The sequence below is a fragment of the Bombina bombina genome, chromosome 4 (assembly GCF_027579735.1).
Source record: "Bombina bombina isolate aBomBom1 chromosome 4, aBomBom1.pri, whole genome shotgun sequence".
Lineage (NCBI taxonomy): Eukaryota > Metazoa > Chordata > Amphibia > Anura > Bombinatoridae > Bombina > Bombina bombina.
This window is the reverse complement of record NC_069502.1, coordinates 824,793,693-824,865,781: the sequence shown is the minus strand read 5'-3', so window position 1 is coordinate 824,865,781 and position 72,089 is coordinate 824,793,693. Positions and strand designations below refer to the sequence as shown.

Sequence of the window (72,089 nt, the reverse complement as noted above, 5' to 3'; positions counted from 1 at the left end):
TGAAATCTCCCCCTAAAACTATAGTACCCTGTTTGATTTCCACCAATAATTTAAGGAACCTCTTTAAGAATGGAATCTGGTGAGTATTGGATGCATATAGATTTGCTAGGGTATAAGTATGATTGTTTAGTTTGCAGATCACTATGATATATCTTGCTTCCGGAACTTGTTTAACATGGAGAGTCTCAACTGTGATGTTATCTCTAATCAATATGGCTACACCTCTGGATTTAGAGCTATATGAGGCTTCATAGACATTTGGAAAATGTTTAATCGAAGGTGAAATACCTGTGTCCCCTGCCCAATGGGTTTCCTGTAGAAAAACTATGTTCGACTTGGTTCGTCTGAGATTATTTAATAGGAGGCTTCTTTTTGTTGGAGAGTTTAAGCCTTGGACATTATGAGTGATAAATGTAAGGTCCATGGCTACGGGGGTTTAGAAAAAACTTGGGGAAAGACACCTATATATAAGTATATGAGAGGAGAGAGGAAAAAAACTGTGGATGTAGGACAGGGAGAAGGGTGCATATAATGTCTAGTTCGGAGTATTAATACCAGGAGGACGTCAGGTACAATGCTGAAGTAGTGTGGGTCCTACAGCAGTATGCTAACATTAGATCAATAAAGGCAAATCCAGTGGTTAAACACTGCTTAATATAGATAGTAAAGTAAGTATACCAAATATTACTGGTGAATAAAAGGATATGGATAGATATGTGGAGGGGGGAGTGGGAGTAGAAACCTGAGGGAACAAGGAAAAGTAGTATTCGTAACTTAGTATGAGATTAGGTTATTTTTTCTGTAAGAAAAATGGGGAATGAATAATGATCGGAATGTGGGAGGAAACTGTATGTGATGACAGGGTAGTTGTACTACCCCCCAAATTGTTATATAATGTATATAATATCAAGGAAGCTTCATGTGGTATGTAAAGTAGGACTTAATTATCTTATGGGGAGTGATACATTTGAAACATGGGATAAGAGGTGGCATTTAGATTAGACCAAATAAGACAACTTTTCAACCATATAAGCCACAACCTAGAACACATTGAATTATCTCCACCCCCAGTGAACTAGGAGTAAAGACAAAAGGAAAAAAAAAAATGGAATTATAATGCCAGCACACCACAAACTCATATATTTAGACAATGTAGGTAAATAGAGTTTTGGAAAACTCTAATTAGAATATCTCTCTCTCCCTCCCCCTTCTAGTTTAACTCTAACGGGCCGTGACAGCACGCTACTGGTAATGGATAAAAAATCACGAGGAAACACTAATGCATACCTCAGCACTTTGATTAATGTAAATGCTATCTTAGATATGATCTAGTTTATAAAGGTATACCACAATACCCTGTGAAAGAGAGAGAGAGAGCAAAAACTGAAAAGAGTCAAAAGATAAAAAAGAATCTGTGGCCTAGATATTTATATATGGTGCACACATTAAACTGAACAACTGAACAACGTAGGTATGTTAGATATTAAAAGGAAACTTCTAACTGAAACATTTTTAAACTTTGACATGTCTTAGCTATTGTCAGGGTTTTTTCCCTGCTTTGTTTGCCATGTGCTGCTGGCAGCCATTTTACTCACCGCTCTTGCTGACTCTGGTGCATAGTGTGTGATGCTGCTCATTTCCTGCACGCCCTTTTATGGCCAGACTGATGTATATCATCCGTGTCAGACAGGTTGCAGTCTCAGAATTGTGATGTCATCACTTATTATTTAAAGGGCCTCTGTTCAGTATGCTTTGCCCTTGCGTTGTCTCAGACCTGTTTGTGAGTTCCTGTGTATTACCTGGCTATCTGACGTCCCTCCTGGTTCCTGATCCATGGCTTGCTCCTGACTCTGCTGTTCTCCTTGTTCCTGATTCTGGCTTGTCTGACTATTCGCTTTGGCTCCTGACTCGGCTCGTCTGACTACCAGCTCTGGTTTTGACTCCTGGCTTGTTATTTTACTTGTGGACTTTTTAATTATTTTTTGTTATTAATAAAGGTGTGATTATATTTGCACTTCTCGTCTCAGTCTGATTCCTGACACCCTGACAGCTATCCACATCAGGCACTAGACAAATAACAATGGGGGAGAAATGATATAAACATAAGCAATTTATCTTGCGTACATATGTACATATAAACATAGGTTCTTCTCAATACTTAAAGGCATACCTCCAGTCCAAGTGGGCCGAAGTGAGAAAGTATGAGGATTATACAGTTGTATATGCTTTGGGCATAAAGTCACTTACTTAGGTAAGAGGTATAGTCCCAAGCAGGCAAGTTAAACCATAAAAAAGGATACATCTATCTAGTTGTCTGCTGTGGAGGATCTTTCCTATTAAAGGATTCTGCAAAGTGTCCATCTTGAGAGCTCCATTCTGGAGCTGTAATACTTAAAGGGACACTGAACCCAAATTTTTTCTTTCGTGATTCAGATAGAGCATGGCATTTTAAGCAACTTTCTAATTTACCTCCTATTATCAAATTTTCTTCATTCTCTTGGTATCTTTATTTGAAATGCAAGAAAACATAATTTATGCTTACCTGATAAATTCCTTTCTTCTGTAGTGTGATCAGTCCACGGGTCATCATTACTTGTGGGATATTAACTGCTCCCCTACAGGAAGTGCAAGAGGATTCACCCAGCAGAGTTGCTATATAGCTCCTCCCCTCTACGTCACCTCCAGTCATTCGACCAAGGACCAACGAGAAAGGAGAAGCCAAGGGTGTAGTGGTGACTGGAGTATAATTTAAAAAATATTTACCTGCCTTAAAAAACAGGGCGGGCCGTGGACTGATCACACTACAGAAGAAAGGAATTTATCAGGTAAGCATAAATTATGTTTTCTTCTGTTAAGTGTGATCAGTCCACGGGTCATCATTACTTGTGGGATACCAATACCAAAGCAAAAGTACACGGATGACGGGAGGGATAGGCAGGCTCTTTATACAGAAGGAACCACTGCCTGAAGAACCTTTCTCCCAAAAATAGCCTCCGAGGAAGCAAAAGTGTCAAATTTGTAAAATTTGGAAAAAGTATGAAGCGAAGACCAAGTTGCAGCCTTGCAAATCTGTTCAACAGAGGCCTCATTCTTAAAGGCCCAAGTGGAAGCCACAGCTCTAGTGGAATGAGCTGTAATTCTTTCAGGAGGCTGCTGTCCAGCAGTCTCATAAGCTAAACGAATTATGCTACGGAGCCAAAAAGAGAGAGAGGTAGCAGAAGCTTTTTGACCTCTCCTCTGACCAGAGTAAACGACAAACAGGGAAGACGTTTGTCGAAAATCTTTAGTTGCCTGTAAATAAAATTTAAGGGCACGAACTACATCCAGATTGTGCAAAAGACGTTCCTTCCTCGAAGAAGGATTTGGGCACAAGGATGGAACAACAATCTCCTGATTGATATTCCTGTTAGTGACTACCTTAGGTAAGAACCCAGGCTTAGTACGCAGAACTACCTTATCCGAGTGAAAAATCAAATAAGGAGAATCACAATGTAAGGCTGATAACTCAGAGACTCTTCGAGCCGAGGAAATAGCCATTAAAAATAGAACTTTCCAAGATAACAACTTTATATCAATGGAATGAAGGGGTTCAAACGGAACACCCTGTAAAACGTTAAGAACAAGGTTTAAACTCCATGGTGGAGCCACAGCTTTAAACACAGGTTTAATCCTGGCCAAAGCCTGACAAAAAGCCTGAACGTCTGGAACTTCTGACAGACGCTTGTGTAACAGAATGGACAGAGCTGAGATCTGTCCCTTTAAGGAACTAGCGGATAACCCCTTTTCTAAACCTTCTTGTAGAAAAGACAATATCCTAGGAATCCTAACCTTACTCCAAGAGTAACCTTTGGATTCGCACCAATATAGGTATTTACGCCATATTTTATGGTAAATCTTTCTGGTAACAGGCTTCCTAGCCTGTATTAAGGTATCAATAACTGACTCAGAAAAACCACGCTTTGATAAGATCAAGCGTTCAATTTCCAAGCAGTCAGCTTCAGAGAAGTTAGATTTTGATGTTTGAAAGGACCCTGAATCAGAAGGTCCTGTTTCAGAGGTAACGACCAAGGTGGACAGAATGACATGTCCACCAGATCTGTATACCAAGTCCTGCGTGGCCATGCAGGCGCTATTAGAATCACTGATGCTTTCTCCTGTTTGATTCTGGCAATCAATCGAGGAAGCATCGGGAAAGGTGGAAACACATGAGCCATCCTGAAGGTCCATGGTGCTGTCAAGGCATCTATCAGGACCGCTCCCGGATCCCTGGATCTGGACCCGTAGCGCGGAAGCTTGGCGTTCTGTCGAGACGCCATGAGATCTATCTCTGGTTTGCCCCAACGTCGAAGTATTTGGGCAAAGACCTCTGGATGAAGTTCCCACTCCCCCGGATGAAAAGTCTGACGACTTAAGAAATCCGCCTCCCAGTTCTCCACTCCCGGGATGTGGATTGCAGACAGGTGGCAAGAGTGAGACTCTGCCCAGCGAATTATCTTCGATACTTCCATCATTGCTAGGGAGCTTCTTGTCCCTCCCTGATGGTTGATATAAGCTACAGTCGTGATGTTGTCCGACTGGAACCTGATGAACCCCCGAGTTGCTAACTGGGGCCAAGCCAGAAGAGCATTGAGGACTGCTCTCAATTCCAGAATGTTTATTGGAAGAAGACTCTCCTCCTGATTCCATAGTCCCTGAGCCTTCAGAGAATTCCAGACAGCGCCCCAACCTAGTAGGCTGGCGTCTGTTGTTACAATTGACCAGTCTGGCCTGCTGAATGGCATTCCCCTGGACAGATGTGGCCGATAAAGCCACCATAGAAGAGAATTTCTGGTCTCTTGAATGGAATGAAGGACACGGCATGCACTTTGAAGTTTTGTAAACCTGTCCTCTGTCAGGTAAATCTTCATTTCTACAGAATCTATCAGAGTCCCCAGGAAGGGAACTCTTGTGAGTGGAAAGAGAGAACTTTTCTCTTCGTTCACTTTCCATCCATGCGACCTTAGAAATGCCAGTACTATCTCTGTATGAGATTTGGCAGTTTGAAAGCTTGAAGCTTGTATCAGTATGTCGTCTAAGTACGGAGCTACTGAAATTCCTCGCGGTCTTAGTACCGCCAGAAGAGTGCCCAGAACCTTTGTGAAGATTCTTGGAGCCGTAGCCAGTCCGAATGGAAGAGCTACAAACTGGTAATGCCTGTCTAAAAAGGCAAACCTTAGATACCGGTAATGACTTCTGTGAATCGGTATGTGAAGGTAAGCATCCTTTAAATCCACTGTGGTCAAGTACTGACCCTCTTGGATCATGGGCAAAATTGTTCGAATAGTTTCCATCTTGAACGATGGAACTCTTAGGAATTTGTTTAGGATCTTTAAATCCAAGATTGGCCTGAAGGTTCCCTCTTTTTTGGGAACTACAAACAGATTTGAGTAAAACCCTTGTCCTTGTTCCAACCGCGGAACTGGATGGATCACTCCCATTAATAAAAGATCTTGTACGCAGCGTAGAAACGCTTCCTTCTTTGTTAGGTTTGTTGACAACCTTGACAGATGAAATCTCCCTCTTGGGGTAGAGGATTTGAAGTCCAGAAGGTATCCCTGAGATATGATCTCTAACGCCCAGGGATCCTGAACATCTCTTGCCCAAGCCTGGGCGAAGAGGGAAAGTCTGCCCCCCACTAGATCCGGTCCCGGATCGGGGGCCCTCAATTCATGCTGTCTTAGGGGCAGCAGCAGGTTTTCTGGCCTGTTTGCCCCTGTTCCAGGACTGGTTAGGTTTCCAGCCTTGTCTGTAGCGAGCAACAGCTCCTTCCTGTTTTGGTGCAGAGGAAGTTGATGCTGCTCCTGCTTTGAAATTACGAAAGGAACGAAAATTGGACTGTCTAGCCTTGGCTTTGGCCTTGTCCTGAGGCAGGGTATGACCTTTACCTCCTGTAATGTCATCAATAATCTCTTTCAAGCCGGGCCCGAATAAGGTCTGCCCTTTGAAAGGAATATTAAGCAATTTAGATTTAGACGTAACATCAGCTGACCAGGATTTTAGCCACAGAGCTCTGCGTGCCTGAATGGCGAATCCTGAATTTTTAGCCGCAAGTTTAGTTAAATGTACTACGGCATCTGAAATAAATGAATTAGCTAACTTAAGGAATTTAAGTTTGTGTGTGATGTCATCTAGTGTGGATGATTGAAGTATCTCTTCCAGAGACTCAAACCAAAATGCTGCTGCAGCCGTGACAGGCGCAATACATGCAAGAGGTTGCAATATAAACCCTTGTTGAACAAACATTTTCTTAAGGTAACCCTCTAATTTTTTATCCATTGGATCTGAAAAAGCACAGCTATCCTCCACTGGGATAGTGGTACGCTTAGCTAAAGTAGAAACTGCTCCCTCCACCTTAGGGACCATTTGCCATAAGTCCCGTGTGGCGGCGTCTATTGGAAACATTTTTCTGAATATAGGAGGGGGTGAGAAAAGCACACCGGGTCTATCCCACTCCTTAGTAACAATGTCAGTAAGTCTCTTAGGTATAGGAAAAACGTCAGTACTCGTCGGTACCGCAAAATATTTATCCAACCTACACATTTTTTCTGGGATTGCAACTGTGTTACAATCATTCAGAGCCGCTAATACCTCCCCTAGTAACACACGGAGGTTCTCAAGCTTAAATTTAAAATTTGAAATGTCTGAGTCCAGTTTATTTGGATCAGAACCGTCACCCACAGAATGAAGCTCTCCGTCTTCATGTTCTGCAAACTGTGACGCAGTATCAGACATGGCCCTTGCATTATCAGCGCACTCTGTTCTCATCCCAGAGTGATCACGTTTACCTCTTAGTTCTGGTAGTTTAGCCAAAACTTCAGTCATAACAGTAGCCATATCTTGTAATGTGATTTGTAATGGCCGCCCAGATGCACTCGGCGCTACAATATCACGCACCTCCTGAGCGGGAGATGCAGGTACTGACACGTGAGGCGAGTTAGTCGGCATAACTCTCCCCTCGTTGTTTGGTGAAATATGTTCAATTTGTACAGATTGACTATTTTTTAAAGTAGCATCAATACATTTAGTACATAAATTTCTATTGGGCTCCACTTTGGCATTAACACATATAGCACAGATATCTTCCTCTGAATCAGACATGTTTAACACACTAGCAAATAAACAGCAACTTGGAAATACTTTTCAAAGTAATTTACAAATAATATGAAAACGAACTGTGCCTTTAAGAAGCACAGAAAAATATTATAACAGATAAAATAATTAAGTTATAGCATCAATCTTTGTCAGAATATACAGTTTTAGCAAAGGATTGTTCCCCTCAGCAAATGATAACTAACCCAGGCAGCAGAAAAAAAAAATACACAAATAAACGTTTTTTATATCACAGTCAATACAATCAGCACAGCTCTGCTGTATGATTACTTCCCTCAAAAAAGACTCTTGAGATCCCTGAACTCTGTAGAGATGAACCGGATCATGCAGGAAGAAAATGAACCTCTGACTGAGTTTTTCTGATGCATAGTGAAAGCACCAAAATGGCCCCTCCCCCACACACATAACAGTGAGAGGGATCAGTGAACTGCTCTAATTTAAATCAAAACTATTGCCAAGTGGAAAAAAAGTGCCCAAAACATTTTTTCACCCAGTACCTCAGAGAAAAAAACGTTTTTACATGCCAGCAAAAAAACATTTTACCTCAATAATTAATTGTCATTTAAAACCTATTGCAAGTCCCTGCAAAATAGGTTAAGTCTATGTATACAGTTTAAAAGCCAGAGAAGTACCATTTCCCAGAAAACTGAAGTGTAAAATATACATACATGACAGCCTGATATCAGCTACATCTACTGCATTCAAGGCTGAGTTTACATTATAACGGTATGGCAGGATTTTCTCATCAATTCCATGTCAGAAAATAATAAACTGCTACATACCTCTTTGCAGATTAATCTGCCTGCTGTCCCCTGATCTGAAGTTTACCTCACTCCTCAGATGGCCGAGAAACAGCAATATGATCTTAACTACTCCGGCTAAAATCATAGAAAAACTCAGGTAGATTCTTCTTCAAATTCTACCAGAGAAGGAATAACACACTCCGGTGCTATTATAAAATAACAAACTTTTGATTGAAGATATAAAAACTAAATATATCACCATAGTCCTCTCACACATCCTATCTAGTCGTTGGGTGCAAGAGAATGACTGGAGGTGACGTAGAGGGGAGGAGCTATATAGCAACTCTGCTGGGTGAATCCTCTTGCACTTCCTGTAGGGGAGCAGTTAATATCCCACAAGTAATGATGACCCGTGGACTGATCACACTTAACAGAAGAAAGTAAGTTTAGATGCTGGCCCATTTTTGGTAATCAACCTGGGTTGTTCTTGCTGATTCGTGGATAAACTCATTCACCAATAAAAAAGTGCTGTCCAGAGTTCTGAATAAAAAAAAGCTTAGATGTCTTCTTTTTAAAATAAAGATAGCAAGAGAACATTAGGTGATGTTTATTTAGCCATTCCAGGCCTTGTTTGAGGGATGAGATTATGTATGACTGTCCATTATGCTGAAAGAATATCTTTTTTTTTTTGTTTGATTCCGTAGGCACTGGGTGATAGTATGGAAGGATCTCCTTTTGGCCAGAGTATGGGACAATAGATCCGGGAACAATTGGATGGCTTAAAAAGGATCTGGAAGCGATTTATTTAAAAAAGCCGCCTTCAGTATTCTCTCTTTAAAGGAAAAATAATGGAGGTGGATGATAACATCTCTTGGTTGTTCTGTGTTGGAATTTCGAGGACACAGAGCCCTATCAATTATTGAATCCTGAATTTGGAAGGAGCAAAAGAGAAACAGATCCAAAAGATATTCAGGGAGATCTGTGGTCAAGACTCTCTGGTATACCGCGGATGCGGATATTATTTTGTCTCGACCTATCCTCAAGGTCAGCTTATTTTGTCTCCAGATCTGCAATCTGCTCAGCAAGTGACTGTGAGTAAGATAAGAGATTAGCATGGTCCTTTGTTAGATCTTCATGTTTTCGCTTTAATGTATCTGTTCTTTCACCCGGAGTCACTATGTGTCTCTTTTGAGATCTGCCACTGATGTTTTAATATCTTGTCTTAGTGAAGAATGGTGAGAGTCTATCTTAGCAGATAGTGAATTGATCAGCTCAATGAGAGAAAAATTATCGTTGTTGGAATGTGAGAGATATTGTGGGCTTAAGGTTCCAGATGCTCTGTGAGGTGTAGGTGAGTCACGAGAGTCCTCATCAGAAAATTCTCTATCTATTTGGAGTTTTCTGCTAAAATGATCAGCTACAGTTCTCTTGGACCCCTCATTTGTGTAGAGTATGGGCCAATGGTCCTAGTATAAACCCTCAGTATGCAGTCATGCTACTGGTTAAATGAGATATAGCAGGTGCTATGGCTGGAGATTGTAAAAGAGTCACTCCTTGGGAGTCTCAGATTGTTTGTCTGAGGTTAGAATCTTCACGAGGAATGAAATTTGGGGGGTTCCCTTACCCCACTGTAAATACTGTTACTCCATTATTTCATTAAGTGCTATGATGGTCAAGAACTATAGGAGGGAAGTTGAAAAGAGATGATGAGCTTCAACCACAATGTCTCAGGGATATATCCACAAGAGCCGGTAGAAGGATTGGGGTGCTTTGGGATATTACCCACTAGGAGCGAGCATTTAGGAAAGGGGGAGACTAGTGTGGTTTAATTGACACAAATGTGGTGAACTGTGAGGAGTTGGAGTGATGTATATTTAGGTAGGGAACGTTAAATTCTGACCTAAGAAGACATAACCTGGAGTTCCCAGACTTATGTATAACAAAGAGTCATCTGCTTAAGGTTAAATCCGTGTTAAGAGGGCTCCACAAAGATGAGGATATAACTGCCTCACACAACTAGGTTAAACCCATAGAACGATGTCACCGAGTGTAACCAGTGAAGGTTAGGTAGGTGGCATGTCTATACGGCCAATTTATTTATACTGTTTTTCTCTTATTTTCTCTTTTCTCTTGCTTCCTTTTTTTTCTACTCTGACCCCCCTTTTTCAAGTTAGAGATGGATATACTACTGTTTTAAAGCTAAAATAATGTTGGAAGGAGAGCAGCCGGTATATGCTGTTGGTGAATAGCAGCTTGTGAGAGTCTTAAGCGTGTCTCAGAAATGCTGACTGCAAGTTGAAAATAACTGAATCCCTAATACCAGTGGGATACTTAAGTAAGAGTTGTATTCCCTTTGCGCAGTAAGTGCCAAGATCTTGTATATTCCTGTGAGAGTTCTAAAGCTGCGCCATGACAGTTCTGTGTAGGCTGCAGATCTGGGCCCTGTATCTGTGTGGGTGTTAGCAAATGAATGCTATTAGTGTTCTGGATTGCTTACCAAGTGTTCCTTGGCTCTCTGCTGTCGAAACTGTGCATTCGTGTGACTGTCGGCTGTAGCTTTGTTCTGCTTCGTTCCGTGAGGCACCGAAGTCGATAGTGCGTCACCAGTAAAGGCCATACTGCTTGCAGGACCGGCAGATTTTATTCAGTTTTTTAATTATCAATCTGCACTTAAGCCATTCTGTAGCAAGTTAGAGTAAATCACAATAGATGCAACACCAATTGCAGTGCTTTCCACCTATTTTAGTGCCCTGTAGTAGCCCAAATAGCACTGATATATCCTGGAGCTCTACTGGGACACAGCCACTCTCCAGCAATTTTTTTTAAATCTGTGCACAGCTGCTTGTACAAATATATGCACGCTGGTGACCCAGTAAACACGGTGTTGCGACCCAGTAATGGGTCGCGACCCGTGGTTTGAAGAACCCTGCCATAGAGGAATAAAGATACAGTACAGAACAAAGCAGAAGATAACAAAATACACTGTGTTATTAGCTGTAGTATCAGAGTTAAAAGTGCTTAAGTTTCAGATATGATAAAAAGACACCATAATCAATATCTACCGCAGACAGAAGGGAGAAAACCAAAGCGAGGGATAACATCTTAACGTTAATAGATCCCCATAAACATATATTCTGTACCGAAGAAAAAGGGAAGGTCTAATCAACAGATACCCCATCATTGGTCTGCTTTATCACATATATACAAATTCTACCTCAGGTAAGAGGGATATGTATACAGCATCATATAAATCAGTATTTCCTACAACAAGAGGAAAGGAAATAGATCTTAATATATGTCCCTCAGAGGAAATAAAAGGATTAAAACCTATAAAGGGTTAACGATCCACCATAAAGCATACTCTGCACTAGAGATAAAGGAATTGAACCATTAGAATCTTATGTATTGTTAGAAACAAGAGATAATACACAAGGTGTAATACAATTAACTGCCACTAGATGGCAAACACCAGGGAATCTCTGTTAAACAGAAAAAAAAACATTTTAAGCTCTGAATGGAACATAAGCGGTACTGAATATTTAGGCATCCTCACAAAAATGTTAGTACATAATAAAAGTACAAAAACATTGGCATGCAGATAAACATATGAGGAACTGCATGAAACAGACAGCATGGCCCAATATCTAAAAGCTCCCTCTCTTTTTGAGAGCTAACTCAGCTAGACGTGGAAAACTACGAGTTTACTCACATAAACGCTTAAACAAAAAAAACATAGTAAGATGCCTCTAAGATGTTGTTGTGGACAGAGGAACAAAGTATATCTACCCTTGTAGAGGAAATGTGAGCATCTGTGCAGCCCAATGTACCCTCAGGAAAGCGAGGACTTCCTGCCGCAGCTCCAGACGTCCCCATGGATCCACCCCAATAGCGGTCCCAATAAGGCAATATACCGCTTCCTGAAGAAAAGGCCCCTGACACAGACATAGGAGTACACAAGGAGCAGAGTTTACACCAAAAAATCTTGCAGCAGGAAAGTTAAACAAACTGTCTCAGCATCGCACACACTCTCCCCTTCTGCCCTTAAATAAAAATAAAAATTAGGTTTCAAGGTGGAGCCAGTCTAACCACCGCTTCTATATGTGCTATTCAGTTCCCTTATGAGAGCGCGCCCAAAGGGAAAAATTTACCCGCCAGCTAACTTGTTAAATACCGCTGGCCATTTAGACCTACTAAGTTAGCTACACCATTTATAGAGGGGAAAGCTTAATCCTGTTATAGAGAAGCTGCTGCATGGAGTGAACCATAAAACAGTAAATAAAAATAAGATTGTTCTATTGATAATAAAATAATCTTAACCCCCATGCTAGAGGGAAAATGATCAAGCAGACTTTAGACTGAAAAGGGAGCAGAATATAAACCCCCATGCTGAGAGTTTATAATCAGCATGCTCCTTCAGACCTAAGCTGTGTTGACTAGCAGCAAGTTGAGCCACACCATACACGTGCACACACTCCCCAATAAAAAAACGAAGAGTCCAGACACACAGTAATCACAGGGCCATATGAGGCGCACTAGGCCCAGAGAATCTTGTCCTCTGTCTGCCACCCTTAGATCCTGAGTCCCACCATGGGGGCACCCTGATTCTCATTAGACACCCCTTGAGAGGTTGCCAGGGCCCACCTGGACACCCATCTGTCATGTCCCAAAGAAATTCTTTCCAACTAAAGGAGAAAAATAAGGGACTTACCACAGAGGAGTATTGCAGTGATGCAGACACAGCCTTCCAGGTCTGACAGTATCCATCTGACAGGAACCTGAGACAGAAAGGAAAGCAGTGTAAGCTTACAATGGTTGCCAGAGGGAGTGTTAGCAGATAGCTATTGGATGTCACAGAGAAGCTTCTCTGTCCTCCTTCCAGTGTATAACTTTCACCACTACTCTTACTAAGAGAATTACATGGTTACTCTGTGAACCCCAGTCCTATCTTACAGGGAAACTAAGCATTAAAGGACCAATATCTTCAGAGTAATTTCTTCCTGAACCTCCTAGCTTTCTAGGCAAAGAATGACTGGGGGAGTAGGGGAAGTGGGAGGGATACTTATAGCTTTGGCTGTGGTGTTTTTGCCTCCTCCTGGTTTCTAGGTGTTGAATTCTCAACAGTAATGAATGAATTTGTGGACTCTCCCTGCTATTATATATATATATATAAAAAAAAGGCAGCTCCGCCAAAAGTGTCTGTACCTGGAACTTGTAGCTATAGAGCGGAGAAAAGTGATTATAAAAATAGCCCACCCTAATAAACAGACAAGACCATTATTAAGGTGAAACACGAACAGACTTATTGGGAAAACACAATGCTTTTATACACATTGACTATCTTGATAAGAGCCTTATCTGATCCCAAGATCTCACGCTCTTCCCACCCCTCGAGACAGGCTGGCACCTCCATAGGAGCCATAGGTCCATAGAAACCCAATATCTAGGTCACAGTTTCAGGGTGATCGCAGGGGACCAGTGGCCATTCCAGGATGTCGTTGGAGAGCCCTTGGTCCCCAGATGCCACAATCCAAAAAGCGACATGATTCATTACTGGGGACCGGAGCGGCAGCCTGGCCAAGTTATGGAGGTGGGGGTGTTCAAATCCCCTGGTTCCCGGGTGGGCTCCCCCTTGGCAATCACTCCAACCCTTGTCCACCAAAGGCACAACAAATCCCCAAAAGTGCATAGCTCTGGGACAAAGGGCCTCTGGAGCGACCTTGGGTAAAGTTCAGCAGGATTCCTGGGTAGCCCGGCTGGCTAGTAGTACCATAAATCCAGCCAGCCTGGAAGGAGCCAAGCGGCAGGAGATCAGCCGTTTTCAAGATGAAGTGTAAGCAGTGAGAACACAAGAAGGAGGGAGTTTGGGGCACACATTTAACCAAAATGGACCAGAAAACAGGGCAAATTACAGTAATTCAGGTAGGAGGGGGTGGAGGTAGCCTTGGCAGTCTGGTATCTGTGACCCAGCTAGATCCAAACGGTTCATGCCCAGTGGGCTACTCCAATTCAGTTTGCCGGGAGAGCCCATCTGCATTTCCATTGTTCCGTCCCGGCCGGTACTGAATAGTAAACTTGAAGGGCTGCAAGGCTAGGCTCCACCGCAGCAGACGTCCATTGTCCCCAGAAATCCTGTTGAACCAGACCAGAGGGTTGTGGTCAGTGAGCACAGTGAAGGCCCTTCCATATAAGTAAGGTTGCAGTTTCTTAAGGGCCCACACCAGTGCCAAGCATTCCTTTTCCACCACTGCGTAGCCTACTTCCCTGGGTAGTAGCTTCCTGCTAATATAGGCTACCGGGTGTTCATGACCCTCCTCATCCACCTGGCTTAGCACTGCTCCCAACGCGAACATAGAGGCATCAGTATGGACACAAAAATGTTTGGATGGGTTAGGAGTGGCCAGGATAGGGGCAGAAATTAACTGTCTTTAGGTTTTGGAATGCAACCTCACACTCGGGGGACCACAGGACTTGTCAGGGTAACTGTTTTCACGTCAGGTCAGTCAAAGGATTGGCCAGGGAATTATAGTTAGGGACAAACTTTTGGTAGTACCCTGCTGTCCCTAGGAAGGCTAAGACCTGAGTTTTGGTCTTGGGGATTGGCCAGTTCGCGAATGCTTCAATCTTGGCCGGCTCCAGCCGCTGCTTCCCACAGTCTACTCAGTGTCCAAGGTACTAGACCTCCGAGTGCCCTACCTTACATTTGTCTGGCTTCAGAGTCAGACCCACAGCCTTGATGCGGTCCAAAACGGTGCCTAGGTGGACCAAGTGGTCCTCCCAGGTATCGCAGTAGATCGCAATGTCATTCAGAAATGCACAGGCATAATCCTTGAGGCCATCAAGGAGGCGATGCAGTCCAGGAGGTCATACACTCAGGGAATAGTATAGGCATCGGTCGTGGTTCTGTCGTTAAGCCTACGGTAGTCTACGCAAAATCGGGTGGTGCCGTCCCGCTTGGGTACCAGCACCACTGGTGATGCCCAGGGACTGTTGGACGGCTCAATAATGCCTGTGTCCAGCATCTCTCTGAGCTCGCTGTGCATGCTTTCCCTAACCAATTCCGGGACCCGGTATGCAGGCTGATGCAAAGGGCGCCTGCCCGGGGTCTCCACTCTGTGCACTGCTACCAGGGTGTACCCAGGGTCAGTGGAGAACATATCTTGTTGGCTCTCTAATACCTGTCTGATTTGCTCCCGCTGCGCAGTCCCTAGCCTCTCATCTAACTTTATGTCCCCAACACCTGTGGGCGCCCTATTCCGCGGGGTAGCTCTGGCATGGGGAGACTCTACGAGTCCTCCATGGCAGAAGTGCATATGGCAGCTACCTCTTCGGGCCTCTCCTGGTACGCCTTCAACATGTTCACATGAAAGGTCTGTCGGAACCGGTCATTTGAACATTTGGCTACCAAATGGGTAGTGTCACACAGCTGCTCTACCACTCGGTAGGGCCCCTGCCAAGCGGCCTGCAGCTTGTCGGTCTTGGTAGGTTTCAGGGCCAGGACCTTCTGCCCTATGTCTAAGGTGCAGTTACGAGCATTCCTGTCATACCACTGCTTCTGCCTACCTTGGGCAATCTGAAGGTTCTCTCGCATGCAAGTGGCGAGGTCCTTCAGTCAGTCCCTAAACTCTAGGCTGTACCCTTCGATGGAGGGTCCTTCCTCCCCAACCGACGCTTCCCAGTGGGATTTAAGTAGGTCTAGGGGTCCCCTTCACCCTACGGTCATATACTAACTCAAAAGGTGGAGAACCCAGTGGAACAAGAGGTGCGGCAGGTATCTTTCCCAATCTTTGTGAGAGGCAGAGAACATCCTAAGCAGCTGATACAGGGTCCTGTTAAACTTCTCGCACAGCCCGTTAGTCTGGGGGTGGTATGGAGAGCTCGGCAGGGGTTTTATCCCACAAAGCCTCCATAGCTGCTAAGTGAGCTCAGCAGTAAACTGGTTAATTGGTCTGAGATAGTCTCCTGGGGGAACCCACTCTGGCAAATATCCATAGCAGTGCATTGGCTACTGTCTCTGCCTGGATATTGGCCAGGGGTATTGTCTCAAGGTATCGGGTGGCATAGTCTACTAATGTTAGGTTGTACTTTCTCCCGGGGGATTGAAACAGGGCAAGGGACCAACAATGTCAATGGCTACTCTGCTGAACGGTTCATTGATGATAGGGAGGGGATGCAGAGAGGCTTTGGAATGGTCTCCTGTCTTGCCTATTCTCTGGCAAATGCCACAGGTCCGGCAGTACGGCCTAACATCCCCTGTAATCCCTAGCCAGAAGAAGGTCTGAGTCAGTTGGTGGTGGGTTCTATTGATTCCTAGATATCCTGCCAGGAGAATGGTGTGCCCTATGTGCAGCAGGTCATATCGATACTTTTCCATCTTAATATTAGCAGAGTCCATGGCTTCATTCCTTACTTGTAGGAATACAGAACCTGGCCACCAGGAGGAGGCAAAGACACCCCAGCCAAAGGCTTAAATACCTCCACCACTCCCCCCATCCCCCAGTCATTCTTTGCCTTTCGTCACAGGAGGATGGCAGAGAAGTGTCGGAAGATTTGGAGTAGTCTCTTATGGAGGGTAGTACTCTTCAGTATGGGAATGGAGTTTTAAGTAGTCTTGTCAGCCTCTCCGTGAGAGCATTGACAAATGTTAGGGTCTGGAGATGCAGGGAGAGTCTTTCTGCGAAACCATCCAGACTAGTATTAACAGCTCCTAAGCAATCAGTGTTGACGAGTTTCACTGCCTGCTTCTATAACTCAAGTCCATGTCAGGTGCGATGCTACAAGTCTGTCAAACTTGAGAGGCTGTGTGTTTATTCCACGGCGGTGATTCCGGTAAGATCGTTTCATTTTATCTCATATGATAACGTAAGAATACAGGGTCACAGTGTGACTTCTTTTATCTGTATGAAATCAAGAGTTAATATCTCCTGAAGGAGGTTATTGAACAGAGGGGATTTATTCATAACTTGCTTTATTATGTTTTATGCTGCGACATGCGTGAGATGAGGCTCTGGCAGATGTGGAACATTTAGGTTTTACTTCCGTCTTTGGATATATGCGCTGCCTGTTATTTTGGTCGTGTTTCTCTCCTGGAGCAGGAGCGGTCCTGCATGGCACTCTATGTGACCGGGTGTGGTCTCATTGACTTCCTCTTTCCTGACCGTGCGGTTTACAGGAGAAGTGTTTTCTCTGTGGGGCCTGGGTCATAGGAGGTGGTGAGTGGAATCTGCTGCCTCTAAACCTTTGGCTGTGGAGGAATCAGACTTTAGATTTAGAATCGAGCATTTAAGCTTTCTGTTAAAGGAAGTGTTGGCTACGTTAGAGGTTCTGGAACCTAAATTACCTGAGGAACCTTCTATTCCTAAGCTTGACAAGGTTTATGAGGACAGGGTGGTGCCACAGACTTTCCTGATTCCCGTAAAGATGTCAAATATTATTAAGAATGAATGGGAGAGACTTGGATCTTCTTTTTCCCCTTCTTCTTTTAAGAAATTGTTCCCCGTTCCAGACTCTCATTTACAGTTGTGGGGGTCTGTCCCTAAGGTGGATGGAGCTATCTCCACGCTTGCTAAGCGCACCACTATCCCGCTGGAGGATAGTTAGTTTTTTTAACCCCTTAACGACGCATGTCATACAGGGTACGTCCCACACAAACTGGTCTTTAAAGACCAGAGACGTACCCTGTACAACATTAGGGTTCTCATCCCCTCCATGGAGGTTACCTTGTTGCAGAGATCTGCTAGAACATGGTACCTTTGTTCATCAGAATCTAGATTCACTGAGGCTGACTGCGTGGGGATTGAACGCTTAGTCCTAGCCAAGAGAGGTGTTTCTGAGAGAGTGATTGATACTCTCATTCAAGCTAGAAAACTGTATAGGACCTATTTATTCTGGCGTGAAGAGCGTGGATACCCCTGGCATAAGGTCAGGGTGTCCAGGATTCTTTCCTTTCTCCAAGATGGTTTGGAGAAGGGACTTGCCTCTAGTTCCTTAAAGGGACAGATTTCGGCTCTGTGTTATTACAGAAGAGGCACGGTATGGGGCCAATGTCGGGTCACTCAACGTCTGCTTGGCGAAAACCCAGTGGACAGGATCAATGGTCGGGGTAGGAGTCAGGGAGTAGTGGATTACCTGTGCCCCTGAATCGAGTGCGGTGGCCTGGAGTCTGGCTTGCTGGCATCTGGTGACAGGTCAAGCATCAGTGGAGCCATCCAATAAGAAGGAGGAGGCAAGGTGCCCCAAATCGTTTCCTAGTAAGACTTCTGCTAGCAAGAGAGTCATGACTCCTACAGCAAGGGAGCCGGCATCCCAATCCAGGTGAACTTGTGCTGTAGGGATATGGAGCACCTTACCCCCAGCCACCCAAACTGTAATGGACTTTCTCATCCAGTCCGAATTGGTGACCAGGTGTCGCTGGACAAGGGTAACGGTGGCTCTGCTGTCCAGTAGTCCTTGTGCCTGACATTAATCCATATGACCTGGCGGTGATGTAGGCGTTTGTCGCCCGTTGCTGATGTACCGGGTTTACCTCATGCAGGACCCCACATTTCTCTTCGGCCTAAGCGGCGGGGTCAGCGGGGCTCTCTGATTCCAAGCAGTGGGCGGCGGCCCTGGCCCTCCCAGTGGGTGCTCATTCCATTGACCAGGGGGCGGATTCCTTGGATAGTTGGATCGGATATGACCATCTGGTCGTGCCCGTAACATCTGATTTCCGACTTCCAGGGTAGACTGGGCCCGGAGGAGCGGGGTTGCACCGGTGGAGCTGGAGGGTACCGGTGGGAAAACCGGAGCTGCAGTGGAGTGGCCCGCTTGACAAGGTTCGGGTTGAACCAGGCGCCGAGCATCTAAAAACTGATCCGCCAGGATGGCAGCTTGATCTACTGTCTCGGGTTTCTGGTCGCTGACCCATTCTCGTGCCTCCAGCAGGGAGTGATCATAAAATTGCTCCAGGAGAATGCGCTGGGAGGCTTAAGCCAGGGTGGTCACTTGGCACCCTGAAAACCAATAGTCCAGGGAGCTGGTAAACTGGTAGGTCCACTCAGTAAAGTATTGTCCCTCTTTATTTCTCAACCTTCAGAACTTCAGCCCGTGAGCCTCTGGCATGATGACGTATTGGGCTAGGATGCGTTCTTTCACTGGTCATAATCCCTTTTGTCTTCCAAGGGTATAGCCGCAAAGGCATCCAAGGCTCTCCCGGACAGATTCCCAATCAGGAGGGTAACTCTGTCAGCACTGGCGATGCCCTGCAGTTCGCACTGTGTCTCCGGCTAGTAGTTCCATAAGTCCGGCCAGCCGGAAGGATCCAAGCGGCAAGAGATCAGCCTTTTTCAAGATGAAGTGTAAGCAGTGAGAACACACAAGGGAGGGAGTTTGGGGCACACAGTAATCCACAATAGGCCAGAAAACAGGGCAAAGCACAGTAATTCAGGTAGGAGGGGGTGGAGGTAGCCTTGGCAGCCTAGTATCTGTGACAGCATGCTCTAATTTGTTAGAGCATGCCATTTTAAGACCATCAACCCTGCACTATTGTGTGTTATATGTTATTTTTCTACTATTAAGGACCTTTAAATAAGCAACCACCTCACACACCATGGGGGGGGGGGGGGGTATTACGGAAGTAAATACAATACTCTCTTAATAAATGCTACTCTGCTTTTTCATTTTCCTTTGGGAAGGGAAGTAGGGATATGAAGATATTTTTTAGAACATGACAAATCTGGATAGAAAAAAAAAAACAACGCAAAATAAGAAGGAAATAAACTGCACATTGTGATTTTCCCTCTTTCAGCTACAAGTCTAGGAACCAAACCAAACAAATGTTAAATAAAATAGTCTCATTATATTAAAGTATAGGTTCTAAGCATCACATTTGCAGATAGTGACACGAAACCTGTCCGATGAGGACTGTGGCAAAATATTTTAATATCTAGATGAAAATTGCATTGACATGAGAATTTATAGCATATTTTTTCTGAAAAAAAAATGAATCTAGCTATATCATTTAAAAAAAAATTGTATTCATCACAACCTTGAAGTTGAAATAAAGCCGTTTTATACATTTTATCAAACTCACTTTTTTAGTTCTACAAATTAAAGTTCTGCTGTAGGCTAAGCAATTTTTACAGGACAGTGCCAAAGTCAAGATCACAGCACAGATACACATGGACTGCATTATACTTTTACCCTAGGCCAATACGTTAAAATAAGTTATTCTCTGTTTTATTACAATGTCATATTTAAAATGTTTTAATACCTGGAAAATTTGCAGCCTAATAAAAGTTTTCATTACTTTTGTTAGAGTTAATGCTGTTGTTGTTATGGGGTGATTTTTAAAGCCTTTTTTGGGGGCATATTTTTATCTTCATAGAGTATTGAGGTTAACACATCACTTTTACCAGAAAGGCAAAGGCTAATTTTATTTAAATCAGTAAAAGTATGAAATCAATAAAAATAAAATGTATGCTTACCTGATAAAATAATTTCCTTCTTGGCAGTGAGAGTACACAAAAACATTTATAGCCTATGGGAAAATACTTTACATGGCCATCAGGAGGAGGCAAAGACACCCCAAACAGAACATCGAAAAGTCAGTACAACTGAAAACTTCATACATGAAGGTTCAAGAAGTAGAAACCGCAAAGGTCAAAACGGGGTATATGAGATAGAGGCTGCTGGCAAAGTTCTGAAAAGCCATGGAATCAGGATTCATAGCCAGAAAGAAAGATAACAGCAGAGGCCTTCTGTCCCTAGGGCCCACCTGAAACAGGACACAGAAGGATAATGACTGACAAAAATCCTGAGAAGCAGGAAGGTAGAAACGTTAACACTTTGACCACAGTCAAAGTATGCAACAACCTCTCCAAGAAAGAAGATGGAAACTAGGCCGCATTAAGAGGTCAGAGAAATCCAGCACACATAAAAAAAAACAGAGCAAGAGATAAAGATCAAGTCAGCAACTTGACATCAATAAAAAGCATAGGCTCAAACCGAGCCTGAGAAAAACACAGAAAAGGCTCCATGGAGGAGCAACAGAATGAAAAGCAGGTCTAATTCTAGCAATAGCCAGAAAAACACCTGAACATCTGTCCAAAATAGATAACTAAGAAGGGCAGAAGATTCTTAAAAAAGGATCCTACAGGCCCTTCTACCGACTACCTGAAAGAACTGCAGGAGACTTGGAATCTATGCAAGGAATTCCACACCAATAGAGTAAAAACCCTCTAGATCTATGATAAATACATCTAAGAACAGATCTGCATCCCTTAAGAGAGAATAGGACACCTTGTCAGAGACCTCCTCTGAGACGGGTCTAGCCAAAGAAGCTCCAAGCAGACATCCTTGAGCTATCTAGGCTGATAGGAGAATGGACCTTGCTCTAGAAGGTCCGGCCCTAGAGGCAACTGTCACAGAAAAAACAGGTGCCATTTTTTTAACTAGGTCTGAATACCAAGGCCTGCATGGTCATGCAGGAGACAGAAGAAACAAGAAAATGCTCTCCAGAATGATCCAAGCTACCACCCGTGGCAGCAGTACAAACAGAGAAAAAGAACACTAGATATAACAGTCACCAGGGTCCCTGATCCTCAGAAAAAAACACACGTTTGTAGATCTAGAGAGTTGTCTGTGACCTATCAGAATAGACCTCATTCCCTGGCCGAGCAAATGTCATGTAGAGTTCTCAGATTAAACGAGCAATCGGAATGACTTCCAAAACTGCACTATAATATCTACTATCTCCAGCGGTGAACCACTAAGGGCCAAGGAGACCGAAGATAGAATGCAAAATAACGCTCAGAACATCATTCTCGAAGAGGTTGAGAGACTCTTTAGTCCAGAATTAGTTTCCAGAAAAACTTCCAGAGAGAGTTGGCATTAAAGGAAGAGATGGGGCCTGACCCAAATATCAATTTATTACAGCACCACAGCAACCCCTGTAGACTGCCTAAGTGATAAATATTGCACCGCAATAAAGAAAAACAGTCACAGATATAAAACAATACTGTGAAATCACAGGTAGTGAAGAATAAACCACAGCACATAAAAAAAAAGAATACTGAACAATCCCCTACCTTAATGGTAAGTTATGGCACAACCATAATAATAACAGCATAAGAAAAAAACCTTTATCAAGGTATTTGAGCCCAATTATCTGAAATGAAAGCAAAGATAAATCAACTATCCACAGTAGAAAAAGAAAAATTAAGCCATGTATGTGTCATTACTATTTGCGCTGACCCAGTGGTGGTCAGTTTTGTATATTAGCAACAGTGCACATTTGTGGTACTGCCATCCTATTGACCAGTCACAGTCATGTGATGACATTGCATGTGTGCGTGATGTAATAACCCTTTACAATAACTGGCCAATCACGATCAAGTAGTGAAGTCGCGTATACAGAAACAAATATTCCATTATTTATAAAAAATAATCACCTGTTAATTTTAAGTTTTGATAATTGAGGAAACATACACCATTTAATAAGGTAACAAGCACTATATTCACGCCATAATACTTTGCATTCACTGTGATATAGCATAATACAGCGATCGGTCTCATCTTCTCAATGAGGCGCAACACACAAGAAATTTGACCTCTCTTATAAAATGAGGATTCACATATTTGAGTTACACTTCTATACTGGTGGCAAGATTTGGACTTCAAGTGGGAAATTCTGATATTAAGTGGGGCTGTGTGTATATATATATATATATATATATTAGGATGTTAATATTATACTTGTTGCTTATTTGGATTGTATATATTTAGATGATATTGGACAATGAATGTTATTGTAATTAAATGATTATTTCACTTGTGATATATGTCTATGTTCAATATTGTATCAACAGTATATAAACAGAAAGGCTCATTAAAGAGCACAGGTGTTTAATCATGCCCATATTGGGCGGAGTTCATTTTGATTGGCTTCATTTTATTTTAAAAGGTTCTAAATGTTGTAAGGTGCTTTATGCCTGAAGAAACGCGTTGCATATAGGGGGCTAATTGTGTATGCCCCCTTTACTCACTGCTTGATGTTTTTAATGTGATTTTATTAAACTGTTTTTAACTGAAGCAAAGTGAAAGCACCTTCTAATTCTTTGCCCATTGGAATATTGCTTTTGGGTGTACTGAGTTCCCTGCATCGGATCTAGTTCACCTTTGTGAAGCCAGGAGATGGTTAGCTGATACACCCTGAGATATCAGCCTGCTTCTACCAGCACACTAGGGTGCTTTTGCCATTTGGCTACTATTTATGTGTATCTACTCTTGGTTCTGCTGATCTACACATGAGGTGCCCCTCTGTTCTGTGTTTTTCCTGTAAGCTTATACAAATACCACGAGTAGAAATCATCTACTGCAGCAAAACCACATATTTAAACATATGTAATGTTAAAATATCACCAAAAACATTATATTTTCCACCATAGAAATAATTATTTCTTTAGATAATCCACCTCAGAAAAGAGGGAGGAGACAGAAAACAATATCTAATTCTCCAGAATCTCTTAAATAAAAAGAGAATAATATGAGTAAATATGGCAACGCTAGAAATCTTCCTATATATTTGTTATATAAAAGAAGATATAAACAAACAGATATAGTGCAAATAACACCTTCTTACCACATGAGCATCAAAAGTACTAAGAGTAAACCACATCTGCAAAGTCTACAGCAGAAAAGAAAAAGGGAAGCATTTGTAAAGATAATGTGTTCTACAGTCAATAAAAGATATTAAGCATCTGAAGTCTAATAAGACTTAATTAAAGAGAATTAACATTTATAATGCTAATAATCCCACACACACACACACACACATATATATATACTGTAAAAGAGAAAGAGAAAAAAAGAGAAAGAGAAAAAAAGCCTGGCCACCAGGAGGAGGCTAAGACACCTCAGCTAAATGCTTAAATATCCCTCCCCTATCCCCCCAGTTATTCGGCCGAGGGAACAAGGAAAAGTAGGAGAAACATCAGGGTATAAAGGTGCCAGAAGAAAAATTAAAAAGGGAGACACCCAAACCAAAATATCATATGGGTGGGGTTGTGGACTCTCCCTGCCAGGAAATTTTTTATCTGGTAAGCATAAATTTAGTTTTCTTTCCATAAAGCAGGGAGAGTCCACAACTTCATTCCTTACTGTTGGGAATACAATACCCAAACTCCAGAGAACACTGAAGGAATAACGGAACAAGAAATAGGCGGACCCTAATCTGAGGGCACCACAGCCTGCTAAACCTTTCTCCCAAAAGCTGCTTCAGCCGAAACAAACACATCAAACTTGTAACAATTAGAAAAACATAATTTATGCTTACCTGATAAATTCCTTTCTCCTGTAGTGTAGTCAGTCCACGGGTCATCATTACTTATGGGATATTAACTCCTCCCCAACAGGAAGTGCAAGAGGATCACCCAAGCAGAGCTGCTATATAGCTCCTCCCCTCTACGTCACACCCAGTCATTCGACCAAGAACCAAACGAGAAAGGAGAAACTAAAGGGTGCAGTGGTGACTGGAGTATAATTTAAAATTTAGACCTGCCATAAAAAACAGGGCGGGCCGTGGACTGACTACACTACAGGAGAAAGGAATTTATCAGGTAAGCATAAATTATGTTTTCTCCTGTTAAGTGTAGTCAGTCCACGGGTCATCATTACTTATGGGATACCAATACCAAAGCTAAAGTACACGGATGACGGGAGGGACAGGCAGGATCTTTATACGGAAGGAACCACTGCCTGAAGAACCTTTCTCCCAAAAACAGCCTCCGAAGAAGCAAAAGTGTCAAATTTGTAAAATTTGGAAAAAGTATGAAGAGAAGACCAAGTTGCAGCCTTGCAAATCTGTTCAACAGAGGCCTCATTCTTAAAGGCCCAAGTGGAAGCCACAGCTCTAGTAGAATGAGCTGTAATTCTTTTAGGAGGCTGCTGTCCAGCAGTCTCATAGGCTAAACGTATTATGCTACGAAGCCAGAAAGAGAGAGAGGTAGCAGAAGCTTTTTGACCTCTCCTCTGTCCAGAATAAACGACAAACAAGGAAGAAGTTTTGCGAAAATCTTTAGTTGCCTGTAAATAAAATTTCAGGGCACGGACTGCGTCCAGATTATGCAAAAGTCGTTCCTTCTTTGAAGAAGGGTTAGGACACAGTGATGGAACAACAATCTCTTGATTGATATTCCTGTTAGTAACTACCTTAGGTAAGAACCCAGGTTTAGTACGCAGAACTACCTTGTCTGAATGAAAAATCAGATAAGGAGAATCACAATGTAAGGCCGATAGCTCAGAGACTCTTCGAGCCGAGGAAATAGCCATTAAAAACAGAACTTTCCAAGATAACAATTTGATATCAATGGAATGAAGGGGTTCAAACGGAACACCCTGTAAAACGTTAAGAACTAAGTTTAAGCTCCATGGTGGAGCAACAGTTTTAAACACAGGCTTAATCCTGGCCAAGGCCTGACAAAAAGCCTGAACGTCTGGAACCTCTGACAGACGTTTGTGTAACAGAATGGACAGATCTGAGATCTGTCCCTTTAAGGAACTAGCAGATAAACCCTTTTCTAAACCTTCTTGTAGAAAGGACAATATCCTAGGAATCCTAACCTTGCTCCATGAGTAACTCTTGGATTCACACCAATGTAAGTATTTACGCCATATTTTATGGTAAATCTTTCTGGTAACAGGTTTCCTAGCCTGTATTAAGGTATCAATTACTGACTCCGAAAATCCACGCTTTGATAAGATCAAGCGTTCAATCTCCAAGCAGTCAGCTTCAGAGAAGTTAGATTTTGATGTTTGAAAGGACCCTGAATCAGAAGGTCCTGTCTCAGAGGCAGAGACCAAGGTGGACAGGATGACATGTCCACTAGATCTGCATACCAGGTTCTGCGTGGCCACGCAGGCGCTATTAGAATCACCGATGCTCTCTCCTGTTTGATCCTGGCAATCAATCGAGGAAGCATCGGGAAGGGTGGAAACACATAAGCCATCCCGAAAGTCCAAGGTGCTGTCAAAGCATCTACCAGGACCGCTCCCGGGTCCCTGGACCTGGACCCGTAACAAGGAAGCTTGGCGTTCTGGCGAGACGCCATGAGATCTATATCTGGTTTGCCCCAACGTCGAAGTATTTGGGCAAAGACCTCCGGATGAAGTTCCCACTCCCCCGGATGAAAAGTCTGACGACTTAGGAAATCCGCTTCCCAGTTCTCCACTCCTGGAATGTGGATCGCTGACAGGTGGCAAGAGTGAGACTCTGCCCAGCAAATTATCTTTGATACTTCCATCATCGCTAGGGAGCTTCTTGTCCCTCCTTGATGGTTGATGTAAGCTACAGTCGTGATGTTGTCCGACTGAAACCTGATGAACCTCCGAGTTGTTAACTGAGGCCAAGCCAGAAGGGCATTGAGAACTGCTCTCAATTCCAGAATGTTTATTGGAAGGAGACTCTCCTCCTGAGTCCATGATCCCTGAGCCTTCAGGGAATTCCAGACAGCGCCCCAACCTAGTAGGCTGGCGTCTGTTGTTACAATTGTCCAGTCTGGCCTGCTGAAGGGCATCCCTCTGGACAGATGTGGCCGAGAAAGCCACCATAGAAGAGATCCAGATTCAGAGTAGGGGACAAATCTGAGTAATCCCCATTCCACTGACTTAGCATGCACAATTGCAGCGGTCTGAGATGCAGGCGTGCAAAGGGTACTATGTCCATTGCCGCTACCATTAAGCCGATTACCTCCATGCATTGAGCCACTGACGGGTGTTGAATGGAATGAAGGACACGGCAAGCATTTTGAAGCTTTGTTAACCTGTCTTCTGTCAGGTAAATCTTCATTTCTACAGAATCTATAAGAGTCCCCAAGAAGGGAACTCTTGTGAGTGGTAAGAGAGAACTCTTCTCTTCGTTCACCTTCCACCCATGCGACCTTAGAAATGCCAGAACTAACTCTGTATGAGACTTGGCAGTTTGAAAGCTTGACGCTTGTATCAGAATGTCGTCTAGGTACGGAGCCACCGAAATTCCTCGCGGTCTTAGTACCGCCAGAAGAGAGCCCAGAACCTTTGTGAAGATTCTTGGAGCCGTAGCCAACCCGAATGGAAGAGCTACAAACTGGTAATGCCTGTCTAGGAAGGCAAACCTTAGATACCGGTAATGATCTTTGTGAATCGGTATGTGAAGGTAGGCATCCTTTAAATCCACTGTGGTCATGTACTGACCCTTTTGGATCATGGGTAAGATTGTCCGAATAGTTTCCATTTTGAACGATGGAACTCTTAGGAATTTGTTTAGGATCTTTAAATCCAAGATTGGTCTGAAGGTTCCTTCTTTCTTGGGAACCACAAACAGATTTGAGTAAAACCCTTGTCCGTGTTCCGACCGCGGAACCGGATGGATCACTCCCATTAGTAAAAGATCTTGTCCACAGCGTAGAAACGCCTCTTTCTTTATCTGGTTTGTTGACAACCTTGAAAGATGAAATCTCCCTCTTGGGGGAGAGGCTTTGAAGTCCAGAAGATATCCCTGAGATATGATCTCTAATGCCCAGGGATCCTGGACATCTCTTGCCCAAGCCTGGGCGAAGAGAGAAAGTCTGCCCCCCACTAGATCCGTTCCCGGATCGGGGGCCCTCAATTCATGCTGTCTTAGGGGCAGCAGCAGGTTTTCTGGCCTGCTTGCCCTTGTTCCATGTCTGGTTAGGTTTCCAGCCTTGTCTGTAGCGAGTAACAGCTCCTTCCTGTTTTGGAGCCGAGGAAGTTGATGCTGCTCCTGCCTTGAAGTTACGAAAGGCACGAAAATTAGACTGTCTAGCCCTAGGTTTGGCTCTGTCTTGAGGCAGGGCATGGCCTTTACCTCCTGTAATATCAGCGATAATTTCTTTCAAACCGGGCCCGAATAAAGTCTGCCCCTTGAAAGGTATGTTAAGTAATTTAGATTTAGAAGTAACATCAGCTGACCAGGATTTTAGCCACAGTGCTCTGCGTGCCTGAATGGCGAATCCGGAATTTTAGTTAAATGTACTACGGCATCAGAAATAAAAGAATTAGCTAGCTTAAGGGTTTTAAGCTTGTTTGAAATCTCATCTATTGGCGCTGAGTCAAGGGTCTCTTCCAGAGACTCGAACCAAAATGCGGCCGCAGCCGTGACAGGCGCAATACATGCAAGGGGTTGCAATATAAAACCTTGTTGAACAAACATTTTCTTAAGGTAACCCTCTAACTTTTTATCCATTGGATCTGAAAAGGCACAGCTATCCTCCACCGGGATAGTGGTACGCTTAGCCAGAGTAGAAACTGCTCCCTCCACCTTAGGGACCGTCTGCCATAAGTCCCGTGTGGTGTTGTCTATTGGAAACATTTTTCTAAATATAGGAGGGGGGGAAAATGGTACACCGGGCCTATCCCACTCCTTGGTAATAATCTCTGTAAGCCTCTTAGGTATAGGAAAGATGTCAGTACACGCCGGTACCGCGTAGTATCTATCCAGCCTACATAATTTCTCTGGGATTGCAACGGTGTTACAATCATTCAGAGCCGCTAATACCTCCCCTAGCAGTACACGGAGGTTTTCTAGTTTAAACTTAAAATTTGAAATGTCTGGATCCAGTCTATTTGGATCAGATCCGTCACCCGCAGAATGAAGCTCTCCGTCCTCATGTTCTGCAAATTGTGACGCAGTATCTGACATGGCCCTAGTATTATCAGCGCACTCTGTTCTCACCCCAGAGTGATCTCGCTTACCCCTAAGTTCTGGCAATTTAGACAAAACTTCAGTCATAACATTAGCCATGTCCTGTAGAGTGATTTGTAATGGCCGCCCTGATGTACTTGGCGTTACAATATCACGCACCTCCCGAGTGGGAGATGCAGGTACTGACACGTGAGGCAAGTTAGTCGGCATAACTTCCCCCTCGTTGTCTGGTGAATGATGTTCAACATGTACAGATTGACTTTTATTTAAAGTAGCATCAATGCAATTAGTACATAAATTTCTATTGGGCTCCACCTTGGCTTTTACACATATAGCACAGAGATATTCCTCTGAGTCAGACATGTTTAACAAACTAGCAATTAGACTAGCAAGCTTGGAAATACCTTTCAACTAAATTTACAAGTAATATGTAAAACGTACTGTGCCTTTAAGAAGCACAGAAAAAACTATGACAGTTGAATAACAATGAACCGGATTAGTTATAAAAACCAAATTTTTCCCGGTAAAAGCATAAAATTAGCAAAGGATTGCACTCATTAGCAATGGATGACTAACCCTTAATATCAGAAAAAACGTATAACATTTAAAATATAAGCGTTTTTTATCACAGTCAAAGCACAATCTCACAGGTCTGCTGTGAGTGATTACCTCCCTCAAAATAAGTTTTGAAGACCCCTGAGCTCTGTAGAGACGTTCCGGATCATGCAGGGAGAGCAAACAGACTTGTGACTGAATTTCTGATGCGTAGCAAAAGCGCCAAAATAGGCCCCTTCCACTCACACACAACAGTGAGGGAAGCTCAGTGAAACTGTTTTTAATTTAAAATAAACGACAGCCATGTGGAAAATGATGCCCAAAACAATTTTTCACCAAGTACCTCAGATAATTAAACGATTTAACATGCCAGCAAAATGTTTAAAATCTAATTATATGAAATGTCATTAAAAAGCCTGCTGCTAGTCGTTCACACTGCAAGTTAGGCTAAAAGTTATATGCATACAGTATTTTCCCAGTGAAGTTGCCATTCCCCAGAATACTGAAGTGTAAACATACAAACATATCAGCCTGATACCAGTTGCTACTACTGCATTTAAGGCTGTACTTACATTATATCGGTATTGGCAGTATTTTCACAGTCAATTCCATTCCTTAGAAAATAATATACTGCAACATACCTCTTTGCAGGTGAACCTGCCCGCTGTCCCCTGATCTGAAGTTTACCTCACTCCTCAGAATGGCCGAGAACAGCAAAATGAATCTTAGTTACGTCCGCTAAGATCATACAAAACTCATTTAGATTCTTCTTCAAATTCTGCCTGAGAAGAAACAACACACTCCGGTGCTGTTTAAAATAACAAACTTTTGATTGAAGATATAAAAACTAAGTATAATCACCACAGTCCTCTCACACATCCTATCTATTAGTTGGGTGCAAGAGAATGACTGGGTGTGACGTAGAGGGGAGGAGCTATATAGCAGCTCTGCTTGGGTGATCCTCTTGCACTTCCTGTTGGGGAGGAGTTAATATCCCATAAGTAATGATGACCCGTGGACTGACTACACTTAACAGGAGAAAAGTATGTAAGGAGGACAAGGTAGCTGCCTTACAAATCTGATCCATATAAGCTTTGTTCTTAAAAGCCCAGGAGCTACTGCTCTAGTGGAATGAGCTGTAATCCTCTCAGGAGGCTGTTTTACCACTGTCTCATAAGCTAGGCTGATGACACTCTTCAACCAGAAAGGGCGCAAAGGGACCATGTCCGCCAGTGACTCTGGAGGGAGGCTCTTCAATAAGAGCAGGGCTATTGAGTAACAACCCTCCCCTCTGATAGATTACTGGCTCCAGTGGACGTTACGAGTACCTTGCCTGGGAGGACAGCCCAGGGAGGAATGGCTGTCTGAATTGGATGGACTGGTCCAGGATGAGATGGTGCTGGATGACAGCTACAGGGTCCTCCGATGGTATGCTATGCAAGTGTGGCCATGGCTGAGTGGTGGCATCCCCACAGAAGGCTTTGGCTATGGTAGCCCTGGATTACTATTTGAACTAATGGCAGAGGACCCAGATTTTGGGAGTCAGGCGGAGTGGAGATTTAAGGACATTTGTGAGTACCGAGGGAGCCTGCAGAGTCTCTCAAAGGTACCCTGGCTGCAAGACGATTTGGATTATATCTGTGCCCAGGACTTGGAGATGGAACAGAGATACAAAAAAACTGCTAGATTGCATTAAACAGCATACCACAGAGCCTGCAGGGAGCTATGATACAGCAGTCTGGGAATCATGGAGGTTGGCCTCCGAGGAGTGGCAACAGAGCATAAGCGACAACAAGCTGCTAGATACAGATCAGCAGCCTGGCCCCGAGCTTATGGCCTTGGACAAGGAAGCCACCCCAGCAGCCACCCCAGCAGAAGCGCTGGCAACAGGGCAGAGAGCCGCCAGCCTCTACCCAGCCCTTGCAGCAGCTCCGGGAAACCAGGGAGAGGAGGTAGTCATCCTCCCTCCCCTTACACAGAGCCTCTTCCTGGGAGAGGAGACCGTGGGTCTCTCTCCCCAGCAGCAGAGCCATCCCCTGGGAGCGGAGGTAGTCGTCCTCCCTCCCCATAAGCAGAACCCCTTCTTGGGAGAGGAGACAGTCGGTCTCTCTTCCCAGCAGCAGAGCCAGGAGCTGGGAGAGGAGACAGTCGGTCTCTCTCCCAGCGGCAGAGCCAGGAGCTGGGATAGGAGACAGTCGGTCTTTCTCCCCAGCGGAAAAGCCAGGAGCAGGGAGAAGAGATAGTTAGTCTCTCTCCCCTGCGGCAGAGCCATCCCCTGGGAGCAGAGGTAGTCGTTCTCCCTCCCCTTAAGCAGAACCCCTTCCTGGGAGAGGAGACAGTCGGTCTCCCTCCCCAGCGTCAGAGCCAGGAGAAAAGACAGTCTGTCTCTCTCTCCAGTGGCAGAGCCATCCCCTGGGAGCGGAGGTAGTTGTCCTCCCACCACTTACACAGAACCCCTGGTAGGGAGAGACAGATGTCGATAACTCTCCCCAATGGCAGAACCCCTTCCCGGGGGAGGAGACAGTCCGTCTCCCTCCCCAGCGGCAGAGCAGTTCCCATGGAGCGGCAGTTTCCCATGGAGCGGAGGTAGCTGACCTCCCTCCCTAGCGGTAGATCTTCTTCTCGGGAAAAGAGACAGACAGTCTCTCCTCTCAGTAGCTTGGCAGGGTCTCTACCCTTTTCTCATCCCAGAGTATTTCTCACAGGAGGCTGGCCAGGGGGGTACCCGCTCATGCACAGGGGAAAAAACGCCAGCAGGAACCCCCCAGGAGGCCCCAAGCAAAGGGGAGTTGGGATAACCTTCCCCAGCAACCAAGAAGTGGAAGGCCACCGGACAGCCCAAGGCTGACCTGTTAAAGGTCTAGCCGGGTCTGCCGAACTGGAGGGGGGAGATGTCATGGATACCAGACCCCCAAGGCTAACCCCCACCCCCTTATTACCTCACCCCTGTTGTTTCTCAGCGGTTTGGGGCTCCTCAGAGCAACCGCAATCTCTGAAAGCTTTTGGTTGCTTGGCTTTGTCACAAGTACTTTGTTAGAGAATAGCTGGCCTCTGACCGGAAAAACCCTCCTAAGCTGGTCGTGCTCCTGGAACTCCCGGTCAGCCACAGAACAGCAGGACACCCGCTAACTTTACCCCTGGTCGCTCCAGTGGCCCTTTGCTCCAGAGCTCTGCTTTTTGGGTGATTGGTAGCCCCTAAAGAGGACAAGAGGTGGGGGAATTACCGGAGGGGAGCTCCTTTGGGAACGGGGGTTTTGGAAACCCCTACCCCCATAACTTAAATGGACTGTATCTCCGGTCCCCAGTAAGGAATCACGCTGCTTTTTGGACTGTGGCATCTGGAGACAGAGAGCTTTCAAATGACACAAAGGGATCACCTCAAAACCGTCACCCCTATGTCCTGTGATTCTGTTGGACTATGGCTGCTATGGAGGCGCCGGTCTGTCTGGAGGGGCGGGAATATTGTGGGATTGTCCAGTGTCTTATCAAAATGAGCTTTGTGTATAAAAGGAGTATGTTTTACAATAAAATCAGTTCCTGTTTCACTTGAATGATAGTATGTCTAGTTATCTGGGTGGGCTCCAGTTAAAATCAATTTCCTGGGCTACATAGCACCACCTATGGCAGAGCAACCTAGTCTGGGTAGCCTAAGTCTGCCACTGAATACTTGTGCTTTTGGGCATCAGGGGTGGCTACAGGCTATGGTCACTCTGTGAGCAGAGGCAATATCCAATAGAAAAAGGACCTTCCAAGATAACAGTTTAATGTTAACATTATGCATGGGCTCAAACGGAGCCTGCTGTAACACACGAAGAACAAGATTGAGACTACAAGGCGGAGCCACCTTTCTAAACACAGGTCTGATCCTAGTCAGGGCCTTAACAAAGGACTGCACATCCTGAAGGTCAGCTAATCTCTTGTGCAGCAACACTGAAAGGGCAGATATCTATCCCTTCAGGGAACTAGCAGATAGACCCTTCTTCAGTCCATCCTGGAGAAAGGATAAAATTCTGGCAACTTTAACCTTATGTCAAGAAAAACCATGCTCTTCACACCAGTGCAGGCAAGTGATGAAAGGCAAAGAATGACTGGGGGGATATGGGAAGGATATTTAAAGGGACATTATACACTAATTTTTTCTTTGCATAAATGTTTTCTAGATGATCTATTTATATAGCCCATAAAGTTTTTGTTTTTTTAATGTATAGTGTTGCTTATTTTTAAATAACATTGCTCTGATTTTCAGACTCCTAACCAAACCCCAAAATTTTATGTGAATACCGTCAGCTACCTTCTCCAGCTTGCTCCTGTTTGTGTAAAGGATCTTTTCATATGCAAAAGAAGGGGGAGGGGGGAGTGTCTTATTTCCCACTTGCAGTGGGCTTTCCAGCTACCTTTTCAACAGAGCTAAACTGAGAGCTTCTAAGTAAGTTTTTAAACAGTTTTATACTGGATTTTTATATCAGTATCTGTGCATCTTATTCTTTATAGTAGTGTCTATTACATGCAGTTATATGAAAGTGAGTGTATACTGTCCCTTTAAGCCTTTGGCTGGGGTGTTTTTGCCTCCTCCTGGTACCCAGGTGTTGTGTTTCCCAACAGTAAGGAATGAAGTCATGAACACTCCTTGGCTTATGGAAAGAAATATAGATTTCTGTGAAATTGACATTTATATGCTATTAATATATGAATCCTCTGTGTGGTAGAAATAATAGGATAAATATCTGTATTTCTACCTCCATTCTTTTGTGCATGAGAAACAAGAGAAATTAGGGAAAAAGTGTATAAACCTTTTAAATGATAATAAATACATATTATACAAGAGGAATAGACATGAGCATATAACAAACAAATACATATGAGTCCACAGAGCAGCATGCGGGGTGACCTCTGCTCATCTAGAGTGAATGGGAACATTAAGAAGCTTAACACTAGAAGCTTTAATATTTTAAATGATAAGGTCGTCTCCAATAGTGCCTGCCCCTACTGAGGGTAAACCAGCAAAGTGGCAAATGTCCCCTACCCTTAGCTTACTTAGCTAGTAAAGCTGCACCACACTTAGACCACAAGCCATAGAGGGGATAAGGGATTCCATGGACTCACCAGTCAGAAGTCTTCATCTGCAGTTATGTGGCTTTCTCAGTAGCCCCAGGTCTGACAGTACCAATTTTCATCCTCACAGGGACCTGTGACACAAGGAAACCAGCGTAACTAACACTGTATATCCCACAGGAAGGATAGCATAAATATACTGGATGTAGGCATGGGAAGCTTCCCCGTGACATCTAGAGCTAACATTCACCAAAACTCTTACTAAGAGGATTACATGGCTACTGACAACTTCCCTGCTCTTTAATAAAGGGAAACAACCCATTTAGAGCATAAAATCCAGAATTCAGCAGAGCACCACTCTCTGCCATCCTCCTGTAGACAAAGGCAAAAAATTACTGGGGAAGTGGGAGGGATATTTCAATGTTCTGTTTGGGGTGTCTTTGCCTCCTCCTGGTGGTTAGGTGAAGTATTTCTGATAGGTTATGAATGTTTATGTGAACCCTCACTGTCATTAGAAGGAAATTATTTTTTCAGGTAAGCATAATATGTTTCTTTGATAAGTAATAACATTTGATTTCTGAGTAAAACATTTCCCACATTCAGAACATGAAAATGTTTTCTCGCCTGTGTGAATTTTCTGATGTCAAATAAGATGGGATTTCAGTTTAAACCAGTTTCCAAATTCAGCACACAAAAATGGTTTCATATGTATGAATTTCTGATGAGTAATTAGATGTGATATTAGAGTAAAACATTTCCCACATTCAGAATATGAAAATGCTTTCTCTCATGCATGAATTTTCTGATGCCTAGTTAGATCTGATTTCTGAGTAAAACATTTCCCACATTCAAAACATGAAAATGCTTTGTCTCCTGCATGAAATTTCTGATGCCTAGTTAGATCTGATTTCTGAGTAAAACATTTCCCACATTTACAACATGAAAATGCTTTCTCTCCTGTATGACTTGTTTGATGTCTAATAAGGTATGATTTCCGGCTATAACATTTCCTACATTCAGCACATGAAAATGCTTTCTCTCCTGTATGACTTTTCTGATGTCTAACAAGATGTGCTTTCTGAGTAAAACAGTTTCCACATTCAGCACATGAAAATGCTTTCTCTCCTGTATGACTTGTCTGATGTATAACAAGATGTGATTTCCGAGTAAAGCATTTCCCACATTCAGAACATGAAAAACCTCTCTCTCCTGTATGACTTTTCTGATGTCTAATAAGACTTGATGTCCTATTAAAACACTTACCACATTCAGAACATAATAAATCTTTCTCTCCTGTATGACTTTTTTGATGTCTAAAAAGACTTGATATCCGAGTAAAATATTTTCCACATTCAGAACATGAAAACTCTTTCTCTCCGGTATGACTTGTCTGATGTCTAATAAGATATGATTTCCGGCTAAAACATTTCCCACATTCAGCACATGAAAATTCTTTTACTCCTGTATGATTTGTCTGATATCTAATAAGATATGATTTCTGGCTAAAACATTTCCTACGTTCAGGACATGAAAATGCTTTCTCTCCTGTATGACTTGTCTGATGAGTAATGAGATTTGATTTCCGAGTAAAGCATTTCCCACATTCAGAACATGAAAAAACTCTTTCACCTGTATGAATTTTCTCATGCCTAATAAGATTTGATTTCTTAGTAAAATATTTCCCACATTCAGTACATGAAAATGCTTTCTCTCCTGTATGACTTGTCTGATGTCTAAGATGATTTGATTTCTGATTAAAACATTTACCACAATTAGAACATGAAAATGCGTTATCTCCTATATGAATTTTCTGATGCCTCATAAGATCTAATTTCAGAGTGAAACATTTCCCACATTTAGAACATAAGTTCCTCAAATGATTTCTTGGATTTTGAAAAAATCTTAACGAAGCATCTGCATTCTGGCCATGACTAGGATTATCATAGTCTATTAATCCACCTGTAGAAAAGGAATACAATAAGAGCAATGTTAGTTATTAATGTCATAAATATCTTTTTAAACATTTTAACTGGTCTCACTAACTGGAGTGTTAGAAGAAAAAAAAAAGCAATTCAGTTTTTTAATTAAGTTTCTACTACAAGGGAAGGGACTATGACCTATAAACCTTTTCCAAGCAACCATAAAATTGATTAAGGGCAGTTTATTGGACAAAGATGATTATTTTTTAAGGATTCACTGGCATCTCATAATTGTTAATCAATAAAACAACCATATTGTACAGTTGCAAGAAAAAGTTTGTGAACCCTTTGGAATTACCTGAATTTCTTCATTGTTTATTCATAAAATGTAATCTGATCATCACAATTATAGACAAACACAATCTGACAAAACTAATAACACACAAATGTAATTTTTATTGAAGACATTAAATAACCGTTCACAGTGCAGGCTGGAAAATGTAAGTGAAATTCTGTGTTATCAACTTCACCAAAAGCTATTTGGAGTAAGGTGTTTCAGTTAAAGGGTCTACATTAAAATTGTTATTGTTTAAAAATATATATAATGCCTTTACTTTTTGCACAACCAACATTGTTAGATTAATATACTTTCTAACATTTAAACCTCTAAACTTCTGTCTGTTTCAAAGGCTCTATAGACAGCCTCTTAATCACATGCTTTTTTATTTGCTTTTCACAACAGGAGACTGTTAGTTCATGTGGGTCATATAGATAACAATCACCTAGATTACAAGTTTTGCGCTATAGAGGGTGCAAAACAAACGCAACAAAAGTTGCGTTATTTCACCCTCCATAGCGCTGCCATTACAAGTTTTGAAAAAGGCGCCTTGTGCGTGTGATATGGTTGCGTTGAGCTCCATACTGCACAAAATACAAGTGCTGCTTTGACGTGCTCATGCACGCTTTCCCCATAGACATCAATGGGGAGAAAGTGTTAGGTATTTTTCTAACACCTGAAGCATGGAATGAAAAGCTCCGTAACGCAGCCCCATTGATGTCTATGGGGAAACAAAAGTTACACCCCAACATAAACCCCATGTCTAAAAACCCCTAATCTGCCGCACCGACATCGCCGACACCTACATAATGTTATTAACTCCTAATCTGACGCTCCCGATATCGCTGCCACAGAAATAAAACTATTAACCCCTAATCAGCTGCTCCCAATATCGCCGCTACTATACTAAATTTATTAACTTCTACCTCCCCGCACCCCAACATCTCCCACACTATAATAAATCAATTAACCTCTATTCCGCCACTTCCCAACATCGCCACCACTAAATAAAGTTATTAACCCCTAAACCTCTGGCCTCCCACATCACTACCACTAAATAAATCTATTAACCCCTAAGCCGCCAGCCACCCACATCACAACAACCTAAATTGAACTATATTAACCCCTAAACATAACCCTAAACCTAACACCCCCTAACTTTAACATAATTAAAATAGAGCTAAATTAAAGTTACAATTATTAACTAAATAATACCTATTTAAAACTAAATACATACCTGTGACATAAAAACATAAATTATGCTTACCTGAACATTTTCTTTTCTTCTGATGGAAAAAGAGTCCACAGCTGCATTAATTTCTTTTGGGAAATAAGAACCTGGCCACCAGGAGGAGGCAAAAACACCTCATCCAAAGGCTTAAATACTCCTCCCGCTCCCCACATCTCCCAGTCATTCTGCTGAGGAACAAGGAATAGTAGAAGAAATATCAGGGTAAAAGGTTCCAGAAGAATAAAATAAGGACACCCCCATAAAAATTACGGGTGGGGAGCTGTGAACTCTTTCCATCAGAAGAAAAGAAAATGACCAGGTAAGCATAATTTATGTTTTTTTTCTATAATGGAAAGAGTCCACAGCTGCATTCATTACTTTTGGGAAAACAATACCCAAGCTATAGGGGACACTGAATGCCATTAGGGGGGCCCATTCAGAGGGCATTAAGCCTGAAACCACTGCCCACAAAAAAAACCCAGCTTCGTCTGAAGCCGAGAAAACTACCAAAGGAAAAGCCCCGAGGACCCTGACCCACAGGTAGTCCAGAGCCTAGCTAAATCGGACTCAACTGAGCCAACAGGTCTCCAGGAGACGCCATCGCCCAACAGTTGGTCCCTCCCCACTCACCCCTCACTAAAGAAGGGAATACCAGCCTAAACTCCCAAAGGGAGAGAGCCAGGAAGAATCGAAGGAAAAAATCAAAAGGTCACAAGATCCATAAAAGGAAAATCCCCCAGAGCGAGCCAAGCTCACAAGGGCCCAAATGGGTCCCGACTGACAAGGGGAGACTAGGCCTAGACCAGAGAAACCAGAGGTATAGGACCGGGCATAGAAATAGAGAAAGCTTTTCTCTCAAACGTCATGCAAAAGCACCAAAGACAACAGAAGACGGAGTCCTCACATAGTCCTGAACTAGGAACACTGAAGTATTCCGCTACAAAAAAGTGTAACAGACCCAGTGAAAAACACTCCCATCCTCAGGATGACACAGGGAATACTTGCTGAGAGCAAAAACGGCCAGCAAAAGAACAGGTTGCAAAAGGCAACTCCCAGACAGAGGTCCCCCTCTAGGCAATCCAATCCGCTAGACCTACCCACAGGTCTATCAAAAAAGGGGGATTCATAACCTCCATGAGGTCCCCAGGAAGAGAAGTGACACCCCAAACCCGAGGTGGAGCAATCCTAGACCCTCTGCTTGGAAGCTTAGGGAGCCAGCTAGCTACTATGCCCCAGCCGGGCCAGCAACAACAGGTCTGAAACAGGGGAACAGAAGCACCCCAAAACCAGCTCAAATACAAGCAGAAAAATGGCCACAGCCAATCCAACAGAGCACGGGTGCAACCCGACTCCTTAGGTCAGACAACAGGGCCGTAGACCCAAAGGATCTTCCAACTTAGTCTTGCCACGGAGCCAGCAAAACTCCAAATGGAACGTAAAAACCCAGAGAAAAAATCCCTCACAGCAAGCGAAACTCACAGGTCCCAACTCCTGAACCAGGAGAAGCCTTAAGAAAAGGACCACATCTCCATAAAAGAAGACTAAGCTCTCACCCAAGAAGGGGAAATGGCTAACAGGCAGCACTTTCCATAAGCCACAGGTTAAAGGAGAGATCAATCCCTCTTTAAAGTGATTCCCCTAAAAACTAGCCTGCTAACATGCAACCAATGTGCAATAGTAGCAGAAGTCCAATCACCTGCAGAGCAGAGAATTCAATGGATACTACAGCAAGCCGACCAAGAGAAACCGTCTAAGGTGCAACACAAGCCCCCAACGAGCAACGAACTCAGAAAACCTGGCAAACCAGGACCAGATCAAGAAATCAGAGTAAAAGGACATAGCCCAGGTTTCCAGGAACTGGGGAACCCCAAACCAACCCTGGAGCCTAAAGGTCGGGTAACAACCCACAACGGGATCCACAAGGGAAAATGCTGAATGATACCCAGCAACCGGAAGCCCCAGAGAGAACAGGTTAGAACCATCCAACTGTTTAGATAAACAAAACCCGCAAACTGAACACCCCATCCGAAGAAAAACCCAGACCACAGGGGATAGTAATGTGATATCCAGATCAACCCAGATAACGAGAAAAACTCGCAAGTCCCGACCTAAGGAAGAGACCACCCCTTGCCGAAGTCCCACTCTCTAAGGAGCCAAGACGGTAAAAGTCGTACAACGATGCTAGAGCTTCTAGACTCACTAACAACCTCAGGACAATAAGGCAAGGGGATACTTTGAGGTCCAAACCACTCAAGCAAAGGCTAGTCTCCACATCACCTCAGTACAAGTGGATGATCACAAGGAGAAAGGGGCGCAAACCAACCGCCGTTCCGGGAGGAACCTCAAGCAATTCAAGGAGACCACTCCCAGTGTCCCTAACAGGGAACAAAAATCTCCCAGGCCCCTAAAAGGACACCATGGGGACCACAAAGGAAGATCAAATAGTCTCAGAAAAACAGCTAGACAGTACACAGTCAATGTGCAATAGCTGCAGCTGGTTACATTCTGCAACCCAACCGCTGCAAGGCAGCTAAACTACCCTTCAACTTACGAGCTGCTGAGGACCAAGTCCAATGACAATCCTCGAGTCTCAAAAGAAAAAGGCCAAACCGCCACTCGGTGGGAAGGAGCTAAGCCCTCCAACTCCCCACCACATGGGAGAGGAACACTAGGTTCCGGCAATACCAGACGCCATAGAAAATGATGCAGCGGAGACTCCACTGACCAAGTCATCCAAATTGAAGGCTATAAAGACTGAGACAATCCTTCCTGCCTTGCAGACCCACAGGTCCTCTAGAATGCTTAGTTGAATGTAAAACAAATGATAACATGAGCACTCTGCACCTCAATCGAACCAGTCAATCCGAATGGCGCCACATGTCTGAACAGTCACAAGACAGAACCAAACCCAACAGGACCAGCCTGCATCCTAACCGTCAGGCTGCATAAATCCTCCCTCAGAGGGGAAGAAGGGAAACAGACAAACATAGGACTAACATGTCCCCCAAAACACTTCCACAGAAATAACAGAGTATCAATCCCAGTTTAATATTCCCGAAAGAAAATAATCAACAAAATAAGACATCCTAACCGGATAAAAAGAAAATATAAGGCAACCCGAAGTTTAACGCCCAATAAGTAAACAGGCCTACTGCAGGTTAGCCAAACGGAGCACTAATCTTACAAAAAAAACTGGGAAGGATCTCAAAAAAAACAGTCAGGAGATTACATTATCCCCACATGTCTAAAGAGGTACACCATCCGAAGCAGACTGAACATTCCCATATCCGAGAAGGATAATTTAATAACTGAAAAATATGTCTTAACTATTGAGTAAGACGCACCACTCTATAACGAAATGCACAACACTCAGGGACAGTTACACCCGCAGGGAACTCTACAGGCCCTCCCCAAGGTGGTAGACCTGGGACAATAGGGCACAAGCACAAATGCGCATAAACCTCTGGACTCTGCAGACGAATAATCGCCAAAAATATGTGGAAGGGAAAACGTGCTGTAAACTCCGGAGAGAACACGCCACCCTGCATGGAGGAATAATTATAAACTGCATTACTCGCATGTGTAGAAGTATAGAGCGGTAGGGAACTCGCCTCTCAGAGGACAGGATCCCCAGAGGCGGATAGCTCAGCTGTCCCTTGATTCCCCGAGCCCGAGGAACAAGGCGCTCTCACATGACATACAGAACAAAACTGGTTGACATGTGTCAACGAGGCCAATCCGGATTCTTCACTGGACGCAGAATCTGAAATTAAAATAGTCTCAGTATCAGAATCCTCCATATAGAGGATATGCAAATATGGACTAAAGAAGTAAAACAAAAACGGCACCTGACACTCACAATGGCTGGGGAACTCACCACCTCCTATGACCAGACCCCTGCGGACTAGAATTTCTCCCCACACGGTCGGGAATGCGGAAATGGAAGACGGAGCGTAACCACGCCTGACCACAAGGTGAACCGTATTGTCCAAAAAAATTGTGCCCAACCATAAGGTCACGTCACTTCCAAAGGCCTCAATGTTCCAACCACAAGCCCATAAACAACACACATAAGAAGGATGAATCACATAACAAACATGATTATAAACCACCCTGTTCAATAACACCCCTCAGGAGATATTAACCCTCGATTCCAAGATACTAAAGGAGACTCACTGAGACCCTTATGTTAAGTTAGACCCGTAAGGTGGTAGACTCTCAGGAACACATTTGTATGGTATGGTTTAGCAGAAAAACTCTTCCTGCATCTCCGAACTCTAACTTTCATCCAAGCCCTCACTGAGAGACTGACAGGACTACTTAAAACTCCAGTCCCATGCCGAAGAGTATTACCCTCCATAAGAGACAAAATAAATACTGACACTTCTCTGCCAACCTCCTGGGACGAAAGGCAAAGAATGACTGGGGGATGAGGGGAGTGGGAGGAATATTTAAACCTTTGGCTGGGGTGTCTTTGCCTCCTCCTGGTGGCTAGGTTCTTATTTCCCAAAGTAATGAATGCAGCTGTGGACTCTTTCCATTTAAGAAGAAAACCTAAGCTAGCTACAATATAACTAATAGTTATATTGTAGCTAGCTTAGGTTTTATTTTTATTTCACAGGTAAGTTTGTATTTATTTTAACTAGGTAGACTAGTTAGTAAATAGTTATTAACTATTTACTAACTACATAGTTAAAATAAATACAAACTTACCTGTGAAATAAAACCTAAGCTGCCTTCAACTAAAACCTAACTTTACAAAAATAAAAAATCCTACCAGTACAAAAAATAAAAAACACTAAAATTTAAAAAAACAAACTTAAAAAAACTACCATTACAAAAAATAAACGAAATTATCCAAAACAATATGGGCATTGCCCTTAAAAGGGCAGTCAGCTCTTTTGCTGCCTATTAAAAATAAAAAAATGGCTATTCTAAAAAAAAAAAAAAAACACCCAAAAAAGAAAAAAAACATTACACAAAATAACGCACAAATTATCCAAAATAATAATAATTATTCCTATTTTAATACCCCGTTTTAAAAAAAAAAAACACCCCAAAATAAAAGAACCCTAATCTATTGGCTGATTCGAATCAGCCAATAGGAATGAGAGCTGCTGAAATCCTATAGGCTAATTTGAACAGCCAATAGGATTTTAGCAGCCCTAATTCTTATTGGCTGATTTAAATTTTTCAGCCAATAGGAATGCAATGGTACCCCAGAATAAAAGGGGTAACTTGCATTTAAATGCTCAGTGTGCCGCGGACGTTCGCATGAAGAGGACCTCCACGTCGGATAGATGGACCTCTACCTGGTCCTCAGCCTCCGCGCATCAACCGCTCCGCCTCTGCAGGGATGAAGAAGATGCTGGTCCTATGATGGATGAATATGGAGCCTCCGGAATGAAGATCATTCAAGTGGGACTTCAGCAACTGTGAGTACCTAAAAAGGGGTTAGTGTTTTTTTTTTTAGATAAGGGTTTGGGCATTTCCTAAAAGAGCTTAATGCCCTTTTAAGGGCAAGAAAAAGAGCTGAATGCCCTTTAAGGGCAATGCCCATTTAAATGCCCAGGGCAATGGGTAGATTAGTTTTTTTTTAGAGTTAGGTTTTTTATTTTGGGGGGTTGGTTGGGTGGTGGGTTTTACTGTTTGGGGGGTCTGTATTTTTTTTCAGGAAAAAGAGCTGATTTCTTTAGGGCAATGCCCTACAAAAGGCCCTTTTAATGGCTATTGGTAGTTTATTGTAGGCTAGGTTTTTTTTTTTATTTTGGGAGGGCTTTTTTATTTTCATAGGACTATTAGATTAGGTGTAATTGTTTTTATTTTGGATAATTTCATTTGTTATTTTTTGTAATTTAGTATTTTTTTATATTTTGTAATTTTTGTAAAAGTAGGCTTAATTTTTTTAGTAGGGTTAAATTTTTTAAAATGTGTAATTTCATTTGTAGTTATTTTAATTTTGGTATAATAGTAATGTTAGTTTAATTTATAGTTTAAACTTATTTTTTTTTTTATTTCACAGGTAAGTTTTAATTTATTTTAAGATAGGGATCTTGTAATTTTAATTTAAAAGTTAGGGGGTTGTTAGGTTTAGGGGTTAATAGTTTCATTTAGTTTTTGGTGATGTGGGGGGCTGGGGGTTTAGGGGTTAATAGGTTTATTTAGTGGTAGTGATGTGGGAGGCCAGAGGTTTAGGGGTTAATAACTTTATTTAGTGGCGGCAACGTCGGGGAGCGGCAGAATAGGGGTTAATATATTTATTATAGTGTGGGCAATGTCGGGGTGTGGGGGAATAGGGGTTAATAACTTTATTATAGTGGCAACAATGTCGGGGAGCGGCGGAATAGGGGTTAATAAATTTTATTAGTGGCGGTAATGTCGGGAGTGGCAAATTAGGGGTTAATAACTTTAATATAGTATTTGAAATCAACACAAGAAAAAAACAAGACTAATGGCACCACTATTGATTGTACTTAGGATACTCTGTTTGTGGTAGCTATGATTATATATATCTTTTAAAATGATTAACAGAGTCAGGTGCTGTGTACTTTTTAGTTTCAAAAAAGAAAAAGGAGTTTCAATCCTAGGATTGAAAATAGTGTACACTTGTGAAGCACTCTTACCTAAGGAGAAGGGGCTCTGGGTTAGAACAGATAATAACGGGGGAGGGAGACGGTCTTAACCGTAACAAATTAAAATGTAACCTTTATTAGGATTCTCAATAAAATAACTGTCCACAAACAAACATATATACTTCTATTAAAAACACAGATGTGAATGGGGATATAATATGCAGCGTGTTATGTTGGACGTAGAAAATTGCTGATGGGGTTAATTCTTAACCGAGGATGAAAAATCCATAGCCAAGAAGAAATGTTCCCTTAGTGAATGGATAGTATACGGTACTATTAGATGTTAGTACAGGTGTTTGGTGTGACTGAACATAGTATTCGAATTGCTAATGTTAATAGTACACTTTATTAGCGTTTATTTGCTATGCATTAAATGTTCATGTCTGCTTAGGTAACTTAGCAACATTTGTTAAAGGTCAAATTGTTTATACGTTACTATGTTGCCACTTGTGATACTGTATGTTCTGAATATAAGTTACTGTTATTATCACTTGTAATGCTATCAGAAAATAGAGAGGGTATTCAAATCCTCCTTATAGACTGTTATCTGCTTATGTAGGTATTACCCGTGTTAGGGCTAATGTGAACGTTCTTATAGCCTGATTTTATGGATATCTGCTAGAAACTTATATTCGTGCTCTTAATGTCTCCCAATATCAGGTTTATTCCTGTGAGTTGAATTAACATATTCATGTTAACATATATTAACATATATTACAACATATATTACTCCAGTGGTCTTGCAGGTAATAAAAGATTTGATGTTGTGTACCTTGTTAAATCTATATTTAACTGTGGTAGTTTTTTTCAAGAATTTGCAGCTTGTGCATGAACCACATGAGTATGATCCATAGGGTATATTACCCCTCTTTGTTCTTTTCTTTTTGTGCACAAAATGGCTGGGACTAAGGAGATCTTTTAAATTCTTTGTCCTTATGTAGCTCAGCTCTATCTTCGGCTCTATGAGCTTTTCCAGTATATTATCAGATTGTAGAATATGCCAATGTTTTTTGATAATTTTGATTATATCATGGCTCTGTGCATTGTATGTTAATACAAGTCTTGTTTTCCCATCCTTCTGTTGGGATTTTGGTTTTAGTAAATCCTGTCGGTTGTTTTTTTTGGCTCTGTGTTTTGCCTTTTTGATGGAGGATCTACTGTACCCTCTCTGGCTGAGACGACTGGCTACTTCTGATGCTCTTTTTTGATATAATTCATCTTCTGAGCAATTCCTCCTGGTTCTTAAAAATTCCCCTATTGGAAGGGATTTTATTGTACATGGAGCATGTGCACTTGTACTGAACAGTATTGTGTTAGTAGCCGTCTCTTTTCTGAATAAATCTGTTCCTAGCATTCCATTTGCTTTCTTGAACAGTCTCAAATCAAAAAATGTAATCTCCGTTTGACTACATTCATATGTTAATTTGATGTTCAGATTGTTATTATTTAAGATGTCTAGGAACCTATTTAGTTTGTCTTTCGGTCCCTCCCATATCATCAGGATATCATCAATGTATCTCAGCCAGAGAGGGATATGTTGAGTGAATTCATCATTGTTTGCTGTGAAGACTGTATTATGTTCCCACCAACCTAGGAATAAGTTGGCGTAAGTAGGTGCAGAGGCGGTTCCCATTGCCGTTCCTCTATACTGTAGGTAGAATTGGTTGTTGAAGACAAAATAGTTTTTTTTGTACGAATTCTAATAACTTTAAAATGAAAATATTGCGATTTTGATCTTCTTCATTCGTCATATTCAGGTAATATTGTACTGCCTCAAGACCCAGATCGTGTTTAATGCTAGTGTAGAGAGCTTCTACATCGGCAGTTACAAGCCACATAGAGGGTCCAAGTTGGATATCTTGGAGTTGCTGTAAAGTCTCCATAGTGTCTTTGATAAAAGAAGGTATTTGAGTCAAAAATTCTTTAACCCCTTAATGACAAGTGACGTACCAGGTACGTCCTGCAAAAACTTGCAGTTAGTGACAATGGACGTACCTGGTACGTCACTTGTCTAAGAGAGTGCTGGAAGCGATCGCAATCGCTTCCAGCAGCTCTCAGGGTATTGCAGTGATGCCTCGATATTGAGGCATCCTGCAATACCCTTTAGAAAGCATCCGATGCAGAGAGAGCCACTCTGTGGCCCTCTCTGCACCGGTAGCGATGCGGCCGGTTCGTTGGTGGGTGGGAGCGCAACAGGGAGGCGGGTGGGCGGCCCATCGCTACCCGGCATCCGGCTCCTGTAAGTGCAATGTGCACGCCGGGTGCCGGGAGCGTGCGGGGGCGCGTGCACGCGCGCGATTACCTACCCACACTGACACCAATGAGTGGGAAGAGGGGGGAAAATATATATATATGAGGATCTGGGAGGGGGAGGGGGTTGGGGTATTGTGGGGGGCTGCTACACTACAGAAAAAATTAAATTGGTAATAAAAAATAATAAAAAAAACACTTTTTTGGGGGGCAAATTGGGTACTGGCAGACAGCTGCCAGTACCCAAGATGGCGGCAATTAGGTAGGGGAGAGGGTTAGATTGCTGGGGGGGGGATCATGGAGGTTGGGGCTAAGGCAGGAGTCCATCACAGCTAAAACATTTTATTTTTTTTTATTAAAAAAAAGAAAAACTCCTTTTATTTAGTACTGGCAGTAAGATGGCGGGGACAATTGTGGGGTGGGGGAGGGAAGAGAACTGTTTGGGAGGGATCAGGGGGTGGGATGTGTCAGGTGGGAGGCTGATCTCTACCCTAAAGCTAAAATTAACCCTGCAAGCTCCCTACAAGCTACCTAATTTAACCCCTTAACTGCTGGGCATAATTTACGTGTGGTGCGCAGCAGCATTTAGCGGCCTTCTACTTACCAAAAAGCAACCCCAAAGCCATATAAGTCTGCTATTTCTGAACAAAGGGGATCCCAAAGAAGCATTTACAACCATTTGTGCCTTAATTGCAGAAGCTGTTTGTAAATAATTTCAGTGGGAAACCTAAAGTTTGTGACAAAATTTGTGAAAAAGTGAACTTTTTTTTTTATTTGATGACATTTGGCGGTGAAATGGTGGCATGAAATATACCAAAATGGGCCTAGATCAATACTTTGGGTTGTCTTCTAAAAAAAAATATATACATGTCAAGGGATATTCAGGTATTCCTGACAGATATCAGGGTTCCAATGTAACTAGCGCTAATTTTGAAAAAAAGTTGTTTGGAAATAGCAAAGTGCTACTTGTATTTATGGCCCTATAACTTGCAAAAAAAGTAAAGAACATGTAAACATTGGGTATTTCTAAACTCAGGACAAAATTTAGAAACTATTTAGCATAGGTGTTTTTTGGTGATTGTAGATGTGTAACAGATTTTGGGGGTCAAAGTTAGAAAAAGTGTGTTTTTTTTCAATTTTTTCCTCATATTTTATATTTTTTTTTATAGGAAATTATAAGATATGATGAAAATAATGGTATCCTTAGAAAGTCCATTTAATGGCGAGAAAAACGGTATATAATATGTATGGGTACAGTAAATGAGTAAGAGGAAAATTACAGCTAAACACAAACACTGCAGAAATGTAAAAATAGCCATTGTCATTAAGGGTAAGAAAATTGAAAAATGGTCCGGTCATTAAGGGGTTAAATCTTATGTCAATGTACTTACTTGCTTTCTCCATAAGGTTTTCATTACCAGACACTATCAGGCATCCTGGTGGGTGTTTTTGGTTTTTGTGCACCTTAGGGATTAAATAGAAGGTGGCTACTTTTGGATGATTTACAGTCAGAAACCTTTTTTCCTTATTAGTGATGGTATTATTAGCTCTGGCATTATTTATCAGGTCATTATATTGAGTGTGAAACTGTTCAGTGGGATTGTTCCACAGTTTTTTATAGCAAGTCTGGTTGGTTAGCTGTTTATCCACTTCTTTGAGGTACTGTTCAGTGGGCCAGATCACAATATTGCCGCTTTTGTCGGCTTTGCGTATAATAACGTCATCCCAGTCTTGGATTTCAGATAGAGCTAGTTTATCCTGTTTCGTTAAATTCATTGCTGGTGGTCTCACTGGTAACTCAGATATTTCTTTGCATACAATATTATTAAATATCTGTATACTTGGACTTTTTGAGGAGGTAGGTATGTATTTTGATTTGATCGTAAGATTCTTCCGCCAATGTTGTTGCAGGTCTTTTTCATTCTCCTTTAATAGGTCTTCCATATCTTGTAGGAGAGATAGATCTTCCACAGTCCAATTGTACTCTGTACCTGTATCTTTTTGATTTTGAATATCTGAATATTGTCTCCTCAAAAGTAATTTTCTTAGATATAATTGTATGTCTTTGTTTTCGAATTTGTCGAGTGGAACACTAGGGCAAAATGACAGACCTTTAGATAACAATGAAATATGATCTTCAGACAACATTTTCTTTGATAGGTTTAAAATTTTCATTGTTTCATTTTGATTCTGGAGAAGGGGCTGGGATTTCTCTTGTATGGCTTGTTCCCTTGTGTTTCTCTTACACTCCTTGTTCTTGTTGCTTTTTTGTTGGCCCCCCCTACCTCTTCTGGTGGGTCTGAAATTAAATTTGCGCCCTCCTCTAAAAAACTATTTTTCTGATATCAGAATGAGTTGAGGTTTGAATTGAAGAGGCATGGGCAGATGGTTCAGATGGTTCATTATTAGGATTATCAGATTCCTCGCCTTCTGTCTCTGTATCACTGTGAATGATGGTTACTCTCTGGCGACTGAAAGTATTATTAGAGTTAAATTTTCTTTTCCATTTATAAACTCTGTTATTCTGAAAATCCTCTATGTCTCTGTTTAATTTTCCCATTTTAGTTTGCTTTATATCTGCCTCATATTTGTCCAGTTCTTTTTGGTATTTTTTATAGGAGGTTTCGAATTCTTTCAATGTTTTAAATTATTTGAGTTGTGTGTTCTGAGTTTTAATAAGTTCTTCAAGTCTATCATATTCTGCAATGTCATGCTTTATCAAAATGCTCATCAATTTGTTGGAGCACTCTGATAATGCTGTTTCCCATTCCGTAGTTAGCTCAGCTTGTTTAAATTTGAATGCTGGGAACAGCTGTATCCTTAAGCCCCTGGGAATTAAATTTCGTTCTATATACTTATCAAAGAAGTGGTGATTCCACCATACTTTATCTTGCTTAAAAAGGTTCTTATGGAGTTCTCAAAGTAGTGTATCTAGTCTGTCAGGGGTTGGTTCAATATTTTGTGACTGTTCATTGAATACCTCTTGAAAATCAGACGTTTATTGTTTCTGGTAATTCTATCTTGTTCCAACTTGTTGGCCATATTAAGTTTAATGTTATAGTGTGCTCTATTAGAAGGACCTAGATAAACTAGGTAATTTAATTCAACACAAGAAAAAAAACAAGACTAATGGCACTACTATTGATTGTACTTAGGATACTCTGTGGTAGCTATGATTATATATATCTTTTAAAATGATTAACAGAGTCAGGTGCTGTGTAATTTTTAGTTTCAAAAAAGAAAAAGGAGATTCAATCCTAGGATTGAAAATAGTGTACACTTGTAAAGCACTCTTACCTAAGTAGAAGGGGCTCTGGGTTAGAACAGATAATAACGGGGGAGGGAGACGGTCTTAACCGTAACAAATTAAAATTTAACCTTTATTAGGATTCTCAATAAAATAACTGTCCACAAACAAACATATATACTTCTATTAAAAACACAGATGTGAATGGGGATATAATATGCAGCGTGTTATGTTGGACGTAGGAAATTGCTGATGGGGTTAATTCTTAACCTAGGATTAAAAATCCATAGCCAAGAAGAAATGTTCCCTTAGTGAATGGATAGTATACGGTACTATTAGATGTTAGTACAGGTGTTTGGTGCGACTGAACATAGTATTCGACTTGCTAATGTTAATAGTACACTTTAATAGCTTTTATTTGCTATGCATTAAATGTTCATGTCTGCTTAGGTAACTTAGCAACATTTGTTAAAGGTCAAATTGTTTATACGTTACTATGTTGCCACTTGTGATACTGTATGTTCTGAATATAAGTTACTGTTATTATCACTTGTAATGCTATCAGAAAATAGAGAGGGTATTCAAATCCTCCTTATAGACTGTTATCTGCTTATGTAGGTATTACCCGTGTTAGGGCTAATGTGAACGTTCTTATAGCCTGATTTTATGGATATCTGCTAGAAACTTATATTCGTGCTCTTAATGTCTCCCAATATCAGGTTTATTCCTGTGAGTTGAATTAACTATGATATACGTATATATTGTCTATTTACAGCAGGTTGTTACCCTGCATTATAATATAGCTAATTTGAATATAAATAGTTTCACTGGCTTCAACGGACAGTATGTTAAATAGGTTTTAATAGGGAGATATAACAAATCTATGAGTCTATTTGCTATAATATTCCATTTGGATTATATAGTTAAGCCCACGGGTATAAGGATTTTGATGTACACAGTAACTCTAAGATTCGTTGTTTTACAAAATTAAAGTACAGAATTACTGTAACTACTTTCTATTCAGCAACTGACTTAAGTTGTCATAACTACAGCTGAGAGAATATCTAACCCACTTGCTTGGCTAACTAACTGCTTATTATACAATCATGCTGTCGGCTATCCGCCGTAAATAGCGTATGTCACAAGTTTTTTTAGCAAGGCTGTTGGGTGTAACAATTCCCCATATCATCTGCTGTTAAAAAGTTTTGCTTAAAGCATAACGACTAGCTAAGCCCTAACATGTTTCGCCACCAATGTGGCTTTCTCAAAGGGTACGGTGTGGCGTTCAGCGTGGTCTTTTATTGACTCGCATTCCTCCCCTTTAAATGACGTCATAACCTACCATAGTTGGCGGAATATTAAAGCAAATAGACTCATAGATTTGTTATATCTCCCTATTAAAACCTATTTAACGTACTGTCCGTTGAAGCCAGTGAAACTATTTATATTCAAATTAGCTATATTATAATGCAGGGTAACAACCTGCTGCAAATAGACAATATATACGTATATCATAGTTAATTCAACTCACAGGAATAAACCTGATATTGGGAGACATTAAGAGCACGAATATAAGTCTCTAGCAGATATCCATAAATTCAGGCTATAAGAACGTTCACAGTAGCCCTAACACGGGTAATACCTACATAAGCAGATAACGGTCTATAAGGAGGATTTGAATATTAGGATTTGGTAATAACAGTAACTTATATTCAGAACATACAGTATCTCAAGTGGCAACATAGTAACGTATAAACAATTTGACCTTTAACAAATATTGCTAAGTTACCTAAGCAGACATGAACATTTAATGCATAGCAAATAAACGCTATTATAATATATATATAATTTTTATTTTATTTATGAATTGCTTTGTTTTCACCACTCCTCACAAGAAGAATACTACTGTATTATACAATAGTTATCTCGATGATTAGACATAAAATTATTTCCCTTGCATTAGGCTAAGTACAGCCACTTGAATAAATGAGTTATCCATTGTCTGTTATGAATGTTGTGACAATAAGATCATTAGGTATATGAACTACGTTCGTGATGTGGGTTTCACAATTACCTAATGGCCATTGATGATCTAAATTAATGAACCATTATGTCAGATATACATTTCAATACAGTGGGTGATATTAATGAGAACAGAATATTGTATTAATCGATGTGAGATACCATTCTTATGTTATTTATGAACTGACATTTATCGTTTAACACTATTTTTATATAACCCCTGTTATGTATGAACTGACAGTAGATTGTTTAATAGTAAGCAACCCCAAAAAATGAGAATCATCTATATGTTACCAGCAGATCTCAATGTAGTAACTTGCTGTACCTAATACACCGAACTCTAACATCATAAGAACATTATCTATGATAATTAATTTACAAACATAAGATACTATTACTCCACATGTGAGACATATCTATGTAACTTTCTTTGTTGATATATCCAGAATTATTGATAATAATACTAAAGACCTAATCGTTAGAATGTTTGTAACCAGAATACCGGTAAATCCTCCAATAAGAAATTAGATAGCATCTAGTAGACAAGCCAGAATCACAGCGATTGGTTCATACCAACGTCAACTATGATAGGTTATGACGTCATTTAAAGGGGAGGAATGCGAGTCAATAAAAGACCACGCTGAAAGCCGCGCCGTACCCTTTGAGAAAGCCACGTTGGTGGCGAAACACGTTAGGGCTTAGCTAGTCGTTATGCTTTAATCAAAACTTTTTAACAGCAGATGATATGGGGAATTGTTACACTCGACAGCCTTGCTAAAAAAACTTGTGACATATGCTATTTACGGTGGATAGCCGACAGCATGATTGTATAATAAGCAGTTAGTTAGCCAAGCGAGTGGGTTAGATATTCTCTCAGCTGTAGTTATGACAACTTAAGTCAGTTGCTGAATAGAAAGTAGTAACAGTTATTCGGTACTTTAATTTTGTAAAACAACGAATCTTAGAGTTACTGTGTACATCAAAATCCTTATACCTGTGGGCTTAACTATATATCATAGTTAATTCAACTCACAGGAATAAACCTGATATTGGGAGACATTAAGAGCATGAATATAAGTCTCTAGCAGATATCCATAAAATCAGGCTATAAGAACGTTCACATTAGCCCTAATACGGGTAATACCTACATAAGCGGATAACAGTCTATAAGGAGGATTTGAATATCCTCTCTATTTTCTGATAGCATTACGAGTGGTGATAACAGTAACTTATATTCAGAACATACAGTATCACAAGTGGCAACAATTTGACCTTTAACAAATGTTGCTAAGTTACCTAAGCAGACATGAACATTTAATGCATAGCAAATAAACGCTATTAAAGTGTACTATTAACATTAGCAAGTCGAATACTATGTTCAGTCACACCAAACACCTGTACTAACATCTAATAGTACCGTATACTATCCATTCACTAAGGGAAGATTTCTTCTTGGCTATGGATTTTTCATCCTAGGTTAAGAATTAACCCCATCAGCAATTTTCTACGTCCAACATAACACGCTGCATATTATATCCCCATTCACATCTGTGTTTTTAATAGAAGTATATATGTTTGTTTGTGGACAGTTATTTTATTGAGAATCCTAATAAAGGTTAAATTTTAATTTGTTACGGTTAAGACCGTCTCCCTCCCCCGTTATTATCTGTTCTAACCCAGAGCCCCTTCAACTTAGGTAAGAGTGCTTCACAAGTGTACACTATTTTCAATCCTAGGATTGAAACTCCTTTTTCTTTTTTGATAGTATTTGCAATGCGGGAGAGCCTCGGTTTAAGGGTTAATAGGTAGTTGATGGGTGTTAGTGTACATTGTAACACTTTAGTTATGAGTTTTATGTAAAAGTTTTGTTGCGTAAAACGCATAACTACTGCTCTCAGATGGTGGTACAGAACTTGTCGTTATAAAGTGTAACATAAGCTTTTTAGCCTCACCACAAAACTCGTAATGGCAGCTCTATGGGAATCCCATGAAAAAACGTCATTTTCTTGAGTGCGGGACTGACGTTGCGTTACAGGCTAAAAGGCTTGCAGTACAGCTATACTGAAAGTAATGGCTGCGTTGCTGTTTTAACGCTGAAATTACCATTTTTTCAGCGTTAAAACACGAACGCAAAACTTGTAATCTAGATGAATGTCTTTACGCCCGAGAAGTTATTTAAGATTTAGCATAACACAATACTAAATGCAAGCCAATTCTATAATATAAAAGGCCAAGTGTGTTTGTCTGAAGCTGTCATGCGCAGTAGAGACAGCACAAGGACAAACACACCTGGCCTTATCTGACATGCTGTTTGCGGCAGTGGGGCGAAAGTGAGCGTGGCTGGGCAGGAGCATGGCCAGGCGGGAGCGTGGGTGTGACCGGGCATGGTCGGGGGCGTGGTCGGTCCTGGCGCAGTTGGCGCAAGAGAGAGGGGAGAGAAATAGAAAGAGAGGGGGAGAGACAAAAAGATAGGGGGGGAGAAAGAGCGCAAAAGAGGGGGGAGAGAGCAAAAGAGAGGGAGAGAGAAAGCGCGCAAAAGAGAGGGAGAGAGAAAGCATGCAAAAGAGAGGGGGAGAGAGGGAGCACAAAAGAGAGGGGGAGAGAGCGCAAAAGAGAGGGGGAGAGAGAGAGAGCGCGCAAAAGAGAGGGGGAGAGAGTGCAAAAGAGAGGGGGAGAGAGAGAGTGCAAAAGAGAGGGGGAGAGAAAGAGAGCAAAAGAGGGGGAGAGAGAGCACAAAAGAGAGAGAGAGCGCAAAAGAAAGCGGGGAGAGAGCGCAAAAGAGAGAGCAAAAGAAAGGAGGGAGAGAAAGCAAAAGAGAGGGGGAGAGAGGAAGCAAAAGAGAGGGGGGAGAGAGAGAGCAAAAGAGAGGTGGAGCGAGAGAGAGTGCAAAGGAGAGGGGGAGAGAGCACAAAAGAGGGGAGAGAGTACAAAAAGAGAGGGGGGAGAGAGAGCAAAAGATAGGGGGGAGAGAGAGCAAAAGAGAGGTGAAGCGAGAGAGAGCGCAAAAGAGAGGGGGGGAGAGAGAGAGCAAGGGGTGGGACCGCTGTACTGCAAAAAATGGCCCGTGTAAAGGGTCTTTAGGACTAGTAGATAATAAATAGTCACAGTCATGTGATCAGGGGGCTGTCAGAAGATGCTTAGATACAAGGTAATCACAAAGGTAACATAGGTAAGTTGATTATGCAAACTGGAGAATGGGTAATAAAGGGATTGTCTATATTTTAAAACAAAAATTCTATTGTAGACTCTACCTTTAATGAGATATTGAAAGTGTGGGCTGCACAAGTGCCCTACCCTTTAACTAAAGACACACAAATCCTGGTTACTGATAAATCATTTCTTCTCAAGAAAGATTGGAAAGCTTGAACCATAGTACAATACAATAAATGTTTATAAGTTCATGAGACAAATTGAAATAAGTTTAAAATGTATTTGTAGATTTATTCAACTATTTGAATCATATCCTGTGAGATGTCAAAACCAGCTGGAGATACAACTCTGTAATGCTGTTTTAGCACACTTGCAAAACTCCACTTGCTAGCAAAATAAAGGTCTTCCTGTGCTGCTGTATGGTTTGGTCACCGAATGTGATTTTATAGCCACCTGTGTTCCATGAAGACCAGCACTTGCAACACAAAATTCATTTTCTCAATCAATAAAAAGTGACTAGAACCATAACATAATATAAATATAAACCACATCAAAACATCACAATTTTTAGGTGAATGTAAGTCCTTATTTAATTTAGACTGGATGGATAGCAGCAATTTTGACAGAAATTTTCAGGTTGGTTCCTCAAAAAAAAGAAAAGGAAAACCATAGCGTGAAACAGTTAAATTCAATGATATACAGCAACACAGCTGAGCAATCCTACTCACATGTTACAGAGCTTCAATAGCTCTAAGAATTGTGCTTTATAATGAAACCCAGGGTAATGCAGGATACACTGTAGTCTCTAGTGCTGGTTACAATTTTTTTAATTAAAATATTACAAAAGAAACATGATAACAAATCACTTGGGGTATAAGTGTACAGTCAGCAACACAATAGCGTGAGTCTGTATATACAGAACTGCTTACTCCATACTGTATCTTTTAGGCTAATGCTGTATACATCACAATTTTGCCCTTCCTTTTGATCAGTCAATGTTCTTCCATTAACTCAGACAACCGTTTCAGTATTTCCACATAGCTTTTTCAAGGAGAATATCCAGCATCCAGTTCTCTGCCTTTTAAATCTGTCAGGTATCACTGATTGGATCCCTTAATTAACTACTATTGTTCTAGCATTGCAACTCTCCAGGTATGTATAAAAGGCAAACAGACAAGGAATTATTTTCACAATACAAAGTGAGGAACCAACCTAAAGATATCTGTCAAAATTGCTCAAGAATACACATTTCTGTGCAGCACAACACCCTTTCATAAGCCAAAATAAGCGCCGACTCTGATCTGGTGTTACGCGCTGTCAATTCAGGATAGTGGCTAAACACAGGAATTGATGGGTAAACGGCATCTAGCCATAGCGTGCTACACTCAAGGGGGGGTGAGCAAGTAATCCAAGTGTAGAGCTAATTTGAGGTGCACCGGCTGTGTTAAAAATTTCCTCTATAGTTCCATCATTAAAAATCAAGCATGGCATGACAGTATTAGAAAACAGAAAGACAAAAAAACAGCTGATGCATTTTGGCTCTTGTCCATACCCTAAGCTGCAGTCTCTACTTTAAAAACAAATATAAGATGCAGAACGAAGCAGAGGCGACGACAGAAAAGCAGTGAAGATTGTCCTCAATTCCAGCCAGATGATGTAAAGAGTCACTTCCTCAAGGTGCCAGGTTCCCTGAGTCCTCAGGGAACCACACACAGTGCCCCACCTTGACAACCTCGTATCTGTGGTAATAATTATCCAAGATGGATGCAGAAAAACATATTACCTGAAGAACAGGATTACGATACTGCTACCAGTTGAGAGACTCTCTCGTCTGTGAATTGAGAAATATTACCTGAGAAATCTGAAAGGACCCCATTATACTGTCAATACATCCAAAGCCATATATCCAAAGCCACAACTATAGACCTACTACTTTCGTGCCTTGAGCCACTGAAGGACAGAGGAAAGGATTGAAATATATGAAAGGCAGAAAATATTACTAGTAGGCAGTGGAGGCTACTCCATAGATGCGCAGGTGCACGTGAACCCCCAGTGACAAAAGAAGACATTTTTTTGGCTAAATAAATATAATTTTTTCAATAGCCCACCCTATTGGAAAAATTATATTGAATTACTCCGCCAAAAAAGGTCCAAGCCAGACTGTGTGTAAAAAAAAACCCTAAAAAAAAACCCTTGTTTTTTAAACCTCATGTGTGGTAGAGACTAAATGCCTGGCATACCCCTCTGCACTTATTCATAAGTGCCTGCAGGCGCTGTATTAACCCAGCCCCTATACATCTCTAATCGCACAGTTTATGTTGTGTGAGTGAGACGCCGACGTTGCCACTCAGGTCACATGATGAGGCTCAGCCGAGGCAGAGGTGGAACTACAGGCTGTGAAGGCACTGTGTATTTGCACGGGAGCCTGTAGAGGGGGGAGAGGCTTAATCCTCCTACAGCAGTCAGCTGTACTGCAGCACGGGAAGGACTCACTGAGCTGTGACAGGCAGGCAAGGTTAGTACTAAACTCCTCTTATTAGGAGACACCATTACATCTGGAAAGTGTAATTTACTACTAGTTTAACTAGTAGTAAATTACGCGTGAACACTGTTAGGAATGGTGCTCACCTGGAGCGCATAGCGCGCTGAATTTAAAAAAAGAACAAGTTTTAGAGGCAGCAGGGGCAAAACATATAGCAGAGGGCCTACACTGGGCATAATTTTTTATTTTATTTGCAAATACCGCTGCACAGTCAGAGTGCTCAGTGCAGATGTGATGTAAGGAGGTCTTGTCAGTGTGCATGAGGAGGATCACAAGCTTGATGAGGAACCTCAGTGTGGGACAACTTGTGAGTCATCTGTGAGCTGCACCGTTTAAGACAGTTATGGTGCTGGTGCCGTTTTTTTTATTATAACTCTGGTAAGAGACTAATATTTTTTTCATTATCATCATAAAACTTTTCTTGTTTTGCTGGTTGTGATTGCTTCGCCTCTCTTTATTTTCTGGAGATCCTCACTCGTTCATGCTGTCAGAACGTTAGGAACAAGTACACATAATGTACAAATGTACTGCTTGCAGAGTACTGATACAATAGCTTGTTTACTTCTGTCATTTATAATCTGCTGGTAATAAATTTTTTATTTATAAATGACATTAGTAAACAAGCTATTGTATCAGTACTCTGCAAGCAGTATATTTTTGTACATTATGTGTACTTGTTCCTAACGTGCTGACAGCATGAACGAGTGAGGATCTCCAGAAAATAAAGAGAGGTTTATTATAAATTTGTCATATATGATATAAGACTCTGCTTTTAAAGGGCAATAATAAACGTCCTTCCTATTCATGTGAATAACTGAAAATAAGCTATTAATATAATGTACCTTTTCAGTAAGAAAACAGTCCATTTCTCTTGCTAAGCAGCCTAAATGTGAGCACAAACAAACAGAAGAAAATCACTGCAAAGGTGCTTTAGAAAACCAAAAGTTAGCAGGTTCAGTTTATTACAATATAGTCCTCTGTTAGTTTGCTTTACGTTCCTGTTGTCAGTTTGCACTTTGCAAGACATTCTGAGTTGCAGATGGGGAGGAGGCTTGGTGGTTGCCTAGCAAAACAGAAAGATTCCTCCCGTAGTTCAACAGGCAGTCCGTGTCTGCAGTGAGTGTGTACAGATCTGCTATCAGTCCGTGTCTTCAGTGAGTGTGTACAGATCTGCTATCAGTCCGTGTCTGCAGTGAGTGTATACAGATCTGCTATCAGTCCATGTCTGCAGTGAGTGTATACAAATCTGCTATCAGTCCGTGTCTGCAGTGAGTGTATACAGATCTGCTATCAGTCCGTGTCTGCAGTGAGTGTATACAGATCTGCTATCAGTCCGTGTCTGCAGTGAGTGTATACAGATCTGCTATCAGTCCGTGTCTGCAGTGAGTGTATACAGATCTGCCATCAGTCCGTGTCTGCAGTGAGCGTATACAGATCTGCTATCAGTCCGTGTCTGCAGTGAGTGTATACAGATCTGCTATCAGTCCGTGTCTGCAGTGAGTGTATACAGATCTGCTATCAGTCCATGTCTGCAGTGAGTGTGTACAGATCTGCTATCAGTCCGTGTCTGCAGTGAGTGTATACAGATCTGCTATCAGTCGGTGTCTTCAGTGAGTGTATACAGATCTGCTATCAGTCCGTGTCTGCAGTGAGTGTATACAGATCTGCTATCAGTCCATGTCTGCAGTGAGTGTGTACAGATCTGCTATCAGTCCGTGTCTGCAGTGAGTGTATACAGATCTGCTATCAGTCGGTGTCTTCAGTGAGTGTGTACAGATCTGCTATCAGTCGGTGTCTTCAGTGAGTGTATACAGATCTGCTATCAGTCCGTGTCTGCAGTGAGTGTGTACAGATCTGCTATCAGTCCATGTCTGCAGTGAGTATATACAGATCTGCTATCAGTCCGTGTCTGCAGTGAGTGTGTACAGATCTGCTATCAGTCCTTGTCTGCAGTGAGTGCGTACAGATCAGCTATCAGTCCGTGTCTGCAGTGAGTGTGTACAGATCTGCTATCAGTCCATGTCTGCAGTGAGTGTATACAGATCTGCTATCAGTCCGTGTCTGCAGTGAGTGTATACAGATCTGCTATCAGTCCGTGTCTGCAGTGAGTGTATACAGATCTGCTATCAGTCCGTGTCTGCAGTGAGTGTATACAGATCTGCTATCAGTCCGTGTCTACAGTGAGTGTATACAGATCTGCTATCAGTCCGTGTCTACAGTGAGTGTATACAGATCTGCTATCAGTCCGTGTCTGCAGTGAGTGTGTACAGATCTGCTATCAGTCCATGTCTGCAGTGAGTGTATACAGATCTGCTATCAGTCCGTGTCTACAGTGAGTGTATACAGATCTGCTATCAGTCCGTGTCTACAGTGAGTGTATACAGATCTGCTATCAGTCCGTGTCTGCAGTGAGTGTATACAGATCTGCTATCAGTCCGTGTCTACAGTGAGTGTATACAGATCTGCTATCAGTCCGTGTCTGCAGTGAGTGTATACAGATCTGCTATCAGTCCGTGTCTGCAGTGAGTGTGTACAGATCTGCTATCAGTCCGTGTCTGCAGTGAGTGTATACAGATCTGCTATCAGTCCGTGTCTGCAGTGAGTGTATACAGATCTGCTATCCGTGAAATCTGCTTTCCATGGTAAGAGCAGCAGCTTTGTTTTGTCTTTGTTTTAAAAAGAAAATCTCACCTAAACTGCTGCTTATCTCATAGTGGAGAAACAAAGCTCACTTCATGCAGATCTGCTAATTGCTTAACATAACTATTTAGGGAACAGCTAGAGCACTGCTTTTTACTTGCAAGTTGGTTCCTAAATAGTTAAATTAGGCAGTGAGAAGATCTGCATGCAGGAAGTATTTTATTTTTATATTGTCAGAGTAGCAGTAATGTATTAGATTTTGTTTTAAAAAATATCTATTGCAGTCCTAAGATCACTGCATTTGAAGCTGCACACATAATTATGAGCTGTAGAAGCTAAAGAAAGCTTGTTTTTTGCCTCAGAGGCAGCTCTTTACTTCCAGAAATCAGGTCAGTTGTTGATTGGTTGCTGGTGCACCAGCATTCTCGTGCACTACTCAACCTCTGAAGGCTGCTGATGTCTGTGGCACTGTGTGAGCAAACTGTCCATACAATAACAGAGCATAATGCTAAACTTAGCTGCTATTACAAGACCAAAAATAAACAAGCCGTGTGTGTGTTAGTGTTTCTGCACATAGATGTCCTAGATATGAACTTGCAGAATAAGCCTAACACTGCACCATCACTAGGAACTTCATTGCTACTGTATTGCTGGCACAGCTTTTACACTCTCAGGCTGCTGGCAGAGACATGGTTATCCCTGCAGGTCCATTATATGATAATGTAATGTATTGTGAACCCCCATTTAAATAACCCACGAGCCACCACTGCTGGAAGGGCAAGTAAAGGACTGTGACCCACACAAGGATTCAAACTCTCAACCTTCCGCTTGCAAAGCAAGCAAGTTAACCACATAGCTAGAACAGCATGGCTCCTAATCTTACCTGCATTGATGTATGAGCTACACGCATGGATATAGAATGTAGATAATGACCAGAAATACCACTCTCGAAATGGGGGTGAGAGCATTTGTTTCCAGAAATTATTTCCAGAGCAAATCTCAGAGGGCAAGATGTCGGCAATGTGGTTTTTTCACCATCAATTTCCATTGCGCAGGTATTAGAAGTCTTGGAAAATTGTGATTGTGCGTGTGCGCATTGGCCTTTTATGCAACAATCCTTTTCTCGCTCGAAGAGCTGTAGTTAACAGCTTTGCGCAAAACAAAAAACTTTAACAAAACACTTCAAAAATACATTACAAAGTACAGTTACACTCCTATTAACACTGTCTAATAAAAATTATTTTTTAAAAAAATATTGCACACAAAAGTTATAAGGGCTCAAAGATACAAGATTTCAGGTGTTAAAAAAAAAAAAGCTGATGCAGGGATTTTACATTGACATACATACACATACATAGAGAAAACAGAATTTATGTTTACCTGATAAATTACTTTCTCTTGCGGTGTATCCAGTCCACGGATTCATCCATACTTGTGGGATATTCTCCTACCCTACAGGAAGTGGCAAAGAGAGCACACAGCAGAGCTGTCCATATAGCTCCCCCTCTGGCTCTGCCCCCCAGTTATTCGACCAACGGTTAGGAGAAAAAGGAGAAACCATAGGGTGCAATGGTGACTGTAGTTTAAACAAGAAATTTTAACCTGGCTTAATTGCCAGGGCGGGCCGTGAACTGGATACACCGCAAGAGAAAGTAATTTATCAGGTAAGCATAAATTCTGTTTTCTCTTGCAAGGTGTTTCCAGTCCACGGATTCATCCTTACTTGTGGGATACCAATACCAAAGCTTTAGGACACGGATGAAGGGAGGGAACAAGACAGGTAACCTAAACAGAAGGTACCACTGCTTGCAAAACCTTTCTCCCAAAAATAGCCTCCGAAGAAGCAAAAGTATCGAATTTGTAAAATTTGGCAAAAGTATGCAGTGAAGACCAAGTCGCTGCCTTACAAATCTGTTCAACAGAAGCCTCATTCTTGAAAGCCCAAGTGGAAGCCACAGCTCTGGTGGAATGAGCTGTAATTCGTTCAGGAGGCTGCTGCCCAGCAGTCTCATAAGCCAATCGGATGATGCTTTTCAACCAGAAGGAAAGAGAGGTAGCAGTCGCTTTCTGACCTCTCCTCTTACCGGAATAGACAACAAAGATGATGTTTGTCTGAAATCCTTAGTTGCTTGTAAATAGAATTTCAAAGCACGAACCACATCAAGATTGTGTAAAAGCCGTTCCTTCTTAGAAGCTGGATTAGGACACAGGGAAGGAACAATGATTCCCTGGTTAATGTTCTTATTAGAAACCACTTTAGGAAGAAAACCAGGTTTGGTACGCAAAACTACCTTATCTGCATGGAACACCAGATAGGGTGAATTACACTGCAAAGCAGACAATTCTGAAACTCTTCGAGCAGAAGATATAGCTACCAAAAACAAAACTTTCCAAGATAATAACTTAATATCTATGGAATGTAAAGGTTCAAACGGAACCCCTTGAAGAACTGAAATAACTAAATTTAGACTCCATGGAGGAGCCACAGGTCTATAGACAGGCTTGATTCTGACTAAAGCCTGTGCAAACGCTTGAACATCTGGTACTTCTGCCAGACGCTTGTGTAAAAGGATAGACAGAGCGGATATCTGTCCCTTTAAGGAACTAGCTGACAAACCTTTCTCCAATCCTTCTTGGAGAAAAGACAATATCCTTGGAATCCTAATCTTACTCCACGAGTAACCCTTGGATTCACACCAAAAAAGATATTTCCGCCATATCTTATGGTAAATTTTCCTGGTGACAGGCTTTCTAGCTTGGATCAGAGTATCTATGACTGATTCAGAGAACCCACGCTTGGATAGAATTAAGCGTTCAATCTCCAAGCAGTCAGCTGCAGAGAAACTAGATTTGGATGCTTGAATGGACCCTGTATTAGAAGGTCCTGCCTCATTGGCAGTGTCCATGGTGGGACAGATGACATGTCCACTAGGTCTGCATACCAAGTCCTGCATGTCCACGCAGGCGCTATCAGAATTACCAAGGCCTTCTCCTGTTTGATTCTGGCTACCAGCCGAGGGAGAAGGGGAAACGGTGGAAAGACATAAGCCAGATTGAAGGACCAAGGCGCTACTAGAGCATCTATCAATGCCGCCTTGGGGTCCCTGGACCTGGATCCGTAAAGAGGAAGTTTGGTGTTCTGACGGGACGCCATCAGATCCAACTCTGGAATGCCCCATAGCACTCCACCCAGAGCAAAAACCGCCGGGTGGAGTTCCCACTCCCCCGGGTGAAAAGTCTGACGACTTAGGAAATCCGCTTCCCAGTTGTCTACTCCTGGGATGTGAATTGCAGATAGATGGCAAGAGTGATCCTCCGCCCACCTGATTATTTTAGTTACTTCCTTCATCGCTAAGGAACTCTTTGTTCCTCCCTGATGATTGATGTATGCAACAGTCGTGATGTTGTCCGACTGAAATCTGATGAATTTGGCCGCCGCTAGCTGAGGCCATGCCTGGAGCGTGTTGAATATCGCTCTCAGTTCCAAAATGTTTATCGGGAGAAGAGACTCTTCCCGAGACCATAGGCCCTGAGCTTTCAGGGAGCCCGAGACCGCGCCCCAGCCTAACAGACTGACGTCGGTCGTTACAATGATCCACTCCGGTCTGCGGAAGCACATTCCCTGAGACAGGTGATCCTGAGACAACCACCAGAGAAGAGAATCTCTGGTTTTCTGGTCCATTTGGATTTGAGGAGACAAATCTGCATAATCCCCATTCCACTGTTTGAGCATGCACAATTGCAGTGGCCTGAGATGAATTCGAGCAAAAGGGACTACGTCCATTGCTGCTACCATTAATCCGATTACATCCATGCACTGAGCTACAGATGGCCGAGGAATGGAATGAAGAGCTAGGCAAGTACTTAAAAGCTTTAACCTTCTGACCTCCGTCAGAAATATTTTCATTTCTACCGAGTCTATTAATGTTCCCAGAAAGGGAACCCTTGTGAGCGGGGACAGAGAACTTTTTTCGGTGTTCACCTTCCACCCGTGAGACCTTAGAAAGGCCAGAACAATCTCCGTATGAGCCTTGGCTCTGGGAAAAGACGACGCCTGTATTAAGATGCCGTCCAGATAAGGTGCTACTGCAATGCCCCGCGGTCTTAGTACCGCTAGAAGGGACCCTAGCACTTTTGTGAAAATTCTGGGAGTGGTGGCCAACCCGAAGGGAAGGGCCACGAACTGGTAATGCTTGTCCAGAAAAGCGAACCTTAGGAACTGATGGTGATCTTTGTGGATTGGAATATGAAGGTACGCATCCTTTAGATCCACGGTAGTCATATATTGACCTTCCTGGATCATCGGTAAGATTGTCCGAATGGTCTCCATTTTGAATGATGGAACTCTAAGGAATTTGTTTAGAATTTTTAGATCCAGGATTGGCCTGAAAGTTCCTTCCTTTTTGGGAACCACAAACAGGTTTGAGTAAAAACCCAGTCCTTGTTCTGTAATTGGAACTGGATATATCACTCCCATCTGGAGTAGATCTTCTACACAGTGTAAGAACGCCTCTTTCTTTGTCTGGTCTGTAGACAGATGAGAAATGTGGAACCTTCCCCTTGGAGGAGAGTCCTTGAATTCTAGAAGATATCCCTGAGCAACGATCTCTAATGCCCAGGGATCGGGAACATCTCTTGCCCAAGCCTGAGCAAAGAGAGAGAGTCTGCCCCCTACCAGATCCGGTCCCGGATCGGGGGCTACCCCTTCATGCTGTCTTAGTAGCAGCCTTGGGCTGCCTTGGTCTGTGAAGCGTTACCCTCTTGCTTTGTGGTTGCAGAGGTTGAAGCAGGACCGCTCCTGAAGTTGCGAAAGGAACGAAAATTAGCCTTGTTTTTAGCCTTAAAAGGCCTATCTTGCGGGAGGGCATGGCCCTTTCCCCCAGTGATATCCAAAATAATCTCTTTCAACTCGGGCCCGAAAAGGGTCTTTCCCTTGAAAGGAATATTTAGTAATTTTGTTTTGGACGAGACGTCGGCCGACCATGACTTGAGCCAAAGCGCTCTGCGCGCCATGATGGCAAAACCAGAATTTTTCGCCGCTAACTTAGCTAATTGCAAAGCTGCATCTGTGATAAAAGAATTAGCCAGTTTTAGAGCATTAATTCTATCCATGACTTCGTCATATGAAGTCTCCCTCTGGAGCGACTCCTCCAGTGCCTCAAACCAAAAAGCCGCTGCAGTAGTTACAGGAATAATGCAGGCAATAGGTTGGAGAAGGAAACCTTGTTGAACAAATATTTTCTTTAGTAAACCTTCTAATTTTTTTATCCATAGGATCTTTGAAAGCACAACTGTCTTCAATTGGTATGGTTGTGCGCTTGGCTAGTGTTGAAACTGCCCCCTCTACCATAGGGATCGTCTGCCACGCGTCCCGCCTGGGATCAGTTATGGGGAACATTTTCTTAAAGATAGGGGGGGGAACAAAAGGTACACCTGGTCTCTCCCACTCCCTAGCAACAATGTCCGCCACCCTCTTAGGGATCGGAAACGCATCAGTGTATACAGGGACTTCTAGATATTTGTCCATTTTACACAATTTCTCTGGGACCACCATAGGGTCACAATCATCCAGAGTTGATAAGACCTCCCTAAGCAGTACGCGGAGGTGTTCCAATTTAAATTTAAACGCTAGTGAATCTGATTCTGCCTGCTGAGAAACTTTTCCTGAGTCAGAAATTTCTCCCTCAGACATTACATCCCTCGCCCCTACTTCAGAGTGTTGTGAGGGTACATCAGATAAACCTCCCAAAGCTTCCGACTGCTCCTCATCTGTTCTCAAAACAGAGCTATCACACTTTTTAGGGAAAACTGGCAGTTTGGATAGAAAGGCCGCAAGGGAATTATCCATGACTGCCGCCAGTTGTTGCAATGTAATAGGTGCCAATGCACTAGAGGTACTAGGTATCGCTTGAGCGGGCGTAACTGGTGATGACACATGGGGAGAGGAAGGCGGACTATCCTCATTACCTTCAGTCAAAGAATCATCTAGGGCTATATTTTTAAGTGACACAATATGATCTTTAAAGTGTATAGACACATTAGTGCACTTGGGACACATTTTGAGTGGGGGTTCCACCATGGCTTCTGAACACATAGAGCAAGGCTTTTCCTTAGTGTCAGACATGTTTAACAGATTAGTATTATACACAAGCAGGCTTGGAAAAACACTTTATCAAGTAAAAAATACAATTTGCAATAAATGGTACTGTGCCTTTAAGAAATAAAAGCGCACACAATTTTACAAAAACAGTGAAAAATGAACCAAATCTCTTGAAATTTTTACAGTATGTGCCTAATGCTTCAATATGATTGCACAGCAAGTTTCAGCCTGAATAACCCTTTAATGCCCAAACCGGAGCCGCCTAAAGCAAACAACCGGTTAATAAACTACAGCACTTTGCCACAGCAGCCTGCTGTGGCCCTACCTTCCCTTAAGGATTGGATTTGATAAAAGCAAGCCTCCTGAAGTCCTCAAGCAGTCTCTGGACCCATGTGAAGCAGCATGCAAGGAAATCTGTCAGAATAAACTGCGCAACTGAGGCGTGAAATTAGGCCCCTCCCACTCCAGAGCTGTGGGGCCTTCAGAACCCAATTTAGGTGACTAAAAATAATGCCATGTGGAATAAAACCCCAAATAAACACACCAAAAGTGCTTTAAAAGTGTCAATAAAGAGTATTTTGTTAAATAAAATAATCGATTGCCCTGCAAAAATGATAACCAGTCTATTGAGTCCTCTTAAATAAGCCTCTAGTTTTATACTAAGTCTCAGAACATGGCTTACCCTTCCCACATGGGGAATCTTGTCTTCTAGCATTATCTTGTCTTGACTAGAAAAAAGATGACTGAAACATACCTCAAAGCAGTTAAGCCTGCAAACTGTTCCCCCCAACTGAAGTTTTCTGGTACTCCTCAGTCCTGTGTGGGAACAGCAATGGATTTTAGTTACAACATGCTAAAATCATTTTCCTCTCAGCAGAATTCTTCATCACATTTCTGCCAGAGAGTAAATAGCACAAACCGGTACTATTTAAAAATAACAAACTTTTGATTGAAGATATAAAACTACAAATCTAACACCACATTCACTTTACCCTCCCGTGGAGATGCCCTATCTGTTAGAGCGGCAAAGAGAATGACTGGGGGGGGAGCCAGAGGGGGAGCTATATGGACAGCTCTGCTGTGTGCTCTCTTTGCCACTTCCTGTAGGGAATGAGAATATCCCACAAGTAAGGATGAATCCGTGGACTGGATACACCTTGCAAGAGAAACATGGATTTATATTTATAGAGATATGTCTAACTAATGAACATATTTTACATTACAATCTTATGCACATTAAACAATATCTTAGATGTATTTTCAAATATATTTTCACATTTAGATCTCAAGATATCTAGACATATATATTCATATACATATCTTGCAATAAATAGATATATCAGTCCAAAAATCATCACATATATAGATAAATATTTATTTAGATTTAAATAGAACATATTCCATTGCAAAAACATTTTCACAATATAAAATATTATCAGTAACAGAAAGAACATCTGTATCAGACTGCACATAACTATTATCAGTAACAGACAATACATCTGCATCAGGCTGCACATAACTATTATCAGTAACACACATTACATCTGCATCAGGCTGCACATAACTATTATCAGTAACAGACAATACATCTGCATCAGGCTGCACATAACTATTATCAGTAACACACATTACATCTGCATCAGGCTGCACATAACTATTATCAGTAACACACATTACATCTGCATCAGGCTGCACATAACTATTATCAGTAACACACATTACATCTGCATCAGGCTGCATATAACTAAAATCAGTAACACACATTACATCTGCATCAGGCTGCACATAACTATTATCAGTAACACACATTACAGCTGCATCAGGCTGCACATAACTTATCAGTAACACACATTACAGCTGCATCAGGCTGCACATAACATCAGTAACAGACAGAACATCTGCATCAGGGTGCACATAACTATTTTCAGTAACACACATTACATCTGCATCAGGCTGCACATACCTATTATCAGTAACACACATTACATCTGCATCAGGCTGCACATAACTTTTATCAGTAACACACATTACATCTGCATCAGGCTGCACATACCTATTATCAGTAACACACATTACATCTGCATCAGGCTGCACATAACTTTTATCAGTAACACACATTACATCACCATCATACGCACATAACTATTGTCAGTAACACACATTACATCTGCATCAGGCTGCACATAACTATTATCAGTAACACATATTACATCTGTATCAGGCTGCACATAACTATTATCAGTAACACACATTACATCTGCATCAGGCTGCACATAACTATTATCAGTAACACACATTACATCTGCATCAGGCTGCACATAACTATTATCAGTAACACACATTACATCTGCATCAGGCTGCACATAACTATTATCAGTAAGAGGCTGAGAATGGTGACAAATAACCACGAAGAGAAGTTCATTAGTAGAGCTATAACATCACATAAATATAATATGTAGATATTTCTGCCAGTAAATAAATGTTGCCCCATGATGTCTAAAATATAATCTAACTGCCCATGTTATCAGGAGAGCAAAAAAAAAAAAGACATTAGGTATGAGCAGAGGCTCTGGGCTTCTACCCCTCCTTAAAGGGTGGATGTTCTTTGTTGGTGAGTGCTATTAGGGTGAGTTAAGATAAATGGTTGACAGCCGATCAATTTACTAAACAAGAATCGTTACTATACTCACCATTGGTAAAAGTGCACACATACGGCTCCTCTCTTCGCTCAATCTTTGTAACAAGTAAAGGTTTCACATGAACATATCCTGTAAGGACAGAAATCACAGGTTACATAAACGAGTATATTTTATTCACATGCATTTGTAATTATAAACTATTGAGTAAATAAAAATCTTCTGACACTTGACCTGCACTGCTGTGAATCTGTCTTTAAACCAAATACAAATAAACATCAATTTGAATTATCCCTTTGTAACTATTCCTTAAATGTCTACATCCTCTATTTTAACATTAGAGGTTAGTATTTAAAATACATGAACTTCTTACTCTGAAAGAATAATAATAATCCCAATTTTTTTTTTAAATAATGGCCAATATGAGTGTAATTGGGGTATAGGGGCTCCTTAACCATTTAACCACCTGCCACTGATAAGTAAGCCTCTACTTACTGGTACACAATATTATTTGTATATATGTATAATTATAAGATTAATAAAGATTTCTGTTTCAGCCAATATCCCCTATTTAATATATTCCCTAGTTAAAAATTGATCGGTAATACGGGCCATACACCCCTGAGTGGTGACAGTAGCCATATACTGGGATAGATTACCAGTGGCGCGCTAACTTCTGTAGCTCCTGTATTACGAATTGAAAGAAAACGCGTTCACGTGAGCGCAATTTAATTTAATGCGCGTCAAGATATTGTGACTTCAGAGCTCTGATTAACCGTTAAGCTCAACTAAAAAGTTGAAATAGTACAGTTACATTCATAACACTGTCTGACAAAATATTTTTATTTTAAATTGCATAAAAAAACGTTATAAGGGCTAAAAGATATGAGATCTCAGGTGTTAGAAGAAATTCCACTCATAATCTAGCCCACTTAGCCCCACTAGAGCTGCTGCTTCCCGCACTCAGAACTATGATGAAGAGCCTATAACTCCGGGCACTCACTGTGTGTTATGGCGTCACACACATGTATGGCAGGGTCACTATGGGCCAGTAGTACAGTGTGCAATGTATAAATGGCGGTGGCACCTCAGCTAGATGAGCAAGCAGGGAGGGTACACAGAGCTGTATATCTCATGTATGATTTTAAAGACTTAAGACATCATTTTTTTCTCTCGTAATTCAGATAGAGTAAAGAGTTTAAAAAAAACACATTACAATTTACTTCTATTATTTCATTTTTATCATTCTCTTGGTATCCTTTGTTTAAGGTATGTAGGCTCAGGGGGCATTCATGTGTCTAGAGCAGTACATAGTAGCAGCTTTAAAAGCTTTTTGAAGAATATTAGCTGTGCAAACACTGCTGCTATGTAGTGCTCAAAAGTATTATTGTAAAACCACTGCCTTATAATTCTCCAGACAAATGCATGCTGTGCACCTAGGTATTCTCTTCAACAAAGAACCCCACGAGAACAGAGCACATTTGACAACAGAAGTCAATGGGAATGGGTATCCTCTATCTGAATCATGAAAGAAACATTTTTAGTAGCATATCCCTTTAAAGGGATACTAAACCCATTTTTTTTCTTTCATGATTCAGATAGAGCATGAGATTTTAAGCACCTTTCTAATTTACTCCTATTATCAATTTTTCTTTGTTCTCATGCTATCTTGATTTGAAAAAGCAGTACTGTAAGCTTTAGAGCCAGACCATTTTTTGTTCAGCACATGGGTAGCACTTGCTGATTTGTGGCTAAATGTAGCAAACCAATCAGCAGCTCTACCAAGGTGCTGAACTAAAAAATGGGCCGGCTCCTAACCTTTTATTACTGCTTTTTCAAATCAAGATAACATGAGAACAAAGAAAAATTGCTAATAGGAGTAAATTAGAAAGTTGCTTAAAATTGCATGCTCTATTTGAATCATGAAAGAAAAAATGTGGGGTAAGTATCCCTTTAAGACAAAATGATTGTAATAGCACACATTGTATACCTGTTTAACACAAGCCCAGCTTATGTGTCACTTATATGTGTTTTCCTCTTTGTCCCATTCCCTGTAGAGTTATATACATTATTACCTAGAGACCTGAGGGTCTGGTAATTCTCCATCATCACATCCTTATAAAGCTCTTTCTGTTCTTCAGCTAAACAGCCCCACTCCTCCTCCGAGAAATAAACTGCGACTTCATCAAACTCCATTTGTTCCTTAAAATAAAAAAACAAAATCAAACCATAAAAACAGGAATTAATTTATAAACTGTAAACACTACAAAGCAACCTGACTGTAACAATGACCAATCTTTTTTTGCGCATCGGGTAGCGCGCATATTACAAGTTGAAAGCAAAACGTTCTTGCACGAGTGCTAAACCAATGCGCTCAAAAAGACAAACGAATATGACAACAGAGGTATTCCCCCATAGACTTCAATTCTGTACTTTGGTTTAGTTTGTTTTCCTACGATAATTAAATTGAGGGACTAAACTACCTAATTGCAAATTTCTTTTTCCTTTTTCTTATTCACCACTCCCTTTTCTGTTTTATTCTCTGTTATAAGTGTATAATGCAAGTGAGGATAATCTGTCATTGTCCAAAACCTTAAAGGAACAGTCAAGTCCAAAAAAAACTTTCATGATTTAAATAGGGAATGCAATTTTAAACAAATTTCCAATTTACTTTTATAACACATTTTGCTTTGTTCTCTTGGTATTATTAGTTGAAAGCTAAACCTAGGAGGTTCATATGCTAATTTCTTAGACCTTGAAGACTGCCTCTAATCTGAATGCATTTGACCACTAGAGGGCATTAGTTCATGTGTTTTATATAGATAACATTGAGCTCATGCACGTGAAGTTACCTAGGAGTGAGCACTGATTGGCTAAAATGCAAGTCTGTCAAAAGAACTGAAATAAGGGGGCAGTTTGCAGAGGCTTAGATACAAGGTAATCACAGAGGTAAAAAGTGTATTAATATAACTGTGTTGGATATGCAAAACTGGGGAATGGGTAATAAAGGAATTATTTTTCTTTTTTTTAATAAACTTTTTATTAAAGTTCAATTAAAGGTTTACAAACAATGAGACGTCAATTAACAGATAATATTAGACTTCAATATAACATCAAGTCATGGCAAAATTCAAGTCAAACTGGATATGTAGTCCACATTTGTATGACAAAGAAAGAAAAGTATAGACATTGTTAACCTATGACCTTATA

General features: G+C 41.7%; 1 protein-coding gene across 1 annotated transcript; it reads right to left on the bottom strand.

Annotated features, from left to right (window-relative positions):
- Window positions 1–34,096: 34,096 nt before the first annotated feature.
- Window positions 34,097–71,461, bottom strand: LOC128657918 (zinc finger protein OZF-like). The gene is made up of 4 exons (XM_053712345.1): window positions 71,399–71,461; window positions 70,955–71,081; window positions 68,934–69,011; window positions 34,097–36,132 (listed from the first exon to the last, which is right to left on the bottom strand). Exons 1-4 carry the CDS (start codon window positions 71,459–71,461, stop codon window positions 34,961–34,963), a joined length of 1,440 nt encoding a protein of 479 aa, XP_053568320.1. The 3' UTR covers window positions 34,097–34,960.
- Between the last annotated feature and the right edge of the window lie 628 nt (window positions 71,462–72,089).

What these genes read in the sequence shown, in the direction of transcription:
- LOC128657918 (XM_053712345.1), bottom strand. Translation starts at nt 71,461, where the DNA reads ATGACAGATTATCCTCACTTGCATTATACACTTATAACAGAGAATAAA. An exon ending in CCAGACCCTCAGGTCTCTAG is followed by an intron (nt 69,012 to 70,954) that starts GTAATAATGTAT and finishes CTGTCCTTACAG; the next exon opens with GATATGTTCATGTGAAACCT. An exon ending in TGTGTGCACTTTTACCAATG is followed by an intron (nt 36,133 to 68,933) that starts GTGAGTATAGTA and finishes CCTTTTCTACAG; the next exon opens with GTGGATTAATAGACTATGAT.